This window comes from Eurypyga helias, unplaced genomic scaffold (genome assembly GCF_000690775.1).
Source record: "Eurypyga helias isolate BGI_N326 unplaced genomic scaffold, ASM69077v1 scaffold11527, whole genome shotgun sequence".
Lineage (NCBI taxonomy): Eukaryota > Metazoa > Chordata > Aves > Eurypygiformes > Eurypygidae > Eurypyga > Eurypyga helias.
The window spans coordinates 1-55,110 of NW_010263709.1; the positions used below are offsets into that span (position 1 = coordinate 1).

General features: G+C 41.3%; 1 protein-coding gene across 1 annotated transcript; it reads left to right on the forward strand.

Moving 5' to 3' along the window:
• Positions 1–3,625: 3,625 nt before the first annotated feature.
• PRTFDC1 (phosphoribosyl transferase domain containing 1) lies at positions 3,626–45,513 on the forward strand (the record flags this gene model as incomplete). The annotated part of the gene is made up of 8 exons (XM_010156146.1): positions 3,626–3,732; positions 6,311–6,494; positions 26,642–26,707; positions 40,178–40,195; positions 41,975–42,057; positions 42,498–42,544; positions 44,505–44,581; positions 45,203–45,513. Coding segments are annotated over 8 exons (630 nt in total), but the record flags the coding sequence as incomplete, so codon positions are not given.
• Positions 45,514–55,110: the final 9,597 nt, after the last annotated feature.

Genomic DNA, 55,110 nt, shown 5'->3' on the forward strand with positions numbered 1-55,110 from the left:
CGTGAGGAATTGAGACCGGGATGCAGAATGCCTGGAGGCCTCTGAGGGTCTGGGAGCGCTGTAAGAGCACGCCTTTAGCCTGCTCCTTGTTGTTCTGCGGTGGGAAGGAGCCCCAGCTTCGGCAGCGAGCGCTGGGTACCTGAGGGCTGAACGGATTATGCGAAGATAAACGGGTATGCCCGTCATTCTGAGGGACAGACCCGATTGTCCCGTGAAACAAGTGCCATCACTGTCACCACCACCTTAGGTGCGTTCTTATTTGATGGTGGGTTGGGATTTTAACCGAGTTGCAGGACTGCGGCCCAGGTGGAGGCCGAGCTGAGAGGGCTCTGTGCCGGCAGCGGTTGCCCCCTGTCTGTGCCAGCCTCCCCTCCATCTCCCTTCCAGGGAAACCCGCTGCACTCTGATCGAGCTCTGCCCGAAACCGCCATGCACCAGCCACCTCTACTGACACCTGTGTAATAAATGACATTTTTAAAGTGGGTGACTGTTTAGCACAAAACGACGTGAGGATGGCAGAGGAGCAGATGAATGCTCACAGCCGTGTTGTGCTGTACGGACTTAGTTTCTTTTGCTTGCTGCACACAAAGTGTAGGCACTCCCCCATAAAGCAGCCAAAAGTACGGCCAGTCCAGTACGATTCAGGTTTACAAAGGTTGCACTTCACTCGATGCTCGCTCCTTTATTTTATACCAAAGCAGAATCCGCATTGTCCTTGCTCTGAAGGGAATACTGGGCCTGAACCTCACGTGTACCCACCTTGCCAGGCAGCAAAACCAGCGGTGTTCTTCCGAAGCGGTTGCAGTAGAATCTCTTCAGCTTCTCTCCTACACCTCCAGGGAACGCTTTTGGCTGTTGCCGTGTATTTGTATTCCTTTTTGTATGCATTCGCATCAACTTTTTGAAGACCTCCTGAAGAATTTCTGCTGGGCTGTTTGAACATGACAAGCGTGAACTTTAAAAATACCTCTTTCTTTCACTGCAGGATTCTCTGTACACACTGTGTACCAGTATATTTAAGATACACATTTATTCATCCAGCTGAATGCAGTCTTCTTGTTGAAAAAATCACAAATATTTCCTTCCTATTTTCAAGGGTTAAAGCCAGAGGTAAATAGAAGTTGAGTTTAATTTGGGGCAGATACTTTTTGATGCTTAGCTATTAAACTGAGGATAATCACTTTACTTTTTTTTTTTAAATTCACAAGCAGAATACTCACAAAAATTTACAGTTACTTGAAAATTGGCCTATAGCATAACGCTGTGAATAGCCTTAGGGTAAATGAGAATTTCTAAGCCTTATTGCTGGGAAGTGCCTGTTCAAAAGTAAGAACAATATGAAATAGGCTTATTACAAGAATAATTAATTAGAGATTATATGTGAATTTAGTCTTATTTGTCAAATGTCATTGGGCACTTGTAAGGGACAACTTCCATATTATTGCAAAGTGATGCAAGGGAGGTTTAGATTAGGTATCAGGAAGAAGTTCTTCACAGAGAGGGTGGTGAGGCACTGGAACAGGTTGCCCAGAGAAGCTGTGGATGCCCCATCCCTGGAAGTGTTCAAGGCCAGGGTGGATGTGGCTTTGAGCAACCTGGTCTAGTGGAGGGTGTCCCTGCCCATGGCAGGGGGGTTGGAACTGGATGATCTTTAAGGTCCCTTCCAACCCAAACCATTCTGTGATTCTACGATTCAGTTTATGTTCTTTTATTCAACAGAATCAGGATAGATAGGAGAATCAACATTTCATCCTGATCCTGTTTCATAAAGGGCTTTCTTTAAATAAAAGCTTTTGGTTTGTATGAATTCTGAAGCAGTTTCCATCCATTTGGCTCGATCTTCTGCATGGCGCTGGAAACACGCAATTTGACGAGAATGCCTAAGTAAGCAATGCTGACAAGCGTTCGTAGTGGGTGTTTATAGTACTTAGGCAATCTAAAGCACTGTCTGAAATAGTTTCATTTTATGTTTAAAGGCTTTTGAGCAAAACCATGGCAGACAGTTCATTGCTTCAAAATGTTTAAAAAGAGTCAGCCACCCCTATGCACTGAAACTGAAGATGGAAAAATAGGCTTCCCAGGCTTTCTGGAGCAGTGTTTTTGGAGCAAGATTTGCCTCTAATTAAAAGCCTTGCCAAAGAGGATATTTATAATCTCCTGTTTCTATGGAAATGAGGAACTAAGTAACTTTTCTTCTTACGTGTAGTTCCAAGGCTTGTGTAAGTCAGGGGAAAAGCTTTCATTGATTTTCAGTGACCTCTGAATCGTGCTTTTATGAGCAAATGTTCAGTAGTAGTTACCAACAAATAACTTTTTTTGATGCAGAAACTGTTGGGCAGAGTTGAGAAAACACGACAGTTGAGGTGTCTTTAGCTGTCAGTGAATATGCAAAAAACACCCAACCAAACAAAAATGCTTGAGGCAAACCACTGTTTCAGTACAGCATCAGGCAGGGCTATGCCCGAGTTCAAGAAGACTGGATGTGAAGAGCTCAACATCAAATATCTTGTGTTAGCCTAGATATTTTTGAGACGTGGTTTATTGCTCTGCGACATGAAATGGTAAGCAGAGGTTGGATTCAGTGGTGGTTTTTAAAGGCTGTATTTAGCAGACGTGCCATTAAAACCAGTGCTCCACAAAGGCAAGTTTCTCCCTGTTTATCCTGCTCAAGGTTCATGTGGCCACGCTGTGTATGTGACTTGAGGAACATGATTCTGAAGAAAACCTATTAGGTGTTGTTTTTTAGACTGAACCAGTATTGAAGCAAAACTTTGTAATGATTCCAAGATACCTTGAGAACCTGCAGGTCTTGTGTTTCATACAGAATTGTGAAAAGCGTTGGAGTTTTTTCAATTCTAGTGCTCATGACTTTGCATTTTCATAGCTTTCTGAAGCCTGTTGGCTGATGTTTGCCCTACTTAATCTCTACTGCCTTTGTATGCCGTGGGATCTTGATTGTTGTATTCTCATACTCCTGACACTAACATATATTAAATCTGTGAAATATTTTTTCTGTAAATACATGGATTTACAGACTAGCTGATAGTGAGGTGAGATGCAAATATTTTGTAATCACCTTTGGCAGGATTTACCTGCTACCACTGATTTGTACAGGTACCATCTGTGAACCCCAAAATTTATTCTTCCTGTGTGCTGTTTCACCTGTAGAATATTTATTTATTTATGTGCAACTTTAAAATACCTCTAAACCAGAAACGTACAGTTTTAATGTATGGTTTTATGACTTTTAATCCCACTCTCTGAATCTCTCAATGGAGAATCCCTTCTTACTGGTAATCGCCCATTTGCATTTCGAGTTTGAAAGTAGTAACAAACTTAGGCTTGCTAGTAGTTTAGTATTCAATATTTCCTCTTTCCATCTAATTGTTTGTAATTTCAGGTAAAATTTCACACGTTTTGTGGGCACAAAATACAGCTTTCGATTTCTGAGATATGCTGAGAAATAAAATAATTAATAGAAAAAGAGAAACAGTAAATTGTAACTAGAAGAGAGTATGTCACATGATTACTTCAGCCAATAGGGTGTACTAGAACACTGAATTTGTATCGGTTACATATTTTCAAACACCATGAAGTATTCTTAACAATCCTGTTTGATATGCAGATTTCAGACAATTGGCCTGGATACAGCCTGGATTTGTTCACTTATCCTCAGCATTACTATGGAGATCTGGAATATGTGCTCATACCTCATGGCATTATTGTTGACAGGTACGTGTAGTTTGAATATTACTAGATAAATTCTTTGGTCAGTCATATTACTCTTTTTTATCAAGCCTGTCATCCACAAATCATTAATGCTGATTAACCCAATAGTTCCTGGCTGCACCACTGACTTCTGCCATTGACACAGCTGAAGAGTGAGTTGTGGGCTGTTTGGGTCCAGATGCTAGGTTCGGAGGGTGGCAGTGGAAAAGCTTGGTCATCCCTCATTCCTTACCTTGTAGTCGTTCTCAGTGTCGGCATTTGCTGATGCTTTGGTGTTTGTGGTAGTCCAGCTCAGTGTTCATGCTCAGTTATGATTTTGACATACTGGTAAGAATCTTACGAAAGGTTACAAGATGGAAATGGTAATTGGCAAGAGTGTATTTATTGGGAATATCTGAATGGAATTTCATGGGACATTTTCAGCCTGCAGCTTTCTACCTACCGCATTTAAACAGCCGGTTGCAAGTACTGAAATTGCTGGAACTCCTTGAAAGAAGATTGTGAACATCCATCATAAGGAAGACTTATGACTCCTGTGTTTGTTTTTAAACACAAGCTTTCTTTCATTGCCTTTTCAGTTACTGTGGTGTTGAATTTTTAATCTCTTCTGGTTAGGGTCAACTGACTTTTTTAACTCTTCTTTTTAAAATAAATACATTACAACTTCAGTTCTCATAGAATTCATTGTAAGTGCAATTGAGGTAAGCATTGAACTCCAGTGTTGTTTTTGTACTCCAGAGGAATGAACTCCACTGCTTTTTCTTACTCCAGCAGAACAGACTGATTCTGTTCTAATGGAATAGGACACAGAACTGAATATATTGTGATCAGGCAAAATTTTAATGTAGGAAGAAGGCTCAGGACTTGAGAAAATTCTCATCAGTTGGTAACAATTAAATATAGGTTAAAATTTAAAGGATTTAAAGGATTTATAGGATTTTTTTAATTTAGAAATTGAAATTAATACATTTTTGGCTATGCTGAAGTTCATACTCTTTTAAAATACAAAGTGGTCTTTGAAATTTTTGGAAATTTCAGCTCCTCAAACAATCTGAGGAAGAATTAAAAAAAAAAAAGAAAATCACCAGAGAATTGTTTCTTCTTAATGAGAGGTTTTCACCATTATGCTCAGACTGGAGAAAAAGTGATAAAAGACTATTTTACTAATCTTCAGTAAAGAAAGGGAAAGTCTTTTGTTAATCTTCATTCTTATATTAGTAAAAGGGATTATAAATTTGAGGTCAAACAAGATGATCTAATGATATCTTCTATTTTTCAAATCTAAAAAAAATACTAATTGCTTCTATATGGAATTTATTTGAGCATTACAATACAAAGATAGGAAAATGAAGCGACACCTTTTGCTCATAACTAGTATATTATGTTCAGTTGAGAGCTTATTCTCTGGTACATGCACACATGTAGATGTCACTAAAGTCCATTGTATTTATGTAGTGGCAAATGGATTCCCAGATTACAATGGGTAAAGAAAACAATAATATGAAAAATGTCATCGTGAAAGACATGCAGAAGTTGCAGGAGTATTTAATAAATTGCATCCTGTCAAGAAGTCCACTCTCACTGAAACTGCTGATTTAATTCAGGGAGCTAACAACTTTCCAGCAAAAAGTGTTTTCAAACAATAATGCACTGAGCTGTATTTCCTCCAAACATCAACTAACATCGTTCAGTTTTCTGTTGGTACCTGCTTTACATCTACAAACTACCCGGTACCCTGGTTTAGGTCTAGAAATGCCATCTACCTCGTGCTTCAGAAAGCAAAACTAAAGATGAGCGTTCACCTTTATTACTTTTATCTTGAAAACGTATGTACTGTTCTATTGCAGAAGTGGGTGTCTTTTGGTTTCAGTCATCTGCCACTTTGTGTTCACAATGCGGAATTGTCAGAGAGAAGACAGATACGGAACTTTGCAATTCTGGGTTAACTGGAGCATAGCCTTGGTGATTCTCCTGTGTGTGACCTTGAACAGGCCACTTAAGCCCTTTGAACTCCTCTTTTTTTGTTGTGTGAAACAGTGATAATGTTCACTCTTTATAAAATTTTGATTTATGCTGTATTTCTGTATAGTGTCTGTGTATATTTTAATTAAAATTGTAGGAGTAGTGTCTTCCAAAGCCTCTGAGTGTGAAATACTTCTAATAATTCTCTATCTTTCACTTAATTTATTGTTCTTGCACAGTTGGTAACAGAACAAGTTAGGGGCTTATACAAGAATATTTTGTATGGATGTTTCCTTTGAGGTGAAACTGAAGACTGGGTTGCATTCTTTACTCCAGAGTCTCTGAAATGCTCATAAATTCGACACACTTAGATGTGTTACTTCCTTTTCTATAACTGGGGAGTTCATGCATATCAGGTTAACGACTTTGATTTGCATCTTGCATCCATTGCTGTACATCTGCCTACCGTGAACTCGATCCAAACCCACTCAAGTCAAGACACTTAGACAGGCTGTCAGTCAAGCTCACCATAGTGTCTCTCTGTAACTTCATGGAAAGCATACCTTGAGCTTAGAGGACCTGCATCTAATGTTACTTTATCCTTCTTTTTTATGTGCAGGACAGAACGATTGGCCAAAGATATTGTGCAAGACATTGGAGACAATGATATTGTAGTTCTCTGTGTCCTCAAAGGTGGCTACAAGTTCTGTGCTGACCTCGTGGAGCACATAAAAAATCTCATCAGGAATTCAGAAAGGTTCATCTCTATGAAAGTCGATTTTGTTAGACTGAAAAGTTACCACGTAAGTCAACAACTTATTTGTGTAGATTCTGGTTGTATGTTCGTAATAGTGGACTTTTGGACATAGGAAGTGTACTCCCCCCCAGATTGAAAGAAAAACCATGAAAAATATTTTTGCTTGAAAAAACTGTGAGGCTTTCTTTCAAAATGTTTGCTCGTATCCCTTTATACTTTAGGGCTGGTATGAATGAGGATGTGAAGCATCCTCCAGCTGTATTTTTTCACTTAGTCTGTCTTCACTTTTGGACAGAAGCTTTCGTCATGTAAAATGTCGGCATGTTGTTTGTTCTCAATATCCTCAACAGTTCTGTCAAGTTTATTTCATGTTACCTCATCTTCCACCCCCGCCTCCACATAGTTTGGCATGACTGCGAGATGCTAAATGTATGTCTTGTTGTAAATGTTTAATGCTAAGCAAATGAAATGCTTTCATCTTCAGAACATGCAGTTTACCTAGTAGCAAAATATACCACTAGATGATGATAGTGTTTTATAAGAAAATGAGATAAGCCATTGAACCAAATCCAGTGTTGAAGTAAGGATCGAGACTTCCTGTTATCTTCAGAGGAAATTATGCAATAATGATTCATTTCTTTCAGTGAGGCAGTGGTAGTGAGACGACTGGCCTTTTTTTAGAATGTGCGATTACAGTTTCTTTTTGCATAAGCTATACATTTATATTCCACCTTGTAGTTCACACTCCATAGTGAGGGAGCATTTCTAGAAGGAAGTTGTCCTAGAAATGTCTGAGTAAGTACACTAAATAAATGGAGTGACAATACAGTTGGTCTGTGAGCACAGCTGCAACTTGCTGCATTTAACAGTTCCCACAATAACGCTGCGTCCTTTCCGCAGACAGAGGTTGGTTGGCTGGCATTTTGCTCTGATGTCAGTGACCATAAACATTTTCTTAACTTTCCCAAATACAGTCTGAATTTTTTCCATCATGGAAGAGAAGTGGATGAGAGCTTTTTGTAGCCACTGCGTTAGGATTTGGTACTGGGACTTCTAAGATTTAGTCAGGTCTATGAAGGACATGTGCAGTAGTAATACTGCACCAATTCTAGCGATTTAGCAGTATTACAGAACTAACTAATAAAGTAAAATACAATGTTTTTCTTACATAAAGGTACATGGAATTTATACTCTTTCTTTTTTTGGCGTAGTAATGATAGCACTTCAGTAATACTGCTTGGCGAATAGTGGAATTGCTTAAATTGGGTTTTATTTTGCACCTGGCACATAGGTAATGCACACACTTTTCCGTTTGGGTTATCTCTTACCCAATATGAAGATACCATGGTTCTTAAATTTCTTTCCTTGGTGGCAGGTCAACTCTTAGTAGCCATACTAACCCATAAGCCATGAGTGGCAGGAGATGTATACCGCAGCCTAAAATAAAAACATGTTCTATTTAGCTGCAACTGCAGGATGAGTTTTGTTATGCAGGGATACAGTTATCAAGACTAAGTCCTGGATGATTCTAGCATTTAGTGGCTCTGTGTATTTTGGATCTTAGCCTCATGCTTTAGCAGGAAGGTAGTGCCTTCCCTAGAACTAGTGTTTGCCTCTAGTTTTTAGAAAATAAATCCCTTTTTTTCTTATAAGTGCTTCCAAACAGGTGTCACCTATTCAGAGCGTGAGACTGTGCTTGATTTAGTGCTTGGACCAGTGCTTGATATCTGCCTCGTGTTGAGAAGCTGAATGACACTGCAGTGTAAGTTTGAAAGGACATTAATAATGCTAGATTCATTCCATGAAATACACATACATGTAATGATGCCTAAAGTACGAGTATCACTACCTACCATCCCTTGTGTTTTGAGTTATCGTTGCGTCTGGCCCAGCTGCAGGTTTTAGGGAATGTATGTACCCTTGTCAACTTAGTCCTGGTCAGAACACTTGAAGAACTAGCTGTTACTCGTTTGAGTGACTCTTCATCCCAGCTCTCTACGAGACTCCCAAATCCCCCATGTCACTTTATTCTATAATAACTTACCTCTCACAGTGTTTTGCATCTTAATCAGAAGCAGATAATTACAGATTGAGAGGTAAGACTTCTTTGCTTCCCTTTTCTGTTCCACTTTCCATTAAGACTTACTTCTGCTTTCAACACATTTTTCTCTCGATATCCCTTTTTCATTTTATAGACACTGTTCTTCTCACATTATTTATCCTGCTTCCTTTCACTAACTGTTCTCTGTTTCTCTCCTAAAGGGAGTCCTGCTGCTCTCAGTATACTTCCTTCAGATATGTCTCCCTTCCCCCTCCAGCTGTTTCACAACTAATTTCACCTCAAACTCATGGGATTTTTGAATTGTCTCATTCCAACTTCAATACCAAAAGGTTAGTCAATTTTTAGAGGTTGTAATTTAAAGTGGATTTCTTGGTTTCATCATGTAGCAAAAATAGGCTGTAACCGTGACCCAAAGTCAGGCCTTGGCACCAGTGAAAGTACATTTTACCTGCAACATATCAGCAGAAAAGGTTGTGTTTTGATGTCTGGCATATGGACATAATTACCTTTCAAATAAAAGGAGATTGCAGATATCACCAGCTTAACATGGCTCTTTGTTTTTCAAACCTCTCATCATATTCCAGAATTTAGAGGCTTAATTAAGATGTTAAGATTGCTTTTTTATTAAGTAGCTGAAAGTTGGGCATGTACGTTCTTTTCTAGACTTCTTCATACCAATGAATTGATTTTTCAAAAAGCATAGCACAGTTAAATTCTCTGGATATTAATGAGATGAAGGGCTGTTTGTCCTTCCAGAATCAGGATGGTTTTATCTGATTTGCAAAGTATTGACATTTGTGCCTTAGCCTGGACATTTTTATGAGAAAACCTCTTGTGTTTTTCAAATGGTGTCTTAGTTTCATTATCTGAAATTGGCATGTCAGCTTACTGAATTTAATATATATACAGGTAAAGTGGAAAGATAACCGTTGGTTTGTTATTTTCAGAGGAAACGAAGTGGAATCTAATTTAGGAAGCTGTAGCTTAAAAATAATGGGTTTATACACTTTATACACGACAGACATCAGTATTAGTTCTTAGATCTTTCACAGAATTCCTGCAACTGAAACTGGAGGTGCAGCCTTGTCTGAAAACACATTTGTACTTCTTCTAGAAATCCAACTATGTTTTTCCATTTCTTTAGGTTATTTTTTACCACTAGAGTGCTAAAATGACACAGTAAAGAAAATTAAGAAGTTTATACATGTGGACAGAAACTTAATAGACTTAGGTGTAGATCAATAAATAAAAACTTAAGTTGTGCTTAATTGTAAACAAAGTTTATATCTGTAAATCCATAAATACAGAATTTTCAAAGAAACACTTGGTAACATTTTTATAACTGAGAAGGCTTCTTAATCAGTAAAATGATAATAAAAGTAAGTATGAAAAGGAAAAGAAGATACGTGGATAGTTTTCCTCCACAGAAATACAATAAACACTTTGGAGAATGCTGTTTCTTGTAGACTTACAGCTGATATGATATACTTGTTCTCATTTTAATTTTGTGTATTTAAATGAGCTCAAAATAAGGTGATGTTTAAGTGGGGATTTGATAAGAGGCTGTACGGTGGCTTTACAAGCTTCTAGCACAGCAGGCCAATTAAAAGGAAGCACCAAGGTGAGACTTAAACATATGATTTCAAAAATAAACAGATAATGGAAGTATCACGTAAACTTAAGGGTAAGAGTAAGGAAGTAGATAATGTATTCTGGAAATACTGATGTAAGAACTGATAGAATTTGGAAGCTGCTTAGATACTAAGTTCTGAGACATTGGATTTTAATGTAATGTAAGTTAGGGACAGTGGAATTGGCTGCAGAGGCTTTGGAATTTAAAACTGGATGAGTACAGTTTAATATCTTCAATTGTCACCATACTGATTTTTTTCCTGAGTGATCGCTCCTCTGCAATGAATCAGAGCTTTGAAGTTGAAAAGAGGTGAGAATTTCAGATTGATAGAAGAATTCAAAATGATTTTCATAAACAAGATAGGTTGAAGGCAAGGATGAAAAGTAATGGAGGAAGTTGGGCTTGTGAATGTCATCCAAGGAGAGTATGACACCAGCAGGAGAGGTTTCTGGATCCAGAAATTCTGTAATATGTTTGTGATATGGATAAATTTAGCAGATTGAAGAACTGATTAGGAAGAATCCAGAGGGAAGTACAACAGAGGAAGCAGGAAGGTGCTTTACTGGGATGTTTATAAATTAATGGATAGCACTAGAAGAGAAAGAATGTTTAAGGATGAACAAAAAGAGAGAGTGTTAACAAGGGAATGGAAGGATGTGGATGTCACAAAAAGAAGGGCTGAATGGCATATGTTTTAGTAAAAAACATAGCCCGAGAGCCATACCAGAAGAGTAGACTGTTCATGAACAGTAATTAGAGCTTCTCTTTGTTCAAGGTGGAAGAGACAATTGAGGACAGGCTGATAAAGGTAGAGGTTGAATTAGAACTTGAGACAGAAGAGGATGTTCTGGCTCATCAGATCTAATCACCTACTGATAGATGCAACAATATCACCTAATCCCGTTCTCTGGGTGTGCGAAATGCCATCTTTAAACCAAAGATCAATCTATAAATGGAATTGCAAAAAATAAGTGGAGAAGTAGAGGAAGTGTGCAGAGTCTGTAGACTATTGAGAACTTCTCAGCAACCTGTCAGTGGAAGAGAAAGTAAATGGGTGTGACTTAAGACTTCCTTAGTGAACAGATAGCTAAAAATTGAGAGAATCATGCCAAGAGTTGTCATTGAAACTGGTAGTGGGGGCTGGTGGAAGAGAGGTAAAACACCACATACTTTTATTAGGCAGACCAGTAGGGTTTCTACATGCATTGCTACTTGTTCTTGTCAAAAGTTTAGTATTCCTGTATCATTACACATAGCTGTCTATTTAATTATCTTAATTATTACATTTTACAAAGTGAGTATGATAGGAAACCTCACGGTTTGGGAAGGGGCAAGTGAATCTCAATGGCATAGCTTTTTTTCAGTGGAAACCATGGTGAGCTAAACTAGGAGTGAGATTGGTACTTTTCCTTAGTACTTCTGGTCTTTCTTTGTTTATTCGTGTGTGGACTAAAGTGGCAGAAGACCAGTAATGTCTGTTATTTTGAAACTGTGCAATGCACTATTGAAAGAGAATAGTAGATGAATTGTTGAAAATCAGATTATACATCATAGTTGTTAATTCTGTTTTGTTCACAGATTATTACATAGCATTGATCTGTTTTCTATGTAGTACCTGAATTTCAAATTCTAGAAGTGCATTTTTCATCTTCTGGTATCAAGAAGATATTGTTAAAAATCATCCTGACAGATATGAATGAACTTCAAAGGAATGTTGCTTGCCAGTCACTTGGAGGAACTTCTAAAAGATTATGTGGATTTGGTAAATTCATGTAATTCTTTAAAATGAATACATTATTTATAGTTTCCAGAACATAACTAATAAAAACCCGCGAACTCTGAATTGTAATCCGTGCACAGTGGTTGCATTGAAGTCTGTTCACAAACAAATCCATTGATACGATCTGTTTCCTCTTCAGCCTCCAGTTGTTTGAAATATAGTTACAACTGTGGGTTATTAATCTTGGCATAAACAGGACCATTAGTGCTGCAAAACTCTGAAAACAAGCAACAAAACAAGCATTGTTTAGTCAAAATCTGAATGTTTTTGCTATATGAAGCCATCTCAGTAAATAGTTTTGCTAAATCTCTCTGGTGTAGGAGTAAGGAAACAGAGGGATTTTGTAATGAATAAGTTGAAAGCCAGTTGATAAATGTAGTAAAATTAATTATTTTTCTGCCATGTAGTTTTGCTTCTCATACATCATTACTAAATACTTAGGTCGTAGAAAACACAACAGCATGAGGCATCAGACTATAATCAGAGCAGAGAACGTTGCAAAATGTACATTCTTGCTTATTCTTACCAGTATGATTTTACTGTCCGGAACTTGTTTTTTTAAGATCAGTATGCACTGTACATCTGAAAACAGTATGTTGTAATCCTGACCCTGAAAAGCAAGTAATTTCAAAATAGTTCTATTCATTTAACAAGACAAAAGAAGCAGCGAAGTGTATTGCATGCACTTGGTGATCCGTATCTATATCCAGACTCTACACCAGTGTCACAATGATTGTTTCTCTCCATGCCTGTGTGTCATGAGAACACACCTTAGGATCTCCTGAGAAAAATGCACGTCCTGAGATGAAAGAGAATCCACATTAGCTTTTGTATTTACAGGTTTTCTCTTGGGCAGGTTGTGAGTTCCCTTTGTTTTGCTTCATGCACACAGTTTGCCTGATGACTATGTCATCTTCTTGATGCTCAGTAGCCATGGAAGGATTACGAATTGGAGCCAACTTGGTAGAATTAATTTCTATCAACTTTAAGGCCAAATTCTGCAATAATTTCACAGGATTTAACTCCAGATTATCTGTGAATTATCAATTTGACATGCAAATAAATAGCTTCGGTGTAGGCAAATGTGTTTTATTTATCTAATTGGGAGAGAGGTTGTGCGTGTACTAGACGTTTGAAAACTCCTTTAACTCTTTTCTGATGCATGACTTGTAGTCAGCACTGCATACAGTGAACACCTGTACAGAGAATTTTGCAGTGTGATATACTTTCAGAAACTAATAAGCAACAAAAATATGACATTAAATTAGTCCACAGAAGCTGTTAGTGTGAAGGATATAGACCTGAAAGTTGTTGCTGTTCTGAGAAAAGTGTTCTAATCATGGTAGAAGGTGCTGCCAAACGGATGTCTTAGGGACCAGCTGAACATGAGAGATTTGAGACTAGAAGTCTACTCCTAGAATTGCAAAAGGGATTTAATATCTGTACTTTTCCGTGTCTATCAATGGATGAAATGGCACTGGCATCTTAAGGTGGTCCTATCTTTTTGAGTGAAAGCTCTCTGAAATGCTAAAACCTGCTAAAACAAGTGAGTAAAAGGTCCTTTACAGTTCCAAGCCAGATATTTCCATGTCCTAAGCAGATACTGATGCTATCTCTCTGTCTCTGGTGCTTCAGTTATTTCCCGAAACTTGATACGAGCTGAGATGGTTAAGAAGGTGAGAAGCAGCGGAAACAGATCCTATTTTGTGTGGCTAGAATGTTCGGAGATGCGACAATTCACAGTCCTTCTGTGTCCAAATGTTCATTTTCCAAGTGGTAAGACTTGTTTAAAAATAGAATATTTTTCATGAAAGAAACAAAACCCACTTCCCCGTGCAGCAGTATCTTGCTGCAAAATGTCAGCCTCAGAGACACGGAAGCTTTTCAGAGAATGGGCTAGTAGCACACGTTGCCCCAAAAGCTTATTCCTGCAACTGGCTGATGAATTTCCCAAAGAAATCCACAAAAACGTAATGAGCAGAATAGCAGCTTCATTGGTTAAATTGTGGCTGGTGTTATTAGGATTCAGGCAACTTTGAAAATAAACTCTCCTGCCAGATTCATTGTACATCAGGCACAGAGAGTGGTTGGGTGTGAAAACCGAGGCACTGGGAAAGGGTCTCTCTTCTGATTGCACGTGCACTGGCTTGAGCGAGGACAGTTTACTCCCCAGCGACTGCAGTGCCCTCCTGCCAGTCCCACTTGCCAGCTCAGCTGCTTCCCAGCTCTTCCCAACCTGTCTCAGCCCAGATGGGACCAGTTACTAGAGACTTCCTACTTGCTTGGCGTCAGCTTGCTGGAATCAGTGTTCCTGACCCAGATGCACGCAGGCAGCTCAGCCTGCCATTAGCCCCTGCCAGAGAGAGAGGAGTTGCAAGCAGCTGGGGACAGCTTGTGGGCAGAGGTCTCTTTAGTCAGCACAGCTCCTGCTGGAAAAGGAAGTCTGCCCATCGTCAAGGGATCCTCATCACCAAGTGTACAGCACGACAAAGCCCCAGACCCTCCTCTTCTTTATCTGAGATATGCTCCTCAGAGGTGTCAGGAGCATGGACATTTCAACCCTAGTTATTTTTGAGAACCAACCTACTTTTCATAGTGTGCTCAGGTGAACTGGAGAAGGCTGTACTGTACGTAATAAAATGTGACCTTAAAATTCAGCATTGTGGAACTTCTCAGGTCTGGAGGCAGATGCTCTCCTTTCTAGGCATCTACAGCTTCCGTTTCATGCAATGGCAGAGTTGTGAGACCTTACATTCATCACTTGCTCAAGGCTGTCTTGAGTGTAAGGAGGAAGGAAGTGTTTCTGATTTAAGTTATTTTAATTAAAATACACAGTATTTTCATGTTGGACACCGCTTAGGGGCTTGGAGTGTTGCTAATAATATAAGTAGGTGTTAATTTGTGGGCATAGTTCAGGAAAGGTCATAATATGCCTATCATACAGTCAGTTTATCAAGTTTATCTGTAATGTAAAACTTACTCAGAGGGATGATCTCTGTAACTGTATGCATCAGATAACACACCTACACACCACTTAAATATGTTAGCACCATCTGAATTCTTAGTGATTTTTTTTAAAGTATGAGTAAGTGTTTCAGTGACTCACATCTAAAAGATTTGGGGGAACCAAACAGCTCAGCCGGAGGAGAACTGAGTAGGAAGCGGCCTGATTGCCATGGGGAGAGAACAAGAACAGATGTGGCAGTGAAGGCAGAATGGTACTGAGCTGTGCCGCGTTCTCTAGCAATATCAAAATACTGTTTTTTAAGGCATTTATGGGGCATATTAAAGCAAGTGAGTGCTTGCACTATCAAGATACTTTTAATTTTTATCTCTTGTTCCCTGGTTAGCACCTTTATACTGATTTGTGATTTTTAGGTGTAGAATTCTTTAATCAAAAAAAAAAATTACAGTTTTCCTGTACTGTGGGTTGGTACTCTGTTCTTCTGGACTTAAGACCTAATGCAAACCCCACAAGAGGTGTTTTCTAATCTTTCTGGATAAATTTATACCCCCAGTGGTCACATTTTTCTAACAAGACATAATGTTTTCTTTTGAAAAATGTTTTCGAATTTGAAATAAATGTTTTTCAATTACAGTATGTTCCAGAGGGTACAGCTACGATGTGTAAATGGAGTTTTAGATCTGAAGTTCAATTTTCTGAAATTATTTTAGTACGTTTTTTTCATGAGCTTTAACCTTTGGTATTTTAAGCAATCCAAGTTTCTGGAACATCTTAACATTGAGACTGTGGATGTTTTTTAAATTGGTCAGAGCGTCAAGAGATTTCATTAGGAGCATTCAAGAGATCATCTTTTCGGAGAGTGAGATTCTAAAGTTGCCCTGGATACAATATTTGTTGTAAAGCAGCTGTTGAAAAAATTGAAGTTTAGTCTTAGTAAAATATTTTGTTTCATGTTCTGCCAAAAATACAGCAAGCTACTACTAAATTACCACATTTGCAGGAATACTGTATGCCATTGTTAGGAGGGACAGTGGTCTGTATTTTCAAGCTGCTTCTCAGATTTTTACAGTGGCAAGGAGATAGGCTCGTACATGTAAGGGAGGTCCAGAACATAATGGTCGCTAATCCTGTTATACAAATAAGATCTGTCGAGTTTGAAAGTACCGTGACATGTTTATGCATTGGAAAAGTATCACCTTGATGACCTATTTGGATGCTAATGATACCATTTAGCGTGTGTTTTTTTATGTTAAGACCTGAAATGGGGCAAAATTAATTAAGGTAAGCCAGAGGGTTCTAATTTTCCGGAGGAATCCTATGACTCTCCTTTGCTGGCATCTCTCCAATGCTGTTTCTTAAAACAGATCATAGTGTGGGCAATGTTCATGCAGTGCCACACCCCAGGAGTGCTGTAAGGCATAAACCAAAAAGGTTACTTTAAAGGAGTACAGCAATAACAAGAAGTACTGTATTACTGCTTCTCTGTGGGACAGACACAAAATTCTTTTCCCTCCTCATCTGACAGAATATTTAAATAGAGAGGCGGTACTATGAAATAACCTTGCAGGAAAACTCAAAAAGATTATGTGTGTTGTCAAAAGTTTCCAAGTTGTTACTAGCCAAGGGACTAAACGTAGTGGTATGAAAGAGAGCGCTGCTGCGTTCCGAGAGTCAGTGGTACACTAGGCTCCAGACTGCTGGAAGGCACTAAGCATTTGAGGTTTTTATCAGTCTCATCTTTTGTGAATTTGCTTACACCTATCTAACTGTTTCTCAGCCTGTGGCTATTTGACAAATCTGAAGATTCTTGTCCTACCTTCCTTTTATCAACAGATCCTAGGAACTGCTGGTAGTCAGGGTCAGAAGGTTAGTATTTTGTGCTTAGTCTAGAGAAAGCAGTTTTCTCAGAACCCCCCAGGGGTCATGGTTTTTAGTATGGAGCTACAGATTCATTGTGCAATTTTTCACAATGTTAATTTACTTTTGTTTATTACTTTGCAACAGAATTAAGAAAATGGAGTAAGATCAGAGAATCATAGAATGGTTGGGGTGGAAGGGACCTTAAAGATCATCTAGTTCCACCCCCCCTGCCATGGGCAGGGACACCTTCCACTAGACCAGGTTGCTCAAAGCCTCATCCAGCCTGGCCTTGAAGACAGCCAGGGATGGGGCATCCACAGCTGCTCTGGGCAACCTGTTCCAGTGCCTCACCACCCTCTCCAGGAAGAATTTCCTCCTGATATCTAATCTAAATCTCCCCGCTTTCAATATCAACCAGTTACCCCTTGTCCTGCCACTACAGGCTCTTGTAAAAAGTCCCCACCCAGTTTCCTTGTAGGCCCCTTCAGGTACTGGAAGATGGTACATATGGATCTAGTGGTGTCTCAGCTGGCTTGCTGAGACACTCAATTGATGCTAGGAAACATGGGTTCTAGTTCTGCTGCTGTGATGTTCATGCATTTAATGCTAAGCAGTAATTGAGTAAAAGACTCCAGTTAATGTGGACTTGAACCCAAACTGACCTTTTCCTAGCTGAGTCCAGTGTAGTTGGCCGTAGCATGCGTGATGTCCTTTAGGAGTTTTGCATTACCATAGCATAGTAGCAGGAGGAGGAAGATTTTCTCTACCCTCTTTAGATCATGGTGGTCTTCCGAGAGCTGAGGAAGAAAAGAAGCCCAAGTCTCCTATTCCAAGAGTATGGGCTTGTATTACATTATTATCACAGAAGGTGGACACCCTTGGTGATGCCTCCTGGCTGTCCAGAATGAGTGCCTGAGTGGGATTATGGCAGTTCTGGAGAGTACGCTTCCAAAGTTGTTCTTTGCCTCTGAGTTTTAAATTTTATTTGCCTCCAATCTCTGGAGAAAAAGTATGTGGTCTGACCCTCAACTCACACAACTGAACAGCCCTATGAAATTGTTACTACTTTTCTCATCCGGGAACATAGGAAGATTTTATTTCTATGTTTCAAATATTATTTTACAGAATAAAAATGAGGTATAGTACAAGGAAACCTCAGACTACACTCTGTGGAAACTAACACGAGTTTTGAGGTTATATTGTGTTTCTGATTTATGTACCATTCAAAACACTTGGTCTCACATGTTCTTGGTTTCAGTTCTTACTGATCTTTTTAAGTGTACAGATGCTGTTTGTGCCAGGGGGTTATATGTGGGGGTGCTGTTTTATCGCCTCATTCTTAAACAAATTAACCTGTTGAACCAATACCAAGCCAATATATAAAACTTAATTGCTAAACCAGGAAAACATGAAAGAATTTCTTGTCTATAATCCTAACTAGCCAAGTCTAAATTAGCCAGTCTTTACTGGTCTAAATTCTGCTGCAATTTAGCACAGTTTGGCCCTTTTCCTCTAGAGTTACTTCATGTTTATGCCAATAAAACTGACATAGTTTCTCCCTTTAGATGTTTTAAGGGAAGTTTTGCCTTCAATAAAACTACTGGAGTAGATCATGTATGCAGTCATGCTTTCAGGAAATTTTCTTTATTTGAAATATTAAAAATATCTTTGTATATCTACATAATTTGTTAATCCATGGAAATATAGTGTTGAACACATGCTTCCATTTTTGTTTTTACAGCTTTTAATGTTTACCCCTAGCAATTATGTTCTTAGTTGCAGGTGTAATCTGAATTAACCTATGTTAGCTGCATTAACATTGCGTGGGAGTTCATCTTTGTTGGTGCCTGTGAGTACACACACACACACGAGAGATCAATTCCAAATGGCTTGATTGGGAAGGGAAAAGCTTCGATGGCAGTATATGCTCCATTAGATAGCTGACAATCTCCATGGAAGCAACTCCAGCAGGGGAGGAATTTTCTAGTGTCTCTTTCAAGACCCCTGACCTTCTCTGGAATAATGCAGAGAAGGCATGCAGGAGCCTTCGAGAAATTACCGATTGTGTGAACAGGTGATTGTAAACAACCCAATTAAGTTTAAAACTTGCTGTTGCCCTGAGGGTTGTTCAAGCTGAATGATGTGCTTTGCTTTTACGGCAGGGAAGAAACTTAAAGTGTTACCACAGGTCAGCTGATAAGGACTACCTTGCAGTCAGCAAGTATGTTGTCTTCTCTGTCCAAAGCCAACTTCCTCATTGCAGAACCCTGGCCTTCCCTGGAACTGGATAGACAAGCATGAATGTGAGGCACTTCCAAACCTGTGTGATGGAGCTTTCGGTTAAGGAATAACAACAAGGAAGGAAAAGAATGAAAAATAAGTGAGATCTTCCAATTAGTTAGATCGTAGCTCTAACCATAGAGAAGTGAAGTATGACTGTAGCTCTGTAGTTGCGGCTTTGACAGAAACACCCACACCAGTTTAAAATGGTCTGTTGCGGGTTATCCTGGCAATAGCAATAAGGCAGATCTCAGTGCAGCATAGTCAGCGACGTGGTTTCCAAGCAGCTCAGGGAGGCAGCTTTAAAGCTGACACAGGTTCAAAACCGTCAGCGCTTCAGAGTAAACGTACCCTTGCAGTCCCTGCGGGAAAGGCGATGTTCTGACAGTGGGAGTATGCCTGTCTACTGTATGCGTTTCCAGTTTGTTCAGCATTGCTGGCGTGTTTGCAGGGTATCCAAAGCACCTCCCACAAATGTATCAGTGACCTGGCACTTGATTATCTCGGATGTGGGTGTGCCCTGGAGGCTGCAGTCTGCCCTTTGGTATAAATTTGATTCTGGGGAAGGGAAAGCATGCTTTCCAGCCCGTACTGGGAAGCGATCCATATCATTCCCACTCATTTGGACAAGTCTCCAGCTTAACAGTACTTTGTGGTTGTCCTCTGAATTTTGCTACTTAAGCCTGGATAGTCATTCTAGTCACCTGCCGTGAAACCCAGGACAGGACACGTTCTGACGTACACTCTTGAGGTCCTTTGTTCTTAGCTGTTGTTCTTTAGAGGAGAAACAAGAAACGGTATCAGTTCAAGTGTATGTTGCTTGTAAGTACAGCATATTATGTATTACCACTCCACCGATGCTCTTCTTACTTCTGCTGATATACTGTGGATAATTTCATAGCCTATACTTTATATGTCATGTTGACCTTACCTAGTAGTCAAAAAAGGTTGACAGGTGATGTAGATGCCATACTGATACTTCCCTGACCAACATGGGCTGTATCAGAAGTGTGGCCAGCAGGTCGAGGGAAGGTGATTCTTCCCCTCTGCTCTGCTCTTGTGAGACCCCACCTGGAGTGCTGCATCCAGCTGTGGAGCCCTCAACATCAGAAGGATATGGACTGGTTGGAGCGAGTCCAGAGGAGGACACAAAGATGATCAGAGGGCTGGAGCACCTCTGCTACAGGGACAGGCTGAGAGAGTTGGGTGTGTTCAACCTGGAGAGGAGAAGGCTGCGGGGAGACCTTATTGCAGCCTTCCAGTACCTGAAGGGGCTACAAGGAAGCTGTGTGGGGGGGTACTTTTTACAAGGGCGTAGTGACAGGACAAGGGTAATGGGTTTAAATTGAAAGTGGGCAGATTTAGATTGGACATCACAAAGTTATTCTTCACAGAGAGGGTGGTGAGGCACTGGAACAGGTTGCCCAGAGAAGCTGTGGATGCCCCATCCCTGGATGTCTTCAAGGCCAGGCTGGATGAGGCTTTGAGCAACCTGGTCTGGTGGAGGGTGTCCCTGCCCATGGCAGGGGGGTTGGAACTAGATGATCTTTAAGGTCCCTTCCACCCCTAAACATTCTGTGATTCTATGATTCTGTGAACATACTCATGTATTGAAGTACTTCTCAAGGGCAGGCTGCAGAGCAGTTAAGTTTCATACCAGGCTATCAGCATCCAAACTGGAACATCAAAATTTTCATTTTAATTATTATGTTCATGACTGAGATGGTAGAGCATGGTCATATAGTAAAAGGTATCATCGTTATTGAACAGTATGTAATTTCAAAGCAGAAGACTGTAATTGCAGATAACATCTATCTAAACCCTCCAACACCTGCAATTAATTTCTGCAATGCTATTTTTTAAGTGCAGAAAGCTTGGTTATGTTATGAAGCAGTTTGCTGCAACTAAGTCACATGGAAAAATTTTCTATTTTGAAATTTTGCGAGAGACATTGCTTCCGTGGTTTCATTTTTGAAAGATATTAACTGGAAAGTCATTTCTTGTCATATCTGCTCTGATTTCATCTGAGCATTATGTTTTTTCTTAACTGAAAACCATATCTGTAATACGTGTTAATTTGTACGCCAGAGTGTAGAGTTCTGCGTGGGTTTTCTGTCATTTTCAATTTCTGTTGCAGCAGTGTATTGTAGCCATGTCTCTGAAAGCTTATATACATTTCATAAGTCTGTTGTGTCCGTGTGATGTTTCAAAATCTCTGGTTTCTTTACTGTATGAACTACCAATAATTTTGTTCAAATCCTCATCATTCATTATCTTGGTAAATGTCTTCTCCCCCTTGGCTTTAATGCCCTCCGCCTTGTTCCCTCGGTGCCGTTCAAAATGAAACTGTTCAGATCACCTTCAGGGGGAGTTGGTGCTGCCTGCCCAGTAGCTATCCTTCCTCCAGCATCAGATACAAACTATTGTTTTAGTAAGGTTTGTTGAGACTGTTCTTGATGGCCATGAACCCTCCCCACATGGAATCCAATTGTTTTCATTATTCAGTGGGTAAATCCTAAAGGTAAATTTATATTTCTGCTCCAAGAAGTTTGGAGTGTCAAGCCCTATCCAGTGTAACGTTTTTGTAAAAAATCTGCAAAGACGGGTTGCCAATGGTTTTTTGTGACATAAATGGAAGAAATACTAAATTGGTTATATCTTTGGAAATCTATCCTCAAATATATTTCACGTGGATTAAAATTTGGTTTTAATCCAAATTAAATCTGAATTATGTGCAAGCAAATTATCCTAGGGGGGTGCCAAGGAGAATGGTATTTTAAGTTTGTGTGAGACAGAGCCCAAGTGGATAGTTCAGGATGTTACTGCTGGAAAATAGTCAAGATCATTGCTTCTTATGTGCTTGTGGTAAATGCCATTGAAAATAATTTCTTTCTGAGTGCTCAGTGAGGTTTTTAGGAAGAAAATATTGATCTCATCTCTTAAGCTGGGGTTCATCTCACCCAACCTCAAATTTCTCAGTTTCAGATGTCTAGGTGTAAGTTATTTGCTGTAGATTTCCCATGTGGTGAAATAGATAATTTACGTGGTCTATCTTGTTTTCTCCATTCATTATGAAGGGAGCACAGGAGGCATAGATTTGGATGTCTTAACTTTCGGATACCTAAATTAGAAACAGAGTAATCCCATCTTTAATGAGGTCATTTCAAGGTCATGGGTCACCTTATAAGAACAGAAGCAGCATAGATCACATGCACTTAATGACAGTCTTAATGGGAAAAAAAAAGGTGAGGCCATAGTGAACGTGGAGACTGAACTCTACTCTGCATCCATGAACATGTTGCACCAAACCTGTTGGGGGAGCGGTGCTGGACTCTTGCTTTTCAAACTCTGCCGGTTGTGGGTTTAAGTCAGAAACATGACAGGCAGTGATTCTGTCCTAATCATTTCACTTAGCCGTTAGGGACGGGTAAGGGAAGCCTTAGAGATGCTCTGTATTCAACGGCTTGAAGTTTCAAGGGACAACTGAAGGTGATGGTTTGTCAATCACTTCTTTTTGGTCAAAACCTTCCAGGAAGACCCAGCTGTAGGAGATGGGATGATGATGCGAAGTGAGGGAGCTGTCATGTGAATTCTCAGGTTGGCAGATCTGCTGGATCTCCCAAGTGGCAGGAAGCAAAGTAGAACGGGCCTGATGGTCACATCCTTCTTTAAGAGTTTCCTCAATGAATTTTGGGAGAAAATGTTAATCACATTTTTTTGAGGAAATTCCATATGAGTTGCAGACTATAGTAACTAGATGTGTGAAATGACCTGGTGTCCATATTTCATCATTTAGTTATGCATTTAAACTGTTACATTAGAACTACTTTTTTGCCATGATTGAAGGATCTTTGTTTCACTGAGCCCAGTATTAATGTACTCCAGATTCTGTTTCTCTAGAAGAGTAACAGATGTTCACAGTTTGGTGCAATTTTCAGATGAGCATTGCTGTTTGTAATTCATTTTCCTGAGACCACCCAACTCATTTCACTTGTAACTTGAACTATGTCCAAGTGTTGATCTCATGAGATGAACAAGAGATGTAATAATTCTGTGCCCCACCTCGTTTGAAAGACATGACTTAGTATAGATGGAATTTAAATATCTATACTTCCAATCAGTGTGGAAAGTCAAAGTTTCATCTTGCACGCCATGAAAAATGGAGGTGGAAATAGCAGTGTTCTTGCTTTCATTCATCAAGTGCTCATAGGAGCAGAAGATGTCTATTGACACGATCTGAGTGAAACTGAATAACAAGCCAAAGATGAACAGGTGAAAAAGCACAACACAGCAAGTAAAAACAAAGGAATTGAGATTTATCCTGGAAAAAGAAGATTTATTACAATAGAAAAAAAATCAGAAATGCAGTATTAAATATAGCTGGGGATGAGATGTAGGGATGCAACACAATGCATCATGTCTTGTTAGAAACAGCTGCAATAAATGCTGTGCTGCATTAACCAAAACATAATGTGAATATGTCTTTATCTGGGACATTATATTTAGTGTCAGGCTTTTAACAGCAAAAATTGTGTTGATGGGGTTTAGGGATGTTAGAAAACAAGTACTGAGGAACTTTGGGTGATGGAAAGTGAACCTTTAATTCGTATTTCTGCATTTATAAGAAGTCCTAGAGACTCAACCATATCAGTTTTGTCAAGGTATGGAACAACTCCCAAAGGAAACACGAAGCTCTGAATGACTTGAGACCGTGACAATTAAACAGTTCTGAATTGACAGTAATTGGTACTGAATGAAACACGTAGTTTTTCTTTCCTGACATTCATTGTATTTTATACTTGACATTTCGTGCAGTTTTATTTTGAGATTACAAACTGAGAACTCAAGAAAAGCACTGAGAGGTTCCCATGGCAACCATAGCGTGCACTTTATCTATATGAACGTGGTGATTACAGTAATGTGACACCACAGTACTGAGTCTTGCTGTTTGGCAGGTATGTATGAGTTAATTGATGAATGTAGAGATAGTAATAAATGGCATTAAAATCAATGATCTGATTTTTTTTCCCCCTCTACTCTGTGATGCAAGTGATTAATTTCCTTGAAAGCACCTTGGCTGGAGGGTTCTGAGCTGCATTTTTCTCTATGGTTTTTAGGCACAGTAAATACTCAGCCCTGTCCTCTGACAGCAATCGTTCTCCAGTCAAAACGCGAGGAGTTTCATAATGGTGAGCAGTTGTGTCACAACAGCCAATGTGTGAACATGCAGATTGACAGGATGCTGTGATTCCCGGGCTCTCAATGGCTTTTGTGTTTGCTTAACTGCTTGCCAGTAATGGAGATGCTATTTCAGCATCTCTCTTTCAGCTGGAGCCAGAAATACCAAATGCAAAGGAAACACTACTGCTGTGAAGGCTGCTGAAAGTGACTTTTTTTTAGTTAAAAATAAATAAATTCATTAATCATTGTACCTCACTGTTCTCTTTCTTTTTTCCCCTTTGCTTTTTCAGTTACCAACTAAGGGCAAACTGCCTCTTCAGAAATTCTTGTGTGTTGGTTCTTAATGAAATTCCAGACTTTCTCATTTGGAAATGAGAAAATACTTTGTCAGTGCCTTGGTTACACATGCTGTGGTAGATATTAGAAACTATCTGCTTTTTATAGTCTTGTAATAGTGTTGACCTGACATCCCTGACTTTTGAAGAGTGACCTGTCTTGCTCTGCAACAAACGGTTTGTGCTTTTAAGCTGAAACTTAAAAGTCTTCCTTATCGCCACTTTTTACTTAGTTTTAAAATAATCTTCTGAGGAAATCAGTTACTTGCTTTGGTTTTTGTTTTTCTTTGTAAAAATAAGAGAAAATTTGAAACTTACATTAGAAAGCGTAGCGGATGTAACCTTCATTCTTTCTCTAGCTCTTGTTTCCCAGGAAACGCATCAGAGTAGCATGAAGGGGATCTAGAGCTCCTAGATCTGGTGCAAGAAAGTGAAGGCAGGTCTAAAAACTGTCTTTTAAGGCAGTGACTGCTAAGAACCTCTTAGAAAGCTGTGGTGGGAGCGATCTTGGGGGAGCGGAGGCTGAGTAAAATGGGACCCTTCTGGTGGGTCTGCAGTATGCAAGCCTGGAGAAATTGTCCTCTGGGCAATTCTAACCTTCACTTACAGTTACTGAGGAAGGCTGTATTAATCTAGGCAGTCTGTTCCCTTGGGGACCACCCATAGTTCCTGGGGTTGTCAGACTGCTCATGATCAAGTGGCTGCAAAGGTGGCTTGAAGTCCCCGGACTTCTGCCACCTGGGCTGGGAGCGTGGGCAGGTGCTTCTCCACCTGCGCAGGCGTGCAGCTGTAACCCAGCCATGGCAGGCGCGCGTCCTACCTCTGCTGCTGCTGCTCTCTGAGGAGAGGAAGAAGAGCTATAAACCCCTTAGCCCAGCGTATCCTCACCTATCTTGTCGCTCCTGCTGTCCCATTATTTATTTGTGGAACAACACTTGACTTCAGAGCACTGGATTTATGAAATAAATGCAAAATGTTCAAGTATTGCATTTTTGACAGTTGTTTGCTATGAGAAAGCTTCCTGATGTTACCAGTAAACTGCAGTGTCGCATCGCGGTACTGCAGCTATTAAAATTGGAGTAACGCTGTCTACCTGTAAGAAGATTAGATTAGCACATGCACCCATTTGCCAAAAACCCGACATTAACCATACTTAGTTTTGCTCTTGCTTTCTCTGAAAGCTCATATAGCCTGATCATGACTGTATGTTTTTTAATTTTCTACCTTCTCTGAGGCCTCTTTCGTCTTCCCTTAAAAGTAGGGCTTCCTAATGTGATCTTAACTTTCCATGCTGCTGATAATAAACTAGAGCTTGTTAAGAATGCCCTATCAGAATGTGTTTCCACTAGAAATGTCTGTAAAACAAATTTATCTAAACAAAGAGAGGTTACTTATTTTTTGAAAAAATATCTTTACTAGTAGGAAAATCAGAGCATAACTGTTCTGATGTGTTTAGTTCAACCTGTTTGGCAGTATTTTGTTTTACTAAATTAACCTCAAGTGTTTTATTTTGAGTTAGTTGAAAAAGTAAACCCAAAACTCTTGAAACTGTGTGGCACACTGAAACTATTCCTGATAAGTGATAATTTTTGCAAAACTTTTTTGCCCCTGAGAAAATCCACAGAGTGAATTTCTTCAAAAATAGCTGAGTTCTCTGTGTGGGTGACAGATGTAAGCACATTTTGCCTGTGTCTCTAAAGGCTATTCCAAAAAAAAGAAAGTGCTTACAGGTGTTTGGTCAAGTGTTGAGATGCTCCTGTCTTCCCGTCGTGAAAGGGACAAATACGTTACTCAACACCTGTCACATTAAGAAATAGCAAGCAAAGGAACATTTTTTGTTTTAAAAAGAAAGATGCAACTTCTAGTTCAGGGAAGCCTGGAGCTTGATGCTAGCTTGATGTTAGCTTCACTACAACCAGGAGATGATAGAAGCCACAGGAGCAAGGAGGAACATGGTTTCGACACACACCCATACCAATGAGCATTAGAAATTTTTGGTAACGAGGACTGTCAAAGATCCAAACAAAACTAACCTGTTTATACTTTTTATTTTATACAGTTTTATCCAATTCCAAAGTTTTGTCTTTCTTCTTTCAGAATGACCAGTCTATGCAAGATATGCAGATAATGGGAGGAGATGATCTTTCAAAGCTGACTGGCAAGGTTTGTTAATTTTAAATTTAAGAGAGAAAATACATCCACTAAAAACACTTGAGAAGAGCTCTGTAATTTTGCACATGGACTATCAGATGCTAAAACTGGAATCAAAGAAATTGATTAATCTCTATCAAATTCCTGTAATGCCATTGCGTTCAGCTTGCAGATGCCCAAAAAAGTCAGAGTGTAGCCTTTCCATCCTGGTGTAGGGGTTTCCGAAGAGTTATACACATACCATCGGTAAGATTGTGGTCAAAAATTGTGCTGGAATGCTTCCCCTGAGCTTGTTTATGTTTTGGAGCCTTGTTTTTTCTGCCTCGATGGGTGCATGCAAGCAAACTGCATGTTGCGTATCCCTGTTGAATTCAACACAGGAGGAGTTTAATACAATTTTGCCTACTGCACAAAGTTCAGTTGTGGAACCTGTCACTTAGATAATCCAATGGGATTTATTTCAACATGAGGCTGGCTGTATGACTGAATTTGCTTTGCACTACGCTTGAACACTGTGGTAATGAGAGTGGTTTGAGTGAGGGAAAAGGCTACTTTCATCCATCTCTGGTAATACAAAGCAGTACTTTGAAGAGGAAGGAAGGTTGATTGCATTTGGCAAATGGTCTATGTGGAAAATAGTCAGAAATTGATTCTTTACTTACGCGTTACAGCAACATAATACCTACCTTGTTATTTGTACTGTACAAATACTCTTATTAGCTGGCACCAAATAACATCAGTCTCTTCAAAGAAAAATGTAGCACTAGCAAGCTAAGTTGTTTTGTTGTACTGTAGCACACAAGAAAAACCTAACTTTAAATATTTCATTAATATTAAATAGATTTTGATGCAACTAGAACTGAAATGAAGAAAATGCTGATAGACGCAGAATATCTTAGTGATATGTATGTCCTCGATTTGCACTTCTAAATGCTCCTGCTGGGTGTTTATTTCCAAATTATCACTGGAGCATTAATCATGTTCTTGGTAAATATTACTTCATTTGCTACTTTCTGATATTCAAACAGTGGAGCTACCTGTTTTTCTGATGATTTTGCATATGTTTCTCTACCTCACAGGCAGAACTGGCAGTGCACCTATTTATCTCATGTAACATTTCCCTTTCCCAGGTAGTCCCTGCACTGTCTGAGCTTCCAGGGCCAGCTCCCCTTCCCTGTCATCCCAAATGTCTTGAATGATTTCAGTTATTAATGTCTTTTCCAGAAATAATCTTTCTAGTATCATTTGAATTCACTGGGACAAAACATTATTTTCTTTCACAGGACTTTTGTGTATTTGTGTGTGTCCACATGCATATGAGAGAGAAGGAAAATGTCTCCCCAAGTAATTCTGCTCTTTCCAAAAATGAAGTAAATTGTTTTCTGATACTGAAAATTCTGGTGATCTTTTTCTCATTGGGATGGCCCTCCTGTTCCCACGTCTGGAACTGGACACTTGGCCATTGGGAGGCTAGGAGATACTTGGGGAGAAGACTGAACAGCAATATAGTGCAAGATGGCTGGGTAAGGAGGCTGGGATTTTGGGTAGGCGGGAAGGGGCAGGTTTGGGAATGAAGGCGGTTGCTGATCAGGAAGGGAGCCCAGTGCTGGAAGCTGGGTGTGGAGAGGCGGAAGCGGAGCAGGAAGGGGGGGGCTGGGACTGCCAGGGGAGCAGACTTGCTGAAAGGGCATGTTGGGCGGTTGTTTGTGTGTGTGGATGTCTGTGCCACAGCTGATGTATGAATAATTAAGTAGCATTTTCACTCTAACACATGAGAATGGGGTTTCCTTAGGACTTATTTTACCGATTGAAAAGCTGGGACGCAAAGCTTGAGCTCAGATGTTCATACTTAGACGTCTAAAGTTGGATATATGAAGGAGTGGCCTTAACGTCCACGGATGCCAACTCCTCCATCTGTTGTTGACTTAAGCAATTAGTCCAAGTATTCAGCACATTTTGCTAATCAGCCATTTGCAGACTGATTCAGAGCCTCCTACAGTCAATGTAAATCTTTCCTTGAAGTGTTTTTTAGTGCATTAGTTTAGCTGCTGGCTTTTAAAACGCCAGGCTTTAGTAACCATTCTAAGTCACTGAGCGAATCAATGGAAGATCTATGGACAGAATTCAACTTCCCTGTGTTTAAGTAGGCTGGGTGCTGCTTCTGCCTGCTTGGATTGCTTATTAAGAAAAGATTGTAGTTACATTGAAAAATTAATATGGTTAAGTTCCATTAACAATCACAGAAGGTGTTTTCAAAAGCGCCGGCGTGGGTTCGGGATGTAAGTTCCATTAAGTTTCTGTAAAGTTCAAAAGCATCGCTAAAGTAAACAGTTTTCAACCTGCAGGCAAAAGAATCTGACATTTTGATCTTGCAGTACTCCTCATTGAGTAATAATACCTGGAACCTCGGCTAGCCTATAATCTTAGTGAACAACGACATCATTTCCATGCGTTACCTATTATTGGAAAAAAGATTACTGAGGACATTCATGAACATGCTGTTCTATAACAATGTGGTTTTTTTCTGAGAAAGATTAAAGAAAGCAAAAAAATGTAAAAGCTAATTAAAAAGAGGCTGTTAAGGATAATAGCTCTTCAGAAGGAAGAATATCTCCTCTGTACTTCTCTACAATATGCTTTTGTTTATGAAAATAGTATAAGCTTGGGAAAAATGTATAATAACACAAACCATGAAAAAGAGAAATATTCTGAGAGAGAGGAGAGTTAGCATACAGGCCAAAACTGTTACCTGAAGAAAAGCATCCACACTTTGAAATTCTTCTTCTGTGAAGAAGGTCAGGGAGGCAAGGATGAAGATTTCCATGGCATGAATCATTAACACAGGTGCTTGAAGAATGAGTCCTAATATAGTGTAAGACTCTAATGCTTTGAAACTATTCATTTCTGTGCAGAAAAAATATAATTTCTAAACCTCTCCTTTAATGATATGTGGTGAACATAAAATTTCTCAGCAACTGATTTCATAGTGAAGTAGCTGCTTAGTTTTCAGTTACTTCAAAGCTGAAATGTTCATTTGTGTAAAAATTATCATGAATATTTCTAAAGAGGAATACATTTTGAAAATGGGGAGATAATTAAAACTTTCCAGAAAACTAGGGCACTGTTTCGGAGCAAGATGGCTAGGAAAATTTATGTAGATTAGGTGAAAGAACAAATAGTATAACCCTGTTTACTCTTAATACTGTAATCATAGTGTATAATACTATAAAAATTCGTAACATTTTGAAGTATTTCTGGCAGTTAAACAAAGTAAGTTTTAAAACACCTAGAAAGGTCAGTAGATTCAGATGTACCAGAGCTGTGAGTTGTCTCTGCCATTTACTGCTTGTACTCGTATCTGCGTAAGTTTTGTCCCAAGAGCTTTGGAGCTGGCTATGTAGTCCAAAGTCTCTACTGACAGGAATCATTCTGTGTATCACTCCATGTGTGATATGTCCTGTAACTTTTCAAAAAAGCTCCTAAACCACTTTGACTTGTCTCCTTGCAAATGAGACAAGTTTGACGAAATCACAAACTTAGGAGTTTATATAATTTTGCAATTAAATACTTATTACACTTGCATAATGTATTTGAGGTCAAAATTAGGTGCCTATATTTTTGTCATTGTTTCTACATAACATAGGATGTGAACAAAATTAATCATTCTTACTTGTTAGGTTAATAAGAACTTCTAATTGAAACAAAGTAGTTATGTAGTTAGTATGCTAAAACTGTGGAGCCGGCGAATGTCTGATATTCCATCTGCCTGTAATATGGGTCAATGCCTATGTTCTTTATGAAGGACTGTTCCCCTTGTCCACATTAAGTACATCTTGTTGACAGCTGGTGGTTTCTGCATTTTCAGGGGAGTGTAGAAGATAATAAGTAGCAATCAAGAGAAAGAGAAAGTCTTACACTCTCTGCACTTCACTGTGTTAGTTTGAGCCCTCCATTACTACTCTAAAACAACTGCCTAAAATGACTGATCAATTCAGATCAAAAAGAGGTTTCACTCACAGGGAGATCACCACCACGCAGCACTCCTCATTTCCTCCCGGAAGGATTTGTGGTATGAAATATCCAAACTTCCTTTATATGTCCCACCTAAATTGATTTATTCGCTGTCTACCATTTCCTTGTCCCACTTGTCATATGGGAAGATGTTCCAGGAACATAATGCACGTAATGCAATCTCACTTCCTTTTCTTATGGCTCTCCACAGTCAACTTGCCGTCACTGCTAACATAGTGAAGCTGTTTTTCTCTTCTGAATTTGGATAACTTTTTGCTTTTCACTGTTGCCTTTTTTAATACCTTTTCCTACTAGATTGAGCAGCTTGCCATTATCAAATTTGTATTGCCATATGGCGGCATATTTGCCTACCATCCAGTCATTACTTAAGCTTCTTCTAGAAATACATTGGGAGCCTGCTGTAGAGTATTGGCACACTGTAGGATGGTTGGAAGATAAAATTAATAACAGGAAATTAATACTAGGCAATTGATTCAGTTGGAAGAAACAAGATTTCAAGCATGCAGGTCCTTCTGTTGGTCTGAATAGAATCGGCAAACTCCAAGCTAAGTACAGACTGGGACAAGCTCTTAATTTTAACATAATGTGGTAATGAGACAATATGGGGAAAAAAAGTGACTGCCCGACGACCAAAGGGGCAGATAAAATGTTAAGAATTCCTCTGAGCTAAAATAAGAGAACACATTATCAGCTACGGAACACTGATAAACGAGTTGGAGGTCAGCTGCAGTGGAAGGCTGCGATGTGCCGTAAAGCCAGTATTTTATTGAGTCTGATTTCTACTGCATACAGCAGTTCTGAATTTTTGTTCCCAGGCTGAGCTGTTGAAGGTATTTTGTGGTCTCTTTGAGGTTGTGGGCTGAAAGGTCAAAGTTCTTTTGTGAAAAATGTTCTCCCACTGGGAACTGGGCTGCTAATTAAATAAAAGCTATTACTTCCTGCTACAAACCTTCCTTCACTGCAAGGTGTTTTTCCCAGGTCTCAGGTCATTCTTCTTTTCTTGGTCTTAAGTTCTTCCTCTTTTTTTTTTTTTAACATCTTTTTTAAAAAAAGGTTTGTGTGCATGTTATTCTGCTGATTTTATGCTGAAACATTTGAGGAGAAAATACCCTGTTTGTGTACCTACCTGATTTTCTTGCTATACATTTGAGGGCCTTGTTTGTCCTCTTAGCTATGGTATTGCATTAAGTATGGTTGTTTATTTGATTACTTAAGTAGAGCTTCTGCTTTCCAGGAAATACTTCCCTTTTCTAAATTTGCAGCTTAGCATTTTACCTGTTAAAATTTTACATTTGATGTGAATTCAAAGCCAGCCTTTTCCTCAACCCTTTATTCAATGCTGCTTTCAAAGCCCTGCTATTTCATAGCAATTTTTCCTTTGAAGTCGGTCTTCTAAATGGAACATAAAATCAAAATCTAGAAAAAATTGTTATTCTTTTCCAGGAAGGTGAAAAACAGTTTCCATCGCACTTACTGCTGTCAGGCAGGAGGCATACGTGATCTCATTACTCTGCTCGGTCTGGTTAGCTGACACTGTTCCATTTAATACTGACCTATGGGAAGGTAAAAAATACAAATGTATTGACTCAGTGCCAGGGTATTTATCAGCTTATTACCAGTCCGGATTTTTCTTACATGTGTTATAATCACAGCCTACTTTCTTGTCATGTACGAGGCTTGTATATGCCATGTATATGTGGCTTGGAAAAGCAGTAAATTGACAGATTTTCAATTTTTGCCGGTTTCTAGTCCGCTATTAAAAATTTTTAAATTCACAGATACATTGAAATTTATTCTAAAAATGAAAATGTTTCTCTTTAAGATGAGATAAATTCACATGGAGTTCAGGGATTAGAAATTATTTCTTCTTCATTTTACATAATACTAATATTGGCAAAAAACTTCCTGCTTTTTCCAGATGTCCCAAGACATGCTGCTAGGAACCATTTCTACTACTGTCTAAAATGGGATATGAGAGCACAAATTTTATTTCTGCATAGATCCAGTTCAAACCACAGATATTATTTCTGCTCAGTGCAGATGTCCACGTGCAGAGTCACGAGTTGTGTGCACCTGGATCACTCAAAACTAGAGAATTTTAAACTTCACAGCACCCCTTGGCATTGAAAAACAGAGTACAGTTTTAGGGCCAGTGCTCTTTAATGGTTTTGTGAATGATCTGGGCACAGGAATCAAATGTACATTAAGTAAGTTGGCCAGTGAAACTAAACCAGGAGGAGCTGTGGACTCCCTCCCAGGTAGAGAGGCCTTACAGAGGGATCTGGATAGGCTGGGGAGCTGAAATTTAACAGGAGCAAGGGCCGGATTCTCCACCTGGGCTGGGGTAGTCCTGGTTATTTGTACAAACTGGGGGACGAGAGGCTGGAGAGCAGCCCCACAGAAGGAGATCTGGGGGGGTTTTGTTGGTGGCAAGTTGAGTAGGAGCCAGCAGTGTGACCTGGCAGCCAGAGGGGCAACCATGCCCTGGGCTGCATGAAGCACAGCAGAGCCAGCCCCTCAAGGGAGATGACTGCCCCGCTCTACGCTGCGATGGCGATGGTGCGTACTGTGGGCAGCTGTGGGCAGCTCAGCGCTAGAAGGACATCAGATTATTGGGGTGCGTCCGGAGGAGGGCGACCAAGATGGGAAAGGTCTCGAGGGCAAGATTTAGGAGGAGTGGCTGAGGTCACTTGGTTTGTTCAGCTTGGAGAAGAGGAGGTGGAGGGGTGCCCTCATCTCAGTCTGCAACTTCCTTGAGGGGAAAAGGGAGGGGAGGTGCTGATCTCTCTCTAGTGACCAGCGAGAAGACACCAGGAAACAGAATGAAGCTGTCAGGGAAGTTCAGATTGGACATGAGGACAAGGTGCTTCACTGAGAGGGTGGTCGGTCACGGGGACAGGCGCCCCAGGAAAGTGGTCAGGGCCTCAGGCCTGTCAGAGTTCAAGGAGCATCTGTATGATGATTTTTGTCATATAATTTAGTTTCAGGTAGTCCTGTGAGGAGCAGGGAGTTGGACTCTGGTTGTTACGGCTCCCTTCCAACTTGAGATATTCTGATTCTACGGTTCTGTATTGCACCAGCCAACTTCCTGCCAGCTACCTGGTAGAAACAGCTGTAAACATGGGGTGATTCACAGTCATCCATATCTATCAGCTCCCAGCCATCCCTCTGATCCATCAGCAATGAAAGCTGCCGATCCTTTTGCAACGACTCAGTAGAAAGGTGTTTCAGTCTCTGAGAGCTGAGCCACTGCCCCTTCTGTATTTGGACTACATGAGAAATCTTTCCAGGATGTATTTGTAAGAACTGACTGTTCTCTGTGTCCCACTGTTAGATATATGAGCACCATTATTACATTTCTGGATGTACTTCACAGATTGTATTGGTGAAGATGGCTTTACTCAGAAATTAAGCCATCTTCAGTCTAGTCGACATGTCAGTAAATATTCCTATTTCCTGTTCTCCAAGCACCAAAAATAGCCAGAAAATATCAAATGCATGCCAGAAATCTGGATTACTTTTCTTTTCATGTGATTTCCTCCTCTGCAATTGCCTCAGATATATCTGAAAGGACAAAACAGTCTTGATCTCTGTGGTACAGGAGCTTCAAACACATAAAACAAGATCTTTTCTTTGGCGTCCTTTAGCTTCCTATCATTTGTCCAGTTGTCAGTCACTGCTGTGGCACCACAGGTGGATGTGTTTCACCAGTCTCCTGCGCACCAGCTCACAGGTGGATTTCATGATGAAGCTGAGTCAGGTCTTGCGTGTAACTGTCACCTTTCCCAAGATACGCCGGATGCAGCCAGCCATGCATTTAAGATCATGATAACATTACTGATAATGTACCAATTTATTGTATCCATTGCATTCTTCTTTTATCTTCTATCCATCTCCTCAAGGATAAGCTAATTTATTTCAACCGGTTTTAGTTACACATCATCACTTCTTAGTCTGTGTATCAAAACATTTCTTGGCAATTGTTTCTCTGGTACCCTGCAATGCCATCCCGTTTCTGCAACCCTTCAGTCAGTAGGGTGCTACAACAGGAGAAAGGTAGAGGGTAGGCAGCATGACAGCAGGTTCCCAGCACGGCGTGTAGCTTTGGAGGAGATGGTTTCTGGTACCAGAGGATGACAAACCATTCTGAATGCCTTCAGCCCCAAGCAAAAGTTAAGTATGATGACTTTAGTTACAGTGACCCTGCCTAACCAAAACAGGGATTAATGTGTCACTCAGAACAATCATGACGCCTGCTTATTTATATATACATATGTGTTCATATCTAAGTATTTTATAGTGGCTTTTCCACTACGAAGTCCTTACATACAGGGTTTCTCCATAGCACAGAAAATCCTCATCAGTGTTTTGGAAATAATAAGAAAGTGCGTAATACAAACAGAATCTGTGTTTCCTGACCTAGACAACTGCCCGATTGGAGGGACTTTAAAAGGACCAAATCTCCCAGTGTGTATCATTTGCAACTGTTGGACTCTGAGTCTGAGAAGAGGCAAGAACAACAGAAGGCTGGTCAGACAGTTTCAGGGTCCACCAATGGAAGGATCCTTCCTTCTCAAGTGAGTCAATAAATACGAGATCTTGCACTTCAGCTGAAGTCATGTGCAGTTGACTATCACTCTTGTGGCCAGACAAACCCTTCAGGCATGTCTGGATCTGTCTTAATCTTCTTTCCTTCATATGAGTCATTTGTGATAAGGAAATGTAGACGAGATTGAATTTCTGTTAGGCGGATGTCTAACTGGTTGAAGAGCTGTTCTCAAGAAACAGTTAATTATGCCTCAGTGTCAGACTGGATGCATTAAAGCATGTTCCCCAGGGACTATACAATTTTCAATTCGTGATTTAGAAGATGGAATTAGCATTTAATGCTAGTGATACTACCTGGAAAAAGACTACAAGATAGTACTATGATCTTAAGAAATTATTTTAAGAACTTAGTTCAAAGAATGACACGCAGTGACAGTAAAGAGGAATACTAACTCCTGTGTTTATACAGGAGCAATCTTTTGCAAAAGCGCAAATGAGGAAGGACTGACTGAGCAACAGTTCTGAATTGGAGACGATAGGGAGATCACAAGCTGCACATGAGACAACAGCATACCTTTAGAAAAGAGAACTGTTTCACTGGAATATCTAGGAAGGAAGATTATTTGCAAAGCATACAAAGAGGATCTTTTATTCTTCTTGACACTGAAAAAGGCTTCTTTCTGGTTTGGGGCATCAGAACTGGAGAAGGGTTCTGAGCAACTGGACAGGTTCCAGAGTAGAGCAAAAGAATGATCAGAAAGCTAGAAAATACAACTTGTGAGAAAATGTTGAATAAATAGGGGTTGTTTAATCTGAAGAAGAGGAAACCAAGGAAATCATAGAATCACAGAATCATAGAATGGTTAGGGTTGGAAGGGACCTTAAAGACCTTCTAGTTCCAACCCCCCTGCCATGGGCAGGGACACCTTGCACTAGCCCAGGTTGCTCAAAGCCACATCCAGCCTGGCCTTGAAGACATCCAGGGATGGGGCATCCACAACATCTCTGGGCAACCTGTTCCAGTGCCTCACCACCCTCTCTGTGAAGAATTTCTTCCTGATATCTAATCTAACCCTCCCTGTTTTCAATTTGTACCCATTACCCCTTGTCCTATCACTACAGGCTCTTGTAAAAAGTCCTCTCCCAGCACCCTTGTAGGCCCCCTTCAGATACTGGAAAGCTGCAATGAGGTCTCCCCGGAGCCTCCTCTTCTCCAGGCTGAACAAGCCCAGTTCTTGCAGCCTTTTGTCATAGGAGAGGTGCTCCAGCCCTCTGTTCTACATCTACATCCAGCCCTCTGAAGTACATCTGTGTTCGAATATAGAAGTTAAAAACAAGAAAATAAAGCTTTTCCTATGACCTCTGCAAAACAAGTTCAAGTCAAATGGCAACAGAAGTTTTCTGACTGTATGTTTGCTCTTAGATAATGAGGCACTGGGACACATTTCCTGGGAAAGGTCTGAAGTCCCCTCCATGTTCAAAAACAGGTAACTGTGAGGAATAGTTTTTAAGTTGGTTCTTCAGGCCAACAGAATAATCTTGCTGACCTTTCATGGTCTCCTCAGTCCCATTTTCTATTAATGTCTATGATTTTTTTTTCTCATAGGTTAATTAGTAAGGTCTGCCCCTCCCTACTGGTTTAATCCCAATTCCATGGCCAGGGAGGCTGCTGTCCCCTCATTCTGTTAATTTTATGATTTCCATTCGCATGTAAGCAAGAGAATCCCTGTTGCTGCTCATCATAGGATAGCTGAAGCAACTATGGTAGCAGAGAAACATATTTGTCTATCAACAAAATATCCCAGGACTATGCTTTTCTCTCAATCTGTCATGGCACCATGTGCACCAACAGTCCTTAATGGCCGTGACCTACGCCACCTGGGGGTCTACCCACACGCGTGGGCACAGGAGCCCCAGTTCAGCTCAGCCATGGGCTTTTGGTCTGTGCCTGAGTGATGCCGTATGGGTGCCCATCCTCAGCTCAGCTACAGCCTGTATGTTGCTACAGACCCTAACTCACAGCCAGAGTTCCCAATTTAACCTCGGACGTGTCTCACCACTGTGGACCTGCCTGGAGCTCAGTGGGCTGTATTAGATCATGGTTACTCTCATGAAACTGGTCCCAGCCTGACATCCTGGCTTGACCTTGGATCTGCCTCGTCACCATGAACTCACCTGATGATGTGCACTCTTGGTGGAACAAGTCTTGGGTCTGTCTGCCTGCTCCTCTCGCTGGGGCACTTTGGGGCTGGGCCCTGGCTGGCAAGGCCCCTGCACTGCCGGCCGTGTCACTGCGCTCAGCTCGCGGCTACCCTTTGCTCAGGGAGCAACCAGCCGTTCCTGCACCCTGACAGTCTGCTAGTGCAGGGCTTGGCAGCCCTCTGCCATGCCAGTTTTGGTATGTCTCATCTCATGCCACAGCTGATGGGTAGGTCTTATCACCAGAACCATGCTTTTCCTCTGGCAAGAGGATTCTTGTCAGCGGTATGAAGAGCAGCAAGAGATGCACAGAGCTGGCAGAACGGCTCAGGATGTGAGGCTGATGTTGGGTCAGCCTCTCCTACCAGGTGCCACTCACAGTTGTCCTGGACTGTTTGCTGGTACTGAAGGAGTTAATTTCCGACTTTAATTCTGGCGAGGTTCTTCGTGCCAACTCTTCTGCTCTGTCTCTGCATCATGTATGTATGTGCATATGTACATATACCCACGCAGGTATTTCCGTATCACCAGCCCTGCAAGTTCCCCAGGGCATGGTTTAACCATTACTCCTGCACATAATCTTCCACCGACTGAATCAGGTGATTTGCTTATGCCTCAGACCCAGGAGGTGCCGAGCTAGTCTTTGGAAGCGTTTTTCCTAGTTATGACTTCATCCAGGAAGCCAGGTGAGAGCCAAACCCTTTTTAGATGCAGATGGCTTCCTTCAAGAAAATCTGTCATAAGCTGCACACCTGTCATAAGCTTCTCCTGAACATGATTTTGGTCTCTTCATCCTAGCTAGGGGACTGGCATACTTAAGGAAGAAGTTTCTAGAGGAAGGGGCATCTTTGGACTGTTGCTAAGAGGCCTTTGACTTTCTACCTCCACAGGACTAGGTCTTTCAGATCCAGAGTTGTTTGTGTCAGCAGCTGAGAGGTTGAAAGTCAGGAGTGCCAAGCAGCATAACCACCAGTGAAACCTGTTACGAAAACACCAAAAGGAGCCACCCTCCAAGATTAGTACACATTCCATCGGGGCTCAGTCTAAATTAGTGGCTTTCTGAATGATATCTCCATTGCTGACATCTGCTGAACTACTCCGGGGAGTTCTCTCCACATCTTTACCGAGTGTTTTGCCATTTCAGAAGCGCCCAGGTATAATACAGTGTGTGGTAACGTGTTTCTGCAGTGGTTGATGCATGAAGCATGCTGTGTCTCCCTACTAAGCACTGTGATTGTTAGGAGGAACTGCAGTACCAATATAAATATGGCTCATCTATAATTTCTGTTTTGAAGATTAAAAAAATGTTTACATGCCAGCTAATGAAACTGTCAAAGGTGTGCTGTTCATGAGCACGCCCCCTTCACACACTCTCTCTCCCTGGTGTTTTGAGTCTTCCTCAGAACTCTCAACCTCGGGATTCTGTGATGGAAAAGGCAGTTAGACAGTCTCCATGTTATGTATGTACCATAGCCAACCAGCCTGGTAGAAAGGCAGTGGAATGTAATCTAGTCTGGTGAATGTTGCATGGATATGAAACTGGCTCAGGGTTTTGTGTGACAACTTGCATAGAATCATATAATCACAGAATGGTTTGGGCTGGAAGGGACCTTAAAGATCATCCAGTTCCAACCCCCGTGCCATGGGCAGGGACACCCTCCACTAGACCAGGTTGCTCAAAGCCTCATCCAGCCTGGCCTTGAAGACATCCAGGGATGGGGCATCCACAGCTTCTCTGGGCAACCTGTTCCAGTGCCTCACCACCCTCTCTGTGAAGAACTTCTTCCTGATAACTAATCTAAACCTTCCCGCTTTCAATTTAAACCTGTTATCTCTTGTCCTATCACTACAGCCCCTTGTGCACATGCGTGTAAGGTGTATGCATAGATGGACACAGGTATTTGAGAAATAACTTCCCTCTTGCTATTGCAGGTTTCACCTCAGAAAGTAGATCTTAATGCAAGATTGTAGAGTCCATCCTTTTGAATGTGCATATGATAGAGGCCACTAAGAAACAGATTTTTATTTCTTCTAATAAGGACATTACTGCTTTTAATAGAAGAACAGAAGCCACCTTAGATATTGTGTTGAATGATTTCAGCAAAAAGATCAGCCGATGCGATCGTGCTCTCATAAAGCTTGACATCACTGCCCTTGACTGGACCGCTCCCCTTCTCTTCAAGTAACACTGCTGATTGCAGCAGCAGGATTTGAAGAGGAAGAGGGTACTTCACATTATGAGAATGGGTGGTACAACTTGGCCTGTAATCCTTCACTGTGAGGTCTCTGGGGGGCAGGGGGCAGGAGGAGGAACATTTATTTCAGAGTATTATTGCTGTAGTCTCATACTAACATTGGAAATAGTATTTTAGTGAACTGTAGGGTACACTGTAGTACACAGCTAGGCACACTGGAATTAAGTGAAGCTCATCCCATTTGGATTTCTTCCATCTAATTTTATTTTCCAAAGTTACATCCATTCTTGCACAAGGAGGATAGTGTAGACAGAGCTGAATAAAGTCGTAGCCCCTGACTGCAGGTCTTGCTCTTATGGCTGGCTCTTTTTCAGGGCACAAAAACAAACCAGGAAGCTCCTCGGGTCCTATGCATGTAGACCTGTCTGTCTTCACTTTTATAAACATTTGTTTCTTTTAATTTGTGGATACTGTGTAATTGTATTCCTTTTTTCTTTGTTTCTTTCAGAATATTCTAATTGTGGAGGTAAGTTGGGTGCTTATATCATATCGTACTTAGATGAAGTCACACAGTCACGTCGTGATTGTGTGTTCAGTTTCTAAAACCTGTGTGTGTTCACGCTTCTGTAGCGGGGAGGGGGTGAAGAGGGAGAGGGGTTGATTTGCTTAATGGCCTCTCAGTCTTTCTGCAGCTGCATGATGAATCAAGCTGCATAGCTGCCTCTCTGATCTGAACTCTGCCTTGTGATACGCAGGAGTACATGTTTCTGTGCCACTGGATTTGTTCTTTCTGTGGTTTCATCAACTCCTGTTCTGCAGGTTGTTCTGTTCATTGGAGGACAATGAATCAACTGTGGCGGTGCCCTACACTTCTCAGTTGCATGACTTTGAAGTAGTAGCATAGCCCTGCACAGGCTTTACAGCTTCAGGGTTGTTCGCAGGCCCCCGACTCCTGCTCCTTAGCACTGCATCCTGCAGTGTCCCCTGGGGAGGGATCATAGAATCACAGAATGGTTTGGGTTGGAAGGGCCCTTGAAGATCATCCAGTTCCACCCCCCGTGCCATGGGCAGGGACACCCTCCACTAGACCAGGTTGCTCAAAGCCTCATCCCGCCTGCCCTTGAAGACATCCAGGGATGGGGCGTCCACAGCTTCCCTGGGCCACCTGTTCCAGTGCCTTACCACCTTCTCTGTGAAGAACTTCTTCCTGATAGCTAATCTAAACTTCCCCACTTTTCAATTTAAACCCATTACCCCTTGTCCTGTCACTACAGGCCCTTGTAAAAAGTCCCCTCCCAGCTTCCTTGTAGGCCCTGAATGTTGCTGATGTAAATCAGGTGTTCAGTTGTAGAGGAAAAGAATGTGTCACCTCACTGCTGCTACAGCTTCTCTTTTAATTAACGTACATGGTTCTCTTAAAATGATGGAAAAGCAACTGGGACGGCTAGAGAGCACGTCAGGATGTGACTGGCATTTCAGGCCTAGTCTGTTTGTGTGGGAAGGAGATGTATAAATGTGGGAATGCCTCTCCTTAGCAAAGGAGGGGGAAAGAGAAAAAAAATCAGCCACAGGGGTGGCTGGTTACCTGAAGGGCTGCTAGGAGCTCCGTATTTGCTAATGCTGACTGCTGTAACAGAAGCTTAAATCGTCTGCAGCAAATTTCGTTAATGCTGTTAGACGTCTGAGGAGCAGAGACAAGGTGTTGCGGATGAAAAACCCACACCCACAGAGCTCAGATGGACAGCTGCTCTCCATGTCATGGTTGGCTTTGTAGCCAGGTATCTTCTTCAGGTCAGGTTGAGCACAGCAGCTTTGGAGAATATTCATAGAATTATAGAATCACAGAATGGTTTGCGTTGGAAGGGGCCCTAAAGATCATGTAGTTCCAACCTCCCTGCCATGGGGGGTTGTACATTCATTTGTACTGGACTCATAAAACAACAAGTAGGGCAGATTTAGCCCTGACATGTTGCCATACTGTAGTCTTGAGCATAATATGGAAAGTCTCATCCCTGCATCCTTGCAGTAAACTCATCTCCAGTCCCGTCTTACATCCCAAGTACCAGAACCACAGCTGTTTTCAAGAGATGTGGGCAGTCCTTTAACTGATCATTTTTTGAGTAGCAAGTGCTTGCTCGAAGAGTGTGAGCTCAGTTATAATCTTTTTTGGATGTGGCTCACAATACACTGGGAAAAATACATCATTTCCATAAAATAAGAGGTGGAATTCCTCAGTCATTGTCTGGATTTCCTCTTTTCAGCCTTTCTCTGTTTTTTACTTGCTCTGTTTTTCATGTTTTATAAGGATATTGTTGGAACTGGAAGGACTATGAAGGTTCTGCTTAATAATATAGAAAAATACAAGCCAAAAATGATTAAAGTGGCAAGGTGAGTAAAATGATCACAAAACTAAGTAATTAATTAGTCTAGTCCAAGTAATTAATTAATTAGTCTAGCCCAACTTATTTTCCAGTGGAGGTTCCCATTCCGAGCTCCTGCTTTAATTCGGTGCTGCAGGATGGCATGGGGAGCTCTGCAGAGGAGCTGCCAGAGTCATTAAGAGGAGGGTGGAGGGAAGGAGAGGAAAAGATTTTATATTGTGCTGCGGTGGCAGTGAGCCTTCGGCCACTTCAAGGCTGGCACCGATGGACTTTGAAGGGGAACACGCCCATTTCTTCCCTCCCATCAGGACATTGTCGGGAGGAGAGGCAGAATGAGAATAGTGATTCACATGGCTTGGAAGTTGTTTGATAAAGGGAGTAGTTTTTATGCATGTATTCAGGTGAATATCTCGACTTACATGGCTTTGGTTTTGGTTTTAATTACAGTTTGTTGGTGAAAAGAACATCTCGGCCTGATGGGTACCGACCAGATTGTAAGTGTTGTGGGTATCTGTACGCGACAGTACAGGAGGTTACCGTTGTTCTACCCCCTGCCTTGCATACCCTTCTGTGCACTGCTAGAAGCCTTGTACAGTATTAGTTGTCGATGGGACTATGGGATGCAATGGCAGATTTGTAGAATTGTGGTTGGAAAGCGTAGCCTCCATAAAGCCGGATGTTTTCTGCGGAGCACTGACTCTGTAAGGTAGTTATGAAAGGGTTTAATTTTATCCATGAAAGTGAGTGGTTTATCTTCTGCCACTGACAAACTATATGGACAAGAAAGTCCATTTCTTCCTTTTCCTTCCTCACTGCATCTTTTTGGAGGAGCTGCAGGATTCCATCTGAACATGAAAGGTCTTTTATTGTGACCTAGTTATTCACAAGTTTTATATTTTTATAACAGAATAACATATTTTTATTAGTTTTTTAAAAAGTATTATTGTTTATAGGATAAACAATGATACTTTAATTAAATACACACACACCCAAAAGCAAAAGATAAATTGAGCTTTTTAAAATTTCTCCTGCTGCTCTGTTTGGGCTGCACCAGCACCTCTCCTCTCTGAATGATTGGTACCTGTACTGTGCAATGAGGAAGCCGTAAACGGAGCTATACCAAGCTCCAGTTCAGAATTACTGGAATAAACGGTGTAATATCAGTTATGTGAAAGTAATAGATCCATCAAGAAGAGATTGCCCTGCATTTGCTACTGAAGGTGGCTCTGGTCAGCTGAGCTGGGAAGGGGGCTAGAAGGAGAGTACCAGGAGGCAGCATGAAGGGTCTGGATTTGGAATGTGGGAGAGAAGGAACTTAAGCAAAACCTACTCGATACTGCTCCTGGCCCTGTGGTTTTAGCCCAGTAATCTGAATGGTGACCCAAACATTTTCTTGTAAAACTTTTTATACAGTGGTATTTTTAACATGTAGAATTTAATCCAGTAAATTAAAGTGTATATTTGACTGGATTCACTAATGGTAAACATATAAAAAATGCAATAAAATTACTTGATGAAGGGTAGCTTAATATTTTTATGTAATACCTTGTAAAATGAAACAGGTTTTATCCTTCTTTATTCATACTGTGATGAATTTTGTAAAACATCAGAGATCACTCCTGTAGGTCACTGACAGTGCTGTCATTTCCTCACTTACCTGAATTTATGGTTCCAAAGGGTCTATTAGCCACAATTTTTAAAAATGGAATAAATTCCTTACTTGAATACCTGTAAAAATTTTTTATGCTGACCTATTTTTGTGTCCATAATGTTGCGTTATTCTCTGCTTACTTAGTGAACAATATGGAAAGAGTCTAACTTTGTTTCTAAAGTGCTGACCCTGCACAAAGCTTCACTCTCAAAAAGATATGTGCCTGTGCTTAGCCTGAAGCATGCGAGTTGTATGATTCGGCTACAGTGCAAACATTTACTTAGTTGAGTATGTTCATGAGTCTTCGTAAGGTTGGGGCTTTAATCAGCATTTGACATGTTTTGGTAGCATAATATGCAACATAGTTTTTGCTACTCTGAGAAGAGAATATATAAACCTCTGAAAGTTCATCCTGAATTAAAATGATACTTGTTTGTCATCATTAGTGTGATACTGGGCAGTTGTCATCACACATGTACCAACGGAGCTTCCAAACGTGGGCAGAATCTTTCAGCCGTGACTTCGGGTTCCTTCTGCCGTGCGGCTGTTGTGCCAGCGACAGCTGTACACACAGCTCTCCTACACTCCACTGACTGTTCCCACGCCTGTCACAAGTAGTCTGTGAGCAGGAACTGTCCATAGGGCTGTTGCTGACCCTGATGTCTCAGAGTCAAAAGTAACATAACCTGAACCGACTGTGTGTATCGATAGTTTGCTTGTGAGTGAACTGGCACGTGAATTTCATGGCTGCATGATAACCACCTGTCTTACATTGATGGTCTTCTTTATTTGTCTCAATACAGATTATGGATTTGAAATTCCAGATTTATTTGTGGTAGGTTATGCCTTAGACTACAATGAGCACTTCAGAGATCTAAACGTAAGTTTCTTTAAAAACACATTTTAAAACCCACTGGTTTACTTCTCCAGGTTGTCTTTAAGACCCCGTAATTTGCCTTCTTCCTGGGTCCTTCATGCCATGGTTGGGATCCTTTCAATGAGTGTAGAACTCCCTACAAAACCTCAAGTAATCCCAAGGAGCTCAGCACTGAGACCAGTTTCTTCCCATCTCTTCCCCCTAAGAGCAGAAGTCACGACCTCTGCCTCATGTCCATCTTCTGGGAGCCTGGGGCTTCTTCACAGGCCCCTCGTTCCCAGCACGTGCAGACACAGCAGTAGAAAGTGAAACACCACTACAGTTCAGACACTTTGCACATTTCCTGCTATGTTGTCTGCCCCTTTCCTCGGATAACGATGGAAAAAAGGTGCAAGCCTTGCCTTTGCTTCCTCTGATACTCCCAGGGCCAGACCTCAAAGCTGGGAATTGCAGGTGGAAAAACCTGCTGTAGCTGGAGAGTGAAATCAGGTTCCGTTCCAGGTCTCTGAAAAGGATCATTACAGGATCACTAGATTGGTCAAGTGAAAGTCTTTCTGAACGATTCATTCATAATTTGTAATGTCATCAACTATACTGTTGTGATCAGTCTTCTATTTTTTTCAGCACATATGTGTTATCAACGACCATGGCAAAGCAAAATACAGAGTGTGAAGCAGTAACATGCTCAACTGAAGATCTGTAAGCTCAATGAAGCAGAAATTTGACTACACTCCCTCGAGCATTGCCCAGAAGAGCAGTTCAACTGACCCGTGCTTCTTTCAACTCCGTATAATAAGGGGTTTTACTCCAGAGACACTGATTAATATTTACAGAAGTGAGAGCTCTTACCTAAGATGTGAAGTAGAAGGCTTTAAAAGTTAGTTTCTTACGTATTAAAATTACCACATAAGATGCCTTTTGACTAATGACCTGTCTGCCTCAAGTCTCATTGTGCATGCGCCCTTCCTTCGCTCAGCCCGCCATCCTGCCCACTGCAGTGCACGTATGTCACTGGGTTGCGTGAGATCATGCACAGGGGCCGTTCTGTGCATGGAGATTATTCTCCAGAATTTTATCGACTTCAGCACCCCTTTAGTCTTGGTCGGATATGCTGCTACCGAATTGGAAGCGTTACTTGGATTTAATTCCGGAGTTCAGAAGTTTCGGCTGACCACACGTTTGCAGCTGTCCACCACTGCCTCTCCCAAACAGAAGTTTGAGCTCTCAGAAGGTGCTGAATTCGAGTGCTGGTACAAAAGGAACCTTTGCAAGACACTGTGGATCTGAAATTGGAAGATGTCGTGGGTTTGTTATGTCACGTAGCCACAGATCTAACCTGTTTAATGTGCTGAATTTTAATCAAGAGAAGAGAATGCCAGGCAGGTTTCAGTTTCTGCATGGTATCCTTTTACTTTCGCAGGACACAAACAAGTAAAAAAATTAACAGAGTGTTCTCCCCTGCATATATTCTTAATTAAATCTCATTAAGGACAGAAGTTGAACGCTAGTCAGACAGTTACTCAGTTATGATTTGATTTCTGTAGCCTGAGCTGAGACTTTCTGTAACCATTTGAGGTCTGTGAGAACATCGATTGACAGTGTTGGGGATGGCTTGTATACAAAAAGGAAAAAAATGGATAGGAAAACATAGAAAACGAGTTAACCTGTGAATACTGCAGATTCTCAAGATGCCTTCCTTCCCTTACTCATCGTGTTTGAAGAAGTTTGTTAATTTACATGCCGTATTGAGTGTGAAAGATGTAGTTGTGGGCTGTACGTAACTGTTCTCAACAGTGTCCCGCGGGAAGCTGATGCAAAGCGGCTGTACATCGGTACCTTTGCTCAGAACTGCAAGAGGCAGATCGTTACTAGGTTCAAGTTCCTTTAAGCTAATAAAGAAACGGTAAGAACACGTGTTACGTTGCACAGCTGTTTATTTTCCTGCTTCAGCCCATGTCGCACATCCCGCAACAGCTCTTCAAAACTACGCGTTGAACTGGTAGTCTCAGCAGAGCTCATGTGCCTGCCCTGTGGCTTGTAAGCTATTGGTGGTTGGGTAAAATGTGTGATGCTAATGGCATGAAGAGGTATGATCGAAGAGCTCCTGTGGTTGCTAGAGGAATGCTTTAGCCCTCCCTTTCCTCTTTTAACCCGTATTTTTGAAGCATTCTGTTGAAAAGCTTTGCCTCACAAAATAACATTCTTGGATTCCAGAGATGAAAGCACACCAGTACAGCCCCCGGAGGAAGCTGGGGAATAGAGTTTCATCTCGGTTTCTTTCCCGAGCTTGTTAAACTTTTTCTTAATGTTTCTGATCTCTAAGAGTCTAGTTGTACTGGCACAGGCAGACATGCTGGGGCTTAGGCTTAGTCCAGGAGATCCAGTGGCTTATTTCCTTTTATTCCTCTCTTAAAAAGGCACAGTCCAATCCTACTGTGATCAGCCTTCAGCAACAACCATAGGTAACAGATGAATTAGTGTGGAATTAGTGTGAAAGTAGGAAGTACTGTAGATGCACATACTACCGACTGTTTCATGGGAAGATTCAGACTATTAAAATCTACATACTTACTAGAAAAGACCAGAGTTACAGAAAAGATCAGAAGAAGACTGGAATGTTTCTTTGAATTCATTTTACTTCTTCCTGCCATCCTATTTTTAACGTGAATAGGCACCATACAGCTTTCACTGGTGAATCTGCATGTGCATTTGTACTGTGAATAAGAGGTGGTTTTCTCTTCTCATGTTGTACGTGAATGCTGTACCTTTATGTATCTGAGCATGTCACGATGCCTCAGTTGCCATTCTCCCTTACTCTTTATTTCCGTGTGAAAAATCAGTTTTCAGTTACTTTAATAATGTGGTTCCAAAATACCATTCATGTAACTGAGGGAAGAGGTAATTATGCATAGATGTCTGATTAATGTTGGAACTGGTTTCTTCAGTGTATCCAGGTAGTTTCTTTTAAAGAAGATGCTGTTTTCTGCAGCTCTCCCCTGGTTTGCAGAGGTGCCGCTTCCCTGCGTCACCACACACTTCAACTAAAAGGCCACTAAACGTTTGTTTTGTTTGGGTTGCACCCGATGACCCACAGAGCAATGTTTTGGGTTTTTTTTAAATCAGTTCAGCAACATCTGCTGCTGAAGAAGAGAGGATGTTCTTTACAGCTCGTTATTTTTCTGGACACGGTGTTTTATGGATTTGGCAGGCTTCCATTTTTATCTCCGTTTTCCTTCTCACGCGCCCTTAATGCCAACATCCTTTCCCTGCCTGCTGAGTACAGACTGCCCTGGGCAGCAGTCTGGTTTAAAGCTGCATAAAGGCTTTGCAGCCATCAGGTTGCAGACTTCATTCAGTTCATTCATGCTTACCCCTGGTCCAGTTCCAAAAGATCAGAAAGTGATGTTTCTGGAGAGAAAGCCAAAGTAGGACGCACGATTCCCACAACTTGGTTAACTGAATATCATTTAGGATTTCATGTTACAAACTGTAGATATGGTCTGAATATCTAGTAGTTTCTGCTTAAAAACCAGAATTTGAATAGTCTAAAAGGACTGCAATTAATTTTTTTTTTTTTTTTGCAATTCAATTAGCTGCTGCATTCTTATATTTATAGTGGAACCAAGTAGAAAATAGTCTCTGGTTTTGTGATTGCTTACTATTGGTGTTTTATTTCCTGACCATGTTACGTTATTCCTCAAAGTCTTATTATTAAATTTCTATAATGTAAAATTTCAACATTTCCCTGGAAAGTACATTATTAACTGTATGCTCAGCAACAGAGCAGTTTCTGACCCATGAAAGGGTCAAAGCATCACAGTTTATACCCAGTGAAGTGCTTAACTTGGAGATGTGCTTACATCCTGAGTCATCATTATTGCTCTGTGGTGAGAATAACATTTATTTCAGTAAAAATATTGGAGTTTTAAACTCTTAATATTTCTTAAGACTGAAGAAGATAAAGGCCAAATCAGCTTCTCTGCATATGTTTGCATTTTTATTTTCTCCAGATACAGTAGCAGTGTAAACCCCTGCTGTAATCAAACTCATACACATGCAGACCGTAGTTGAGAATGTTTTTCCTTTCTTTTACCTTTTTTAATGTTTTCCACAACCTCTGATAGTCTACACATATGATCTGAGATGAATGCAATATCTAAGCGTGCTGAAATTCTCTTCCTGCTTAGGTTGGAGGGAGAAATGTACACATACTTGTTAATGTAGGGGTGTGTTACCTCAATTTAGCCTTCCAGGAGCTGGCTCTGGCCGTACTCACCAGAGCACACAAGATAACCAAAGAGGGTGAGTCGGCCTCTTTCCGTGGTTATTTCACTGGTCCCAACTTGAAGCCTCGCAGGTGAGAAGCAGAGCGTGGGGCACTTACCCGTCCTTCCCAAGAAGTGAGAATAAAGCGGAGGGAAAATACAAGCTTTCCTCCTGATTTCATCCACCATTCATGAAATTACTCCTTGAGTGCTGCCTGCCTTCCTCTGGGGAGTTGGCCACATATTCCAGTACCTGTACTCGCAGGGCTTGTACCGGTAGGGAACGGCTGCTGTTTGCCGGGGAGTCTGAGAGCGCTGAGAACACCACACCACGTGGCCAGCTAGAAGAGATCCGTTACAAACATAAACTGTCCGGTGGGATTGTTTTGTGGTGCTGAAGGATAATTCTTTGTAAAGAAAGAGCAATGTTCTCCACTTGTAAATGAGGAGGGGGAAAAGAACCAAAATAGAGAAGGAAGCGCTCACGTGTTGGAGAAAGGTTGTCATCTATTTTGCAGAAAACATGGAGGCCACCAAATTTTTTAGAAGGGAAGAGGGAAACGCCAGGTCTGGGAGAGGCTCTGTAAGCCCCTTGAAGTTGTCAGTTGCAGTTCAGATACCAACATGTGCTGTTCTGGCGGACTGGCTGACACTGCCTTCCTTTCTGTTGACAAACCAGCGCCCCGTTTCTTTCTACCTTCCCAGGAACACACGTGTATCCGCAGCTGAGCTGGTCGCTGTTGCCAGCAGTTGTTTTGGAACGCAGTACGGGTTCCCACTCTGCGGAAACGTAGAGTCAGTCAGTTGAATCCTCTGCTGACATGCCTTGTTCTTTCTGCTGATGCACGGAGCAGTGAATTACTGACGAACTACTGGAGTTTGCAGTACAGCAACTTCCTTGTAATAGTAAGAAAGAAAAGGGGTTGGATAGCATTCAAAGGCTGACCTTTGATTTGTTTCAGGAGTGGCATGAAAGATTTACCCTTTTTTTCCGTAGCAGAAAGAGACAAAGATGACTTGTACTATTGTGATCCAGCAGTCTGCCTTAGACCTGCGTGATTGGGCCTCTGGTAGTGGTAAGAAAATCTCGGTTCTCATCACGACACGAAATTTCATTGCATGAAGCCATTACTACGATCCATTGGTCTTACTGTTAGTACAGCTTTGTACACCTGTCAGCACTGCTAAGTCATGAGGTTACGCAAGGGACAAGCGGAAGATGTATGTTACGCCTTCATAGCTGTTTAATTTGCATAGAAAAATGTTGGAATTTAGCTGAGATGTTTCGGAAGCAATGCCAGAAAACAGAGTGATCTTGAACTTGGGAGAGGACTTTTTACAAGAGCCTGTAGTGATAGGACAAGGGGTAATGGGTAGAAAATGAAATCAGGGAGGTTTAGATTAGATATCAGGAAGAAATTCTTCACAGAGAGGGTGGTGAGGCACTGGAACAGGTTGCCCAGAGAAGCTGTGGATGCCCCATCCCTGGAAGTCTTCAAGACCAGGCTGGATGAGGCTTTGAGCAACCTGGTCTAGTGGAAGGGGTACCTGCCCATGGCAGGGGGGGTGGAACTAGATGGTCTTTAAGGTCCCTTCCAACCCTAACCATTGATTCTATGATTCTATGAACTGCCTTTTATCACTTTGTCCATTTTCCTAAACCATTAGAAGTGTTAATCTCTTTTCTTCTGATTTATTTTCTCCAGTTACACCCTATTTTTATGTTGTGTCCTATCCTGGTGTTCTAACCAAATTCTTGCCCATCCCGTGATTTTTAATGATGCTCACAAACCTGTGTTGCTTTCCAGGAAAGATAAGCCCGAGTTCTGAAACAATTAGGGGCAGATCTTCGAAGATGCTTAAGCATCCAAGAAAATTTTCTGAGATTTCACCTGCTTGGGTGGGTACCTAGGTGCATCCTTCAGTGGTTATGTGCCTTTGGAAATATGTTTGCCTAATCTGGATAAACTGGGAAAACATGCGGTAGTATAACTGGGAAAAAAATGAGGAGGTACCAGAATGAAAAGGAGAGGCAAGTACAATTGCGTCATTCTTTGATGTGGGCATGAATATCTCTTTGTCTTTCTGAATCATGCAAGTGGTGTTTGATTGATTTATTTGTCTGGGTTTCATGGGCATTGTTGTAGTAGTGCTTCTGCTTTTTCTTCGGAAATTTGGAATGAGGTGAGAGTGCTCACCAATTTAGCTCCTGGAAACAATGGCTCAGCATAAACACTAGCACAGAGAGACAAAGACCAGACCAGATGCAAAGGAACATTCAACAGTAGCATGAGCAGCAGAAGAGGCAAGAAAGGGGAAAAATGAAGTGTTGTTGAAAACTGTAACTGTAGAGTATTGACTGGAATGTATCCACCAGTGAGCATACAGGAAGGATATGAAAATCGGTTAAATATGACCTGCTGAATGAGTGCGGAGATGGAAGCTTTCTGCTGAGAGACAGTTTGGTCCTGGGCCCATTTCTGCCATATGGGAAAGAACACCATAATAAACTGAAATTGTTTATCTTCCTCCAAAAGGCATTTCATATAATAATGCGATGCTATCAACTGCATCCAAGCTTTTAGCTACAAACACCCAATCCGAGCTTGCAGTACTGTTTTGCCCAAGCTGTGCACGAGGCAGTCTCAGCGCTGTCAGCTCAGTCTGAATCCGTCTATGCCTTAATCCCCCACACTGGACACCTCTGTTACTACATCTGATCGGGTCTCAGTGATGTCACTAACAGTCTCTCCGTCTTATTTCCTGAGGTTTCTAGGTCTTCCCATCTCAGGCTTTACCCTTTTCCTTAGATCTTTATCTTCATTTCTGCCAATTCCTCTTAGTCCATGTTGGGCAGAAACCAATTTACAAGCCCAGCGGCTGCTGGGAGCGAGGTGAAGGATGATCTGGAGACGTGGCAGAAATGCGGGTAAGTTTGCAACCCTTGGAGAAAAACCCCACGAACCGCTGAGACACTCTACCCAGTGGCAGCTACTGGTCTTTCATGGGAGATTTTAAGAAAAACAGTAAAAAACTAACGGGGAGAAACTCCTCTGATTTGTGCCCAAAGTATCCGAGTGGAGAAGCTAACTGGCTTGTGAGGCACGGAGGGGGGACTGTGCCACCACGACTGCCAAAGGTGGTTTCCTCTGCTCCAGGAGCTTAGGCAGCAGCTGCGGCTGGAGGAGGAATCTGGCTATGGAGAGACAAATAGCACAACAAACATCCCGCTTTGCTGCAGTATTTCTAGATCCAGTGCTTGGACAAGGGGTTTTATCCAGGTCAGGTCTGGCACGCAGTTCATTCTGTCAGGCCTCAGCTATATCTTGCAGCACCCACTCAAAATACGCCTCAAAATACTGCGATGCTTTCCACACACAGGTCACAAACCGGAGTCCAAAGTGTTTTCCTGATTATGTTCCATTTATTTATAGAAAAAGAGTGAAACATAAGAACATATTTCTTGCACAGAAGGGAAGGAGGAAGTCAAGGCACGTCATGGCTCTGCCCCAGGCTGATCTGAAGTCTCTGGTCGGGCGCAGACTTGCCGGGGTTCTTTTCCATCCCCTAAACTGTGTTCAGACTGTCTCAACCTCAGCAGTCTCTGAGACGTAAATTATTTTATGCAGAAGGACAGCAACGTTTTGTGAAGTCAAAATAGGTTCTGAGAACTCTACAAAGCCACTCGAGAAGAAGGAGTGCATGTTCTCTCTCTTTGAACAGCAAACCAACGCCATAGCGTACGGGCCCCGTGCCCAGAAAGAAACAGACCAGCGGCACACAACTGCTCACACCGCCCGAGGTAAGCCCCTGTGGAGTCTGAGCAGGCTAGGAGCCACAGTTTTTACTTCACACAGGTGGACACCTGAAAACAGTATCATCTTCCGTGTGGATCTTACTCCAAACAGTCCTTCAGTCTCCTTCAGTATAATGGCATTGGCCTAGAAATAGGAATGCTTGTGCTACTGTTAACTAGGAGAATTTCAGTTTTTGGTACAGCTTTAATACATGACTGTATAGCATGGGAACGCGGCTGTGCAGTTCGTGGTAAGGCTCACCCAACGCTCATTCCCTGATGTGGAGTCACGGCTGCTGAGGTAATCTTTGTTACCTGGGGGGAGCAAGGCTCATCATAGCTGTTCTCGACCAGCATCACGTAGACTTCCCGAAGGTCATAATGAAAACTGACAAGTCCCATTTCTAGTAAGAAAAGGAGTAGGATGTAAATTCTTGTTTATGAATCATAACAATCCACTCGGAGCACATCTGCTTTTTTCTGCTTTGTAGTTCCCTGCTCCTATATGCCAGAGCTTTCTTCCCTGAGGCTCCCATGGCCAAACCTGCCGTGCCCAAAGCCATAGTTTCATCCAGACAGAGCAGACACAGCCTCTGCGCCTCCCACTGTAATTTGCAAAGAGAAACCCTTCCTCAGCCAAAGCATCAAGCCATGGAAAATCAGATGTACTGCAGGATCGGCCACGAAGTCCCAGCTATCGGCTAAGCCTGTGGGGTAACAGACTGAGGGTGAACGGGGGATGGATAGTGGCGTATTATCCTGCCGTTTTGGGAAGGGTTGGGAGGATGAGAAGATAGTCTCAGCTACCAACATCAGCATCCTGCTTAATTCTCCTGGTATTTTCCGAGCTCAGCTTTCAGCGTTAGAGCAGATGGGATCAGAGTTTAAAATTAAGAATGTACAAGTTAGCTTTTCACAGAGAACAAGCTCTAAATAAAAAGTGTCACCAAGTTTACTTTTTTAAACATCCCTGCCCTTCTCCCAAGGCTTCGTGCTGCCCTCCCTGACTGCCAGTGCTGCCTTTAGTCAGCTTCTTTCTAGAACCAGTTTTTCTCAACCTCTTCTGCCTCTCGCCCTTGCCCCCAGCCTGCTCTAGAAATGTGTATTTACACTCCAAAAATACCATTCCTGACTTACCGTTCCCTTGCCAGCCCATGGCTCCCACCGAAATAACTGGGTGGGTGGGAAGCATTTTGAAAATCAGGAAGTGGGTGACTTCCATGCTTAGGTTTGATCAAAATTATAGTACCGAGATACACAAAACACTAAGGCAACAAGGCCTGGCTAACGTCCTCGGCTGCTGCTGCGAGGAGCTGCTGCTTTCCCTCCTTCAGACAGTTATGATATACAGGGGAAGGTAGTGTCCCAGTAGGTAGTACTGTATTGACCCATAGCATAACTAATGGCTGACAGCGAAAGGGCTGCAAACTTACAAACAATTATTTAAGAATTTTGGGTTTGGAGGGGTTTTGGCTTTTTTCAAATTTTCCTCTACCCTGAGGAAAATTTCCTACCCTCTACCACTTTGCAAAAGCTCTTTGCCAGCGTATTTTCAAAGGTCTTCTAATTAGTCATTGCAGGAAACAAGCATTTATGATTTGATCTTTTGTTTATAGGTTCATCTAAGGTGAAAAACCCTGGGAAGTTCCATCACTCTTCTGTGTTAATCCAATGCAAAGTCATCATAAAAAATTGCTCTAAAAATTAGCTGTAAAATATGCAATCAAGCATTCATATGTCACCATCTGCATTAATTGCTTTAGTCTGCATTAATTGCTTTGTGACAGACAGAAAGTAGCACTTATTTATGTATAATATTCCTATAATAATGACTCTTAGCAGAAATGTGGACATGGAAAGCCAGCTCAAAAGAAAAATCAGCATTTTTATCCCTGTTTTTCGTAAAGTCTCAGCTGAAAGGTATTTTTCTGTTTATCATATTCTCAGTTATTATCCAGAACTCTACCACAACTTCTATGCTCAGCATTTTAAGTCAGTCACAGGATTCCAGCTTGATCACCTATTGTGTGTACTTCATTAGCTCCATTTCAGAAATTATAGGTAAGGGAACCCTGGCAAGTCTGGTTTTAGCTACGGATGCTCCCTTTCCCTCCTTCCAACCACTGTATGTCAAAGGTGGCATCCACATTGTGCACCCAGATTACATTTCTTTTTGTCCCTCCTTCTGCTTTCCGCAGCAGGCCCGCTCATCCTGTTTCTTCTGATATATCTTGCGTGCTGATAGTGCTGCCATCCAGATCCTGAATTATTTCAGCAACCAGGAAATTGTTTTCTCTTGCTCCAGTGATGTTTTATGGCAATATAAGGCAGCCTTCAAGTGAGAACAACTGGAATTAGAGGTACATCTTTCATCATATCAGCCCTTCTGGCCATGACAATAGCATAACATATCTGCTGGGGCTCGTCTCGGTTCCTGGCCCAGATTTCTGCGGCTGTGGCAGAGCATGCTG